Genomic DNA, 69195 nt, shown 5'->3' on the forward strand with positions numbered 1-69195 from the left:
CCGTGGCCGCTGAGCCTGCGCGTCCGGAGCCTGTGCTCCGCAACGGGAGAGGCCGCAGAAGTGAGAGGCCCGCGTACCGCAAAAAAAAAAAAAAAAGAAGCCGGAGAACAAAGATTTGGGCTCCCATCTGCTAAACACCCATGTCCTCCACACGACCCGACTGACGAGTGCCCCACAAGGAGGCTGGCTGTCCCCCGGAGCCCCAGCTGCCTCTTTGAGGCCCATCGCCGCTATCATGGCTATCACTGCAGTTCCTATAATGTCTCAGTCTCTCCTCTCAAGCCTGAAATCGAATCACAAGGACTTCCAAAGCCATCAGGAGATGAGCGGTTGATAAGTCGCTGCAGGGGGCTGTCCTCCGAGCTCCTGTTTCACAGTCGAGGTGACACCTGCTCCTGCTTTTCCGGCTCCCCTTACCCCCAGGAGCTCCCCTTACCCCCAGGAGCTCCCGGCCGCGGCCAGCTCCCTCCGTTGCTAGGTTTCTGAGTTAATCAGAGGTGCCAGAGTCAACTCAGGCTGGAGGCTTGTTCTCGGTATTCCGTGGATCTGTGATTAGGTAATTGAGGTTGAGAAACAAACAAAAAGACTGTGTTGCTCCAGCACGAATAGCAAATACTAATCAGAGTGGGAAGCCAGCATCTCAGTAGCTAATACTTCTAATGGGGTGCCGACACATCCCAGCGACGTGGTTAATACCGCGGGGTGGCTGAGCGCTGAACATCTCAATAGCAAATAGTTCATTCCAGCGGTTCCAGGAAGGCGCTACCACCCTGCCATTGCCTTAATCGTGGACTAATAACTGCAGTCACAGATAGCTATTACATCCAGCACCTCAGATCCAACGTGTAGCCGGAAGATATACGCAGCCTTGGCGCCCTCCCCTCTCCAGATGGTCCCTCCCTGGCCCTCCAGGGCCAGCTGCTGACTTGGCTGGGAGACCTCCGCGTGCTTCTCTCAACCAGGGCCTGTGCCTGTTTCTCCCATCCAAGTTGGCCTGCCGGGGCGCCAGGCTCTGGAATGTTGGCGCTGGACTTCAGCCCTGTGGATTTTCCAGCGTTCCCTGGGAGGCCCGGCAGGGGACCTGGTGTTCCAGGTTTGGGGGCCGCGACTCGGCGCGCACACTTGGGGCCAAGGACTGAGTGTCAGAGGAAGGATCAAGCCAGGACCCCCTGAAGGGCGGGGATTCGGGGTGGTACCCAAGAGCTGGTGACGGGAACACGAGAGGAATGCCGTGCTTCTCCCCCCGGCTGTACATCCTCTTCGGGATGGAATCGCTCGCGTCCTTGGCTCTGCCGGCATCGCCTGTGCTCCCTCCTGGGCAGAACCAACTAAACATGAGAAGCCAGACGCTGCAGACCAGGGAGGGATTCTTTCGGGCCAACTCCCAGGGCTGTAGGCCAGAGACACAGCACGATACTCCCTCAGCTTCTGGCCTGGCCCCGTCGCCCCGGCTCCACCCTTTGCTCCTGTGTGGGGAGGAACAAGGAGGGTCAGACAGCAGGCCGGAGCCCCCAGCTTCTGGGAGGCAGCGGGGTCCTGGCCGAGCCCACCTGGACACGGTCATGATGGTCAGCACCGTCCTGGGCACAGGGAGGGCGTTCAGCGCTGGGACGAATCAGGCATCTCAAGGCTGAAGCACCAGCGCTGCCACTGTGACCTTGGGAGGATGAGCTCAGCTGTCTCCAAGCCTTGGTTTCCGCATCTGTAACATGGGTACAAGTGTTCTTCCTTCTCACCGTTGCTGCCAGTAAAGCCCTTGGAACCAGGATGCTTGATACGGAGTGAGTGTCGCTGTTTGGTCATCATCATTGGTATCATCACCGTGCCTGTCGTCAAGGCTGAGTGAGAGAATTCAAAGTCACAGGAGGAAAATGGATTTGCACCCCAATACTTGTATTTCGGGGCCTGCAGGACTGAAATTGGGGCCTGTGTTTCATGATGCTATGGAAAGGCCAGGGAAGAAAGGTTTGCACTCACTGATTCAAAAACACTTCAAGTATGCCTGTGCTGGGTGCTGGGCTACAAAGACAGATTAGGCACGATCCCTGCCCTGGAGGAATTTCACAGCCTAGCAGGAGGAAGAGAGACAGTCAACAAAAAGATGTGATGTGTATGAGGCAGGCACCGAGAAACAAATCATTAAGAGGGAAGGTGAGGACCCTGGAGCCTTCTAAGGAGAGCAGAACGCAGACGGGCCACCTTTCAAGCAGAGGGACCCAGACGGGACGGCAGGAAGGTGGCCTCCACAGGTGCCACCACAGTCCTGGTCCAACATTCAGAAATTGTGATGGAGTTACGGCCACTCCACCGGGATTCCTGACTTGGGTGGATCTGTAAAAAATAGTGTGGGGAAGGAAACAAACAAAATCCATCCACCCCGGGGAATGGCCGAGCTGGGAGCAGCCTGTGGGCCAGAAAGACAGCTCTTAGGCCAAGGAGTTGAGAAGCAGACAAGGAAGGACAGTGAAGCCGGTGGAGCGGAGGACGTGCTGTGGGAGCTGGTCCAGGCCAGCGGCAGCTGCCCAGGATGAAGACCTGGGCACTCAGCCCACCAAGGCCCTTCTGAGACCCCTGGGCCCCTGGTCCATGTGAAAACGGGTCCCGTCCAGGGCCCAAATGGCTTGACACTTTGGTTGCTGAATCAGCCCTGCACTCACGCAAGCAGGACTCGCCCTCTTCCCCAAGCCAGGCCAGCCCCGTGGGCCTCACACAGAGCATCTGTGGAGGATGCCACTGGGCCCTGGAGGATGCTGCTGGCCTCTTCTCTTGCATGGGGAGCACGCTCATTCCTTTAAAGCAGGTGGAAATGAATGATGGCCCAAGAGGACAAGGCCCAGAGAGCCACAGACAAAGGGGGACAGGCCTGAAGGTTAAGTCAGGAGCTCAAAGGATGGGGGTGTAGGGGGAGAGCGGACGGAGTCCCCTCCAGCTCTCACTGGTCCCTCATTCTCCTCAGATCTCCGCTCCCAAACGGAGCCCCATCACATCCAGGCAACTTGACCAGAACCTCACAGGCAACCCCCGTCCCTCCTACAGCGATTGTTAGAAAGTCCTGTTCTTTTTATCTGATGCCACTACTGTGGGTGTTTTGAATAGGAAGGGGGATCAGAAAAATAGGGGCCTGGTTAAGTAAAGGAAGGCCTACCCCCATGATACCACATTAGGCAGCCTCTTAAAAGCATCTGAGCAGCATGCTTTACTGACAGGGAAACGGATCTGTAGATTTCTTCTGCACAAATTGCTGGAATGGTGAGGCTCCTTCTCTGCATGGTGATATTGGGTTGGGTGTTAAAGGAGTTTCTGCCTATTATACATTTTTTAATGTTTTACGGACATTTTAATTAAAAAGAGGGAGTTCCCTGGCGGTCCAGTGGTTAGGACTCAGCGCTCTCGCTGCCGGGGCCTGGATTCAATCCCTGGTCAGGGAACTAAGATCCCGCAAGCTGTGCGGTGCAGCCTAGACAGAGAGAGAGAAAGAAAGAGAAAGAAAGAATAAAAAGGTCAGATACTTTTTTAAAAATGTCTCCTGAGGACCTACTAGGTGCCATGCACGGGAGATTCAGTGTCGAAGGGGCAGACCCAAAAGGCCCCAGCATCAAGAGCACCAGTTAGGGTCGGGCAGGGCCCCTCCTCACGGCACCTCCCTCTCTGTTCCCCTGCAGACGAGGGGCTCTGGGACATCCTCATCAAAGACATCCCCAAGGAGGTGACGTCCTACACGTTCAGCATGGACATCCTCAAGCCAGGCGTGAGCTATGACTTCCGGGTCATCGCTGTCAACGACTACGGCTTTGGCACCCCCAGCAGCCCCTCCCAGTCTGTGCCAGGTACTGTGGCCTGCGGGTGAGGGGTGAGCGGTGAGGGCGCCCCACTGAAGAGCCTTGTGGTGGAGTCTGGGGCAGGGATGAAGGAGGAGAGGTAGCAGCCCCAGAAGACTGGGGTGGGGACCGCTTCAGTTCTCTAAAGCAGAGAGCCCTGGGCCAGGGCCTGAGTCAGCCTTCGACTCTGGAAGGAGCTGGGGGCCAGGGGTCTTTTGGGTTCCTTTTCAAGGACTCCAGAAGCCCTGGGCAGGGGGCCCAGGGGGCTTGAGGATGAATCAGCGGAACCAAGATGAGAGTCTCCCTGAGCTTTGTCACCCAGGAGATTCAAGGGCACCAGGCCATAAACTGCGTGTTTCCGTGGAAACCTCCCCCCAAAACAGAGCCAGAAGCCTGTGAAGCGCAGGCCTGAGCAAGCAGCTCCCCGATGGGGCAGGACTCCATCCCTCCCCTGCCTCCTTGCCTTTCTCTTCCCATTGTCTCCGAGCTCACAGAGGATGCCAGTGTCGAAACCCATGACCCCAAATCTAACCACTAACCACTTTTAATACCGAGGCCTCTTCCCTCGAGGCAAGAATATAACTCAAAATGTCTACTCACCAGGCAAGTTTCACCCTTGCCCTGATAGAAATAAATCATGGGAAGTAAGCACTTCAAGATGAAACAGGAGAGCCAGCCCCCGTCAGGCAGCAGCATGGATTAGTACCGGCCGGGTGCAGGGAGCACAGTACTGGGGGCTTTGGAAGAAGGGGAGTCTCCCTGGAGGAGGCTTTCTGAAGACCCACTCATGTCCACCCTCCCAGCTCCCTTCTGCTACCAGAAAAAGATTTCTGTCACAACTGAACCTTGGGAGAAACTCTCCCAGGCCCGTCACAGGCCAGGCAATCGCCTTTCCAACCACATTGGTGTCTGTCTGTCAAGGTAGCCCCTGGGCCACGGGTGGCAAGGAAAAATAAGAAAGGAAAGATAGCAAGCACGCTGCAAGTCCTCCCTCCTGTGTCTTTAGCAGACATCACTAATCAATCCCAGCACTCTTTCCTAGGGAGTCTAGAACCGACCTCAGAACTTTTCTCAAAACAGCCCTCCAGGCAGTGCTTTACTGATTGGTCAGAGCTGGCCCTTGAGATGAAACCGTCCCTACCAACCTTAGGTTCTGCCTCATTCAGAGGGCACAGACCCAACTACCCGTGAAGTGTGAGAGCAGGTGGTAGGGTCCCAGCTGGAGCAGGAGGTTTGGAGGCAGGACAGAGCTGAGCGGTCCTGGACCTGACACCCGCTCCATGCTCCAGCCCAGAAAGCCAACCCCTTCTACGAGGAGTGGTGGTTCTTGGTGGTCATCGCGCTCGTCGGCCTCATCTTCATCCTGCTTCTGGTCTTCGTGCTCGTCATCCGAGGCCAGAGCAAGAAGTATGCCAAGAAGACAGACTCAGGTGAGCTGGCGCCGAGCCCTGCTGGCTGGACGGGGACCCTCACGTGGCTCCCTCCCTTTCGGCAAGGGCGGGGTCTTCCCTCTCCTGGAAATGCACTTGCTCTGATTGGGGGAGGGGCGGCGGCAGCCTGGGGTTCCTACGCGCAATCTCCATCTCCTATTATAACAAGAGAAGGGGGGCAGCCCAGCCATGGGGGAGGCGGGGAGGCCACCTGGTCTACAGGGATGGAGTGAGCGACGGATGTCAATCCCCACCCTCTCCCTTCCCAGGGACCAATCCCAAGTCTGGTGCCCTGGGCCATGGGGAGATAATGAGCTTGGACGAAAGCAGTTTTCCTGCCCTAGAACTCAACAACCGGCGGCTCTCAGTCAAGAACTCCTTCTGCCGAAAGAACGGCCTGTATACCAGGTAGTGGGGCTGTCTGCGTGGGGGACCGGGGGATGGAGGCTTGGGGGCCAGCTGTGCCGAGGGACTGGGGGACTCCTGGGAGGGCCACAGAGCAGGCAGGGCCCTGTCCTGGAGCGGCATCCACTGGGAATGGTCACGAGGAAGACAGAGCCGGGCCCAGGCAGCTCCACAGGGGCCGGGGAGAAGGTCACAAGGAGGTGGGTACAGAGAGTTTGTGCCAAACACGGCAGAATACAAATCACTTGCACAATTCTACAAACCACCGACTGCTGTGTGGGGCCAGCTGCTTCTAGTACAGGCCTGAAGCCGCGATAGTTACTGGCCCTAAAGGCGAGATGCGCCCAGCGAAGGTGGGCCAGGCAGGAGTCCCCCCATGACTGCTTGTACCTTAACTTGTCCTCCTTCCAGAAGGAGAGGGCCATCGCAGTGTGGACGCCCTCTCCCCCGGGTACCTACTCATACCTGCTGTAGTTGTAGACAGTTTTCTCCCACCGGCCCCCCAAGTCCACAGGCTCAGCAGCATCCTCAAAGGGCAGCATCTTGAGAGCAGCCAACCAGGGAAGGTCTAGGCTGTCCAGCCCCAGGCCCCTCCTAGCCCCACTCGCTGCGGCGGGCCAGGCTGCCTGTGTCCAAGGGCAAGGGCAGCTGCTTTGGCTCGTGTGAGCCTCACCAGATTGACCCGGCAGTGTCAGGCTCCCGGGAGCGCGGGAGCATTGGGGCTGCGGCCCAGGGGCTCCTCTCTCCAGCCTCAGCCCTGTTAACATTCCCGGCTCCTTGGAGGTGCCCGCGGGAGTGGGGGATTTGCTTCTCCCAGGCACAGCTCACAAAGCTTCCCTCTGTCTGGTCCTGGAAGGAAGAGCGACGTGTGTCTTCAGCGGGAGGACAGCGGGAGGGGTGTGCAGGCCGGCCAGCCCCCCTCTCCTTTGCTGCCAAAGCCAGCTTTCCAAAGAAAGAGCCGTTTGAGGCCGCAGTGGCCAGCCAGGCTCTGGGGCCCTGCCACGTGGAAAAAGAGGACGTTTCACCCACGGCCTGGCCTCGCCTGCCTCTCACACCCCCGGTGTCCACACACTGCGGCCCCTACCCCGCTGTGTATACACAGAAGTCCGTGGCCCCCAAACCAGCCCCAGGCGCCGGGGGCCTGACCCAATCACAGTGACACATCAGCCTGCATGTCGCCAAGACTGCATTAGCCTGGCACCCCATTTTCTCCCTCCGGCCACTGTCCTGTTTTGCCTGTCTTGTCTGCGTGAAGCTGCTGTCCGTTCTGCCATCTTACTCTTAAGTAGTTTAAGGATGCAGCTTTGTTGATTGGAATAAAATCCATGCAGATATAGTACAAGAGGTTGGAGGTAGCAGGGGGCGTTGCTTGTGACACAGTCCCAGGCCACCAGATGGTTCTCGGAGTGGCATTTCGGCAGCAAACCGCCTCCAGCCCGGGTGGGACAGCTGGGGTTCAGGGCCTCGGTGCCGTAAACGCTTACTGAAGCAGGGTAGGCAGATCGTGCGGGCATCAGGTCCTGGGCAGGGCCCTCTTGTACCCTACCCTGAGAAGACACAAATAGGGCAGAGTCATGGGGGACCCCAGCCACCTGCCCAGGGCCCCTGGGAGCCTGCCAGCCGGCCTCCCTCTCCCCCGCCCCTATCCTGTCCCCCACCCTCTCATGCACCCCACGACAGGCAGAGTGCCCGAGGCGCCCTGTCCTGGCTGTTTGTTCAGATGACTCAGAGCCAAGCCCCTGGGAAACGCACAACTTTCTCTAGGGCTGATTTTTCAAGGGAGGGTGTGACTTAGCCTATCTCTGGTCTCTGAGCAGACGTGGATGGAGGGAGGCCGTGAGTCTCCTTTTTTCCCTAATCCTCTATGTTAACTCTCAGAAGCTCACTTTGTGAGTTTCGGAGTCACACAGGGAGTTTGTCCGCGTGGCAGGTGTCCAGACCTCACCTGAGATTCCGATTCAGGAGGTCTCGGTGGCGCCCAGAATTGCTTTGCAACATTCACTGCCAAGCGCTCCCAGTGCTGGGGCCTTAGAGTCAAGGTTCTCCTTCCCCGAGCCCCCCATTTCCCTGAGCTGGTTTGGGAGGCTTGTCCTAGGCCTTCAAGACCTGGAGCGTCCCCAGCCCCAGGCAGGGCCTCCAGCCCAAGGCCCTCCTCTGCAAGGCCCAGGCCTGCCGGACGAGCAGACCCGGGAAGGAGGAACACAGGACGGAGGGGTCTGAGGGCCTCCAGTCTCCCCTGCGCCTCCCGGGCTGGACGAGGCTGCTGTGAGTGGGGCCGGGCCTCAGCTCTGCCCCCCCACCCCCGCTCCCACTCTCTAGGTCTCCTCCTCGACCCAGCCCGGGCAGCCTCCACTACTCCGACGAGGACGTCACCAAGTACAACGACCTCATCCCAGCCGAGAGCAGCAGCCTGACCGAGAAGCCCTCGGAAATCTCTGACTCTCAGGTGAGGAGGGCCAGGTGCCCCGGAGAGGGAGGTGAAGCAGCCCACCCCAGAGTGTGAACCTGCCCATCACTTCTTTCCCTCCTTTCCTTTACGGGCCGGAAAACCCAAGGGGTCCCAGAAAACTATCTGGAAGGTGTGTGTAGGCCAGCTGCCACCTCCCAACCTCTGCTCAGAGTTTGCACCCTGGGCTAGTGGGGTCCCTGGAACCCCCAAGAGCATATGGCCCTCTGGATTTGCAAGGGTCACCCCACGTGCTCCGTCCCTCAGTAGCTCTGGGCTGCAAAGGAGCATGAAGACGAGGAGAGCGAGGTTGACACAGCAGCACTGCTTTGCCAGAGCCCGGAGAACCACTGAACTTAGCTATTCGGGGTCAGAATGAGCCCCAGAAATGAGGGACTGTGTGCCCTGGACCCCCCAAGGATGGAAAGCAGTGTAGACCGTTAAAGCGTTAAGCTTTGGAGGTTCAGACCTGAGCTGGATCCTGGCTCTGCTGCCTAGGAGCCACGCGCGTCATGGGTGTGCTAAGTAACGTCTTGGACCCTCAGTTTCTCTATCTGTAGAATGGGCTCATGGGGTTGTGGGGAGGAGTTGCTGAGGTTACATTCCATAAATGCCAACTCTTAATATTGAAAAGGGGATGGTGCCTTTGGGAGATCCAGAGCTTTAGAGAGGCTGCCATTAGGTGGCCACGCGGGGACACTGCCCCAGACTTTAGGGAGAGGGGATTGAGTGCATTCCAGCAAAGTGATGTGACAGCCTCTTACCCCAGCCCTCTCGGCCTTGGCCAAGCCTGGCGGTTGCCGAGGAAGGGGCAGCAAAAGGCTACTGTGTCCCACGCCCTGGACCTTTCTGCCCGGTCCTGGGAGAGGATGAGAAGGAAGAGGTGCCAGCAGGGAGCGGGGCTGCTGGCCGGGCGGGATGTGCCAGCAAAGCCTGGGATCCAGTCGCGGCCCCGTGAACCGGGGGCCTCTTGCTCACTGCTGTTTTGTTCAGCCAGGGTTACTGTTGGGCTTGGCAGAGCCAGGGAGGCTGGAGCTGACACCCCAGCTCAGAGCTGGCAGGGACAGAGACCCCAGCTTAGCCTGGGTCACACGGGGACTCAACGTGATTCAGGTTACGACATCCTGTTATGCGTATTTAACTCTTTGCAGCCACATCCGAACTGGGGACTTCTCCCCAAAGATGGTGATGAGCATTAGGCTTGTAGGTACCCAAGGTAAAATTCAAAAAGATAAAGGGATCCCCTGTGCCCGTGGGGTGGTAACAAAGGGCTACTTGAGCCCCACCCCTGTCTGTGGAGAGAGCGGCGTGGTGCCTGGTGGAAGGGCTGCTCTGCCCAGCCCCCCTTGACCTTCTGCAGAGGGCACTATTGCCCACCCTCATCAGCTGAGCCCCGACCTTTCAGAGAGTAAGCCACCTGAGTGCAGACGATACTGCCCGATGTCTCCGGAGCTTTCTGTGGCCATCCCTGCAAGAGTCTGGAGGACCTTCACATGGGATACAGAGCTGGTCCCTGAGGCCATGCCAGGGTCCCCCAGCCTTGAAGAGGTTGCTGGGAGAAGAATTCCCATCCCAGGAGCACCCTGCTCCGGCAGTTACCCCAGAGCGGCAGAGTACCCGGAATCCTCCGTTTAGCTATTGGTCTTCTTTGTTCAGAACAAGCCCATCGCTTGAACACTGTTTCCATAGCATCCTGGAACCAACCACCCCTTCGGGGAGCACATACCCTAGAGAAAGGAGGCTTCCTGGTTCCAGAATGCCCAAACCGAGGACCATAGCCCAGGCCTGGAGTTCCACCTGCAGCGTTTGGGATGGTTCTGGATTTGATTTGGGGCTGGGCTGAGTTGAGTTGGGTCTATGTACTCTGAAAGCTAAGTTGCATAAGAGCAGGGACTCGTGACAGTTCTGATCACTGCTGTGTCCCCAGAGTCCTGCACGGCACTGGCATGTGGGCTCCCTGGGCGTATCTGTTGAGAGCATGAGAGGGTCACTGGGGAAGGTAGTCAGGCTGAACAGACTCAAAACCGTATATGGTTAGCGGGTTACAGAAACAAAGATTCGTGGAATAACCAGCATCAGATCTCAGACATTCAAAGAGGCTCTTCAAAGTTAACGCTGATGACAGAAGCATCCCAAGTGCCTCGCCACGGTGTATCTTCACACCGACACTCCAAGGCAGACCTTGGTGTCATCTTTTTTGTACAGATGGGGAAACTGAGGCTGGGAGAGCTTAAGTGAGTCGGCTCAGGTCCAAAAGTGCAAACCCAGGCTTCCAGATTGTAGAGCCAGATGCTACACACAGGCCTTAGGACGTCAGAACCCAGATCAGCCCCTCGGTCCTACCCCTGTCCTGAAGCCGGTGACGTTGCCCTCATGGCAGACCTTTCTCGAAAGACCTTCAGAACTAGTTAATAAACAGTCTTGAGGATAAGCAACTGGATTTTCTAAAACATAAATTAACTCCAGCCCGTCTTTAAAAGATGAAGACAGGGCTTCCCTGGTGGCGCAGTGGTTGAGAGTCCGCCTGCCGATGCAGGGGACACGGGTCGTGCCCCGGTCCGGGAAGATCCCACATGCCGCGGAGCGGCTGGGCCTGCGCGTCCGGAGCCTGTGCTCCGCAACGGGAGAGGCCACAACAGTGAGAGGCCCGCGTACCGCAAAAAAAAAAAAAAAAGAAGAAGAAAGATAAAGACAGACACTCAGAGGAACGTGCTACAGGCACTAAAATTTTCCCCAAGAAAGACACCCTAGCAGCTTTGGACAATGGATCACCGCAGTGATTCTCCAGCCGCTTCTGAGGCTGCTCTGAAGGGGGACACTCGTTTGAAAATCCGCAGCACTTAGTTGTGGTTGGTGTGTGACCCTGGACTTGAATCCCAGCCCACCCTTTACTGACCCTGGGGTGGGGGTGGGGGTGGGGGTGGGGGAGATCCTTCAAGTCCTCACCCACACAGCACAGTAGGACCGTCTATCCAAGGGGCGGTTACAGGAGTACGTTAGGTGAGATGGAGTCGGGCCTGTGCAGTGCCAGGTTCATCACAGGGGCCCTAGAAAAGGCAACCAGGATCACGTGGGTTATTTGTTCTAGAATTGTTCTTGAAAACCAGGCAGTTGGCTTTAGGGTCACGGCAGGTCGTATAGGATCCAGGAGGCTACCGTCAGAGCATTAGCGTCCTCTGACATGAAAGTGAAAGGGCCCGGGAGGACCCTGAGAGGTTCAGCCATCAGTCACCCGTGTGCCCCCAGCCCCAGGGCACTGGTACGTTGTGCGTTGTTAAATGGTGACAATTCCCTGGCGGTCCAGTGGTTAGGACTCAGCCCTTTCACTGCTGGGGCCCTGGTTCAGTCCCTGGTCAGGGAACTAAGATCCCACAAGCCGTGTGGTGTGACCCAAAAAAGCAAAACAAAACAAAAAGTTGAATTGCTTCCATTACCTGTTGGTAAAGAGCCACCTCCCTGAGCCCCTAAGTGTCACCGGGAGGACCCCAAGAAGCATGCTCGGCGATTCTGCAGCTACAGGCGGGGTCATGCCTGGCTCAGCCAGGGCCACTCCTCTGTGCCTCTGTGGGTCAGGTCGAAGTGCCCGGGGCTGTGAGGCCGCTGCAGCCGGTGCAGGGGGCAAGCGGACTGTGACTTCTCAACACTCACTGTGAGGGCCAGGAGGTGATGGAGACGCAGTCCTGCCTACCAGGGGCTCCCTGTGGGCTGAAGGGGACAGACTGGGGACAGAGCAGCTGGCCTCGCTCGCTCTGATGCTCCTGGGGCTGCTCGCTTGCCCCCCCCCCGCCCCCGAGAAGCAGCTGGACCGCACATCAGTGTCTGGACCGTGCAGCATCCATTGTCACGACTTCCAACTCGGGGCTCACGGTGGTTGCACTGTTGGCCCTGCTCGTGTCAGCTTCTGCAAGGGCACATCCCTAAGGGCTGCAGCCACACAGCCAGCGCCTCAGGTCAGCTGTCTTTGCGAAGTCCCCAACCACCCCCCCCCACCCGGGTCCCCGGAGAGTAAACTTTGCCTGTGCCACCTGGCTGGTATTCTAAGTCAGACCACCCAAAAGTCAGTCTCCAAAACTGGAGGAAATTTGCCCAGCCATTTTCCTGGGATATGGTAATAAACACAAAGTCGACGTTTCTTATAAACAAACACACATGATACAACATGGGAAAGGCCGTAACAGGGCTGTGGGTGGAGGCAGAGGAGGGAGGGGCTGGCTCCCTTCAGGCGGCATGGGGTGGGCTGGCGGCTGCGTCTCAAGGGGTACAGGAGAAGGGGGTCCAGGCAGGGGGACCCACAAAGGCTGAGGCTCGTCTGAGGGAACTTCTAAAAAGAAAGTATGGCCACTGTCCTACTTCATTTCAAAGTCAGAGCCCACGCTGGGTAGAAAAATCACATAGCGCACAAGTAAACCTCAGTGGGAAAGGAACTCCAAGACAATGGCAAGTCTCTTCTAATCCATACTCAGTTCTTTGTGATGTCTGGGCAGCCCCTTTAAGCTCATTATAATGAAATCGAACCCATGGGACAAAGGAAGTATATAGGCCATATTAGATTTTATACACTGGTTATTGAGCACCCCATCAGAAGAGTGAACATTTTCGAAGGCCTTACTAGGAGCCAGGAATGGCTCTAAGGATTGTTCGAGAATGGTACCACTTAACCCATGAGCCCTCTGGGAGGCCTGGTGGTGTTAGTGGTCACACACAGGTTGGGCCCTGTGTGACACCTGGCAGGGGTAAGGAGCCCAGAGCCCCGGAGAAAAATGTGCCTCAAGGAGGCATCTCCCACCCCCCACCCCACCTCTAACCCCCGGGAGGCAGCAGCCCCTGCGGGAGGGGCCTTGTGAGAGCATCCAAGGTGACAGACTCCCATCTAGGCTTCAGGCTACACTCCTCGCAGGGAGCCCCTGGACCACAGGCGGGGGAGGGGCTCCAGCTCCCAGTCTCCCAAGGAGCTGCACAGGGTGACCTGTCATCTGGGGCAACGCGTTCCTGCTGGAATCCTTGAGATTCAACAAGATAAGGGCACCCTGCCCCACCCTGGGCTCTCAACACCGGTCCCCAAGCCCAGGACGGCACCCGCCCTGTCGCCTGCTGAGTCTGATACAACAGTCCCTCCTTCTAGAAAGGAACAGAAAAGCCAAAGGCTTTCCATTGCTCCCTGTCTTTTGTCTCCGTCCTTTCTCCGGGGTCCTCCCTCCCGCTGGTCCCCATGCAGCTCACTCCCATCGCCAGGCCTGCTGTCTGCCCTCCCTCCTCCCCAGACCTTGGTGATTGCTCATGGAGTGGCTTTGAGTTGCTGTTAAGAGGCCGGGGAGCTGAAGCAGTCACCTGACTGCTGGCAGCCTGGAGGGACTGCCCGTGAAAGGCCCTCTTTGTGCTGGGCCGGTGACTGGGAAGCTGCATTCAATTACCGAGGGCCGGGCGAGAGTTGAAAGCCGGAATGGGAGCCCCTGGTCCCCTCTCGCTTTCTTTCTTCTCTTCTCACCCCACCCCCATCCAGAAAAGAAACAGATGTTCTGGGAGGTGGAGGCGGAGAGGAGGACGGTGCAGAGACCCCCATCCTTTGGCACTGGAGAGCTGGGGGAGGGGCAGACCAGACTGTAGCCCACACCCTCCCCCAGCGCAGCCTCCCAGCTCCTCCTCCGGCTTTCCCATCCCCATCGGGACTGCTGCCCCACAGAGCATCTGGCGCACAGTAGGTGCTCAACAGAGGGTAGGAGATGATTTGGATGAATGGGCTTTGGTCTGGGCCCCCAGGAGGGACAAGGAGGCCCATTCCCTACCTACTAGTCATCCTTGAGGGTTGGGGTTTTGCGGGGAAGCAGGAACCATACATTCTTTTCTTTTCCCAGCTGAGCACTGAGTCAGCCTCCCCCATCCCGTGGCCCCTTCTGATCCCTCCTCTGGGGGCTTCGAGGCCCCATCTCTCCTAGACACCCCCTCACTTTCTCCCTAATAATACCTTTACACTATTCTCTCATACATTAGCTCACTTCATCCTGTGAACTGCGGGATCTACCCATTTTACAGACAAGGATACTGAGGCTGAGAGAGGCTAAGTTATGGGTCCAAGCTTACCTACCTGGGAAGGGACAGAGTCAGGACTTCACTGTGCCCCCGCCCCCTCTCACCCCGGAGACTCATTCACTCCGGGCCCACGGTGATTTGGGGGTTTCTCCTCAAGACTGGGGCCTGGGGCTGGCCAAAGTTCTAGAACCGCTAGCAATGATTCCGGCCAGTTGGTAGGCACCCTCCCAGAGAGACCTAACCTGTAGGGAAAACTGTGGGGCGCCCCTCTCGCCCCCCCATACTCTCAGACCCTCACTGCTCCTGGACCGGAGGGACCCCAGCCTCGTCCTCCACAGCTCGCTCAGACTTTTCCTGCCCCTGGGCCAGCCTCACCACAGCCCCAGGCATCAGGTGCCCACCCCTCCGCCCCTCCCCTGGGCTCCTGGCATACGGAGCCCTCCAGTCTGCACAGCCCCTTTGTTCCCTCCTGGGCCGGCAGCTGGGCCGTAGGCAAAGAAAGGGCTCGTATTGTGCCGCTCTGCGTCACGGGAAGAAGGGTGAGGGACTTTCCATTGTCTTGGGCAACCGGCTCTGCCTGCCAAGACGATCGTGTCCTGGGGGTGTCTGCTGGGGGCAGTGGGGACTGTGGAAGGGCGGGGGTGTGGGGAGGAGGGGAGGGGCCAGGGGACATAAATTAGCAGATCAACCAGGGAGCAATTAATCCCCACGGGAGGGTAGAGGGGCTCTCCTTCCTGTCTTGTGACCTCCAGGCAGGAGTATGGGAGTTCAGAGCATGCGTGGGCTTTGGAAAATCAGGCAGATCTGCGTTCAAGTCCAACTCATCATTTCCTTGGGCAAAACCCTCACCCTCTGATCAGCGCTCAAGTAGTGTAGTAGCTACAGCGCAGAGGTGTGAAATTTAAATACGAGAATGCAAGTCAGCGTTTCCTGCTGTCTGGCAAAGAGCCTGCTCCAGAGTTAGTATCATTTTAGTTCTTTGCATTGTACCTATTTCTCTTGAAGGTTTACATGCCATAAAGAACTTTGAGTTCCTGAAAACAAGCGCACATTACCTTTCCCACAGCTCAGACCTTCTGGGCAAGGTCAACTCCCCGTTCTCTTTACCTGTGAAGCAAAACACAGGTGATTGTCCCAGACTCGTTTGTATTGGGCTCACTGGGCTGCAGGGGTTTTTTCAACGTATATTTTACTTGATAAAATTAGCCTACTGCCTCAAAGCACGTATTCTCTGGGCAGAGACGAGGCAACCCAAGCGTGGTCTTCTGAACCATATTCATTGAGAATGTACTCTTCACTAAAATCAGTGCATGTCTTCCAGAGAGTTCTCAGGGCCTTCCCATCTGTTGTCTTACTAGTTCTCAAAACATCTCTGGGAGCTTGGGATGGGGGAAGGGGGTGCGTAGTATTTTTAGCTCCGCAGTTGGGAGCCGAACTGCCACTTTACAACCCAGACCGACTCCTTTGCTGATTTCCCCAAAAGGCAGATAGAGCACGTGCCAAGGACACCAGAGTATCACCGTGTCGAGGACAATTTAATTTTTTTTCTGTTTCTCCCCGAAAGCCTCAGGGTGGCCCCCGTGTGAAAATTCTGAACTCCGTTGATCTTTTTCTCTTGCTTCTTTTATAACCGAGTGTTGCTTTTATTTTGGACCACACACGGGTGAGCATCACCCTTTGTTCAGTGCCAGGAGCCCCTAAAGGTCTTCTGATCTGGTCCCGGCTTTGTCCCCAGTCAGAGGCTGGGTCCACATTAGAACTCAGTATATCACGCGTGAACCTCTGTTTTAAAATGTAGGTTTGTTATTATTCGGGTGTGATGAGGCCAGCAGATCAGGAGATGACCGCCAACGAAAAGATAGTTATTCACAGTTCCCAAGAAGAGGGGACACACCAGGCCAGGTGGGACCACACAGGGAGACACCAGGTTTGGTCAGGAGCCGGAGGAAAACAGGAAGACGCAGGCAGGAGCCTTTATTGTGGTTCCCACAGGAAAGGCATGGCAGGGCAAGCAGGCTTAGGCTAGTTTGAATAAATTCAGGGGGCCCTAGCGGGTAGGGGCTGCCCCTGGTTGTCTGGTACCTGCCCCTGGGGTGATTAGGGACAGGGAATGATGGGTCCGAGTCAGTGTGTAAGAGCCCGTTAGAGGAGGTGGTATAGGCGTGGACTCTGGGTATGAAAGGCAGCTTACTCTCTCCGGGAACTGGCTAGTCCTGGGGGGGGGGGGCAGTCGTCCCAGGGTCAGCAAAGGCCCCAGATATCAAAGCATCAGAAATACAGAAAGTGAAAAGACATGATGAATTCAACATCGAAAAGAAAACATTATACTAAATGAAAGAAGGCAGACACAAAAGCCATCTGTGGTGTGATTCCGTTTTGATGCGATATCCAGACGGGATCAGTCCATGGAGACGGAAAGTGGACTCTGGTGTTTGCCAGGGGTGGGGGCCGGGGGGAGCCTGGGGAGGAAGGACAGAGGAGTGACTGCTTCGTGGGCACAAGGTTTTCCCCTGGGGTGATGATGAAGATGTTGTGGAAGGAAAAGACGTGGTGGTCGCACAGCGCTGCAAACGTACCGAATGCCAGCGAATCGTACGCTTGACAGCGGTTAACCTCGTGTTATGTGAATTTCACTTCGATTTTTCGTAAGAGGTTAGCACTCAGGTCTTCCGGTTCCCACGGAGGGTCCTCAGGCTCTGTGCCAGCCCTGGGGTAGAGGCTTCATGCACATCGCGAGCTCTGAAGGTGCATAAGAAGGCGGGCGTTATACCCCCTTGGCAGAGAGGGGGCTGAGATGCCCACAGTTCGGGGCTCGGAAGCGGCCGAGCAGAGATTCAGGTCAGGGTGTTCTGTGCCCGTCAGCCCTGATCTTGCTGACCTGTCCCCGGGGGGCCACTGACACCCCGGTTCTCTGCCCTCCCAGGGAAGCGACAGCGAGTACGAGGTCGACCCGAGCCCCCAGAAGGCCCACTCTTTTGTCAACCACTACATCAGTGACCCCACCTATTACAACTCGTGGAGGCGACAGCAGAAGGGGATCTCGCGGGCCCAGGCCTACAGCTACACGGAGAGCGACCCGGGCGAGCCAGACCCCACCGCCCTGTCCAACGGCAGCAGCGCCCAGCAGGGCAGCCTCTTTCGGCCCAAGGCCAGTCGGACCCCAACGCCCCAAAACCCCCCGAACCCCCCGAGTCAGCAGAGCACCCTCTACCGTCCCCCCAGCAGCCTCGCCCCTGGCTCCCGGGCTCCTATAGCAGGATTTTCATCATTTGTTTGATGTCATCCTCGTTGTCGGAAGAGGAAAAAGAAAGAAAACACAGTACCAAACTCCCCTTCCGCCCCTCCTCGCACCGCCTGCCAGAAAAGAGAAACACCAAGAAACCAAGTCAACTTTTCACCTCCTGAGTTTATTTTTCCAGAGATTCCAGGGCCAGCAAAGCTGGTGTTGAGAAGGATGGAGAAAAACCACGAGAGGACGTGTGTGGCTTTGAGACTGTGGGGTTTGCTGCTCCTTCGGGGGGCTGAGCAGAGTAGGGGGGCTGGCTGCAGTGGACACGAGTGGGTTGGGCCCCTGGAGAGAGAGGGAGGGAGGGAGAGAGGGAGGGAGGGAAGGCAAAGCCTGGAGGGCTGTAAGGTGGGCGTGGCTGGCGGTGATGAAGAAACTTCTGGACATCCAGCCGGCTGCTCCCTTCTGGCATGTGCTGGAGCCCTGGGCCTGCTGCTGCCTGGTGCTGCGCCGGGATGGGTATCCCTGGGGGCAAAGCTCCCCTCCCCCCTGCACCCACACTCCCACCCCACCCTGTGCAGCCCTGCTTCTCACCCTCCACTACCCCCTCCCTGTTCAATGTCCCCACCAAGCATTTGGTTTATTTAGACAAACGAACCCAGCTGAAGGATGAGAATTTGCCTAGCTAGCTCCTTTGCTCCTAACAGACTTCTCTGTTGTGAACCCAAGGAAGAGGGCCCCTGGGGGTTGGGGAGAGGTCCCCCCGCCACTGAACCCAGCCATCCCTTTCCTTGAATTCACTTTCCTGAGCACAGACTAGGAGAGATGAACTTGGGGAACAGAGATGGGGGCACTGGCCCGGCATCACTGGGATAACTGGGCAGAAGGCAGAAGTCGGAACCGGAAGGAGGAAGCTTGGACTTTTCCTTTTCTTCCAATTCAGGTACCACCTGACCCCCTTCTTAAAGGGAGAGGGAAAAGGGAATTACAGAGACAAGGAAAGTCAGCTTCTGTGGGGCTGAGGGGCTAAACGGGGGTGAGGCATCGCCGTGGCAGACACGCCCCTCTCCCTGGATAGACACCTTCACGCACACGCACACACACCCATGCACTGGCAAGGAAAAGGGTCCAGAGATCCTCTCCAAGGGAAATCCCTTTGGGTCCTCCTAGCCAGCAGGACACTCATTTTCAGATCTGTGTCCCTCGTTCTCAACCCATAGCCCTCTGTGTCTAAGACCCCCGCCTCCTAAGTCCAGGGGCCCAGAGGGGCGGGCCAAGTCTCCGGTCCCGAGGCTGGATCTCCCAGCACCCAATTTACAAGTCAAAGACCATCCCAACCCCCATTAATGTCTTCCAGACTCGGCTCAGCTTGCCAGAGCTCAGAGCGAGGAGGGGCCCCGTCCAAACTGAGCACAAGCTTACAAGATGCACAGCCAGGCTGGCCGGGAGGAGCAGGTCAGATGGGACCAAGGGGCAATTATAGCTGTTGGGAGACAGAGCTTTAAAAAGCTCCTTCTGGTGGCCTGCAGCTTCCCATCAACTCAGACCTTCCGGATGCAGGAGTTTAAGGGGGAGCCTTTCCAACTAGTGCCCTGGGTGCCCACCGGCCCTGCAAAGCAGCCCATCCCCCAGGGTCGGGGACGGGCCCCTGCCTCTGGGAGAGGGGATGGCCCAGCTGGGGCACATTTAGTGCATCTTGGGGCCCCTTAGTGGCGCAAGGCTCCCTGGAGGCGCCAAGCATGGGCACTGCTGCCCTGCCTGGGAGGAGGTGATGCCCCATTTTGAGGGGTAAGGAGAACAATGGAGGATTTGGGAAACAAGCCAAGGAAGGAGTGGGCCTATACCCCTCCCCACCGCCCCGAATCAGGTTCCTGGGGTGGAAGCAGGGCCAGGGGCCTGAGGAAAGGGCACACCCAGCTCTGGGCTCCCAGGCACTGGGATCCCCCTGAAACGTGATGGGGAGAAGTTGGAAGATGGCTCCGTAGACGGGCTGACCCGGCTCCGAGGTCCAAACAGCAGCTTCTCCACTAAGGGGTTCTAGAAAGGGAAGCACAGTCTTTCCCCTGTAGGAGGACACAGGCCTGAGGTTCTGCCCCTGTACACGTCCGGCGTCTCCCTAGGGGAACATGCACAGCTGCGGGGCATGTGATGCTGCTGCTGCTTTCTCTTTCCTTATCTCTCTCTCTCCCCTCGCCCCCCCCCCCCCCCAAACAGTCTCATCCTTTTCTCTATCTGCTGTGTGTTGAACCATTTAAAGCCCTTCCCGGTTCGGTGCTTGTTGCGTAGCCCAGGGAGGGATGTGGGAGGAGGAAGCGGGGGTCAGTAGAAACGCTCTGTATGCGTGTATGTATTTCACGAGGCCAAATTCCCTTTGCCTTCTGTGAATCACCTTGTGCATTAAGATGCCTGCCCTGCCCTCCCCTCCCCACGTGCTGCTTCACACCCATGCTGACACACACACACACACCTGGGCTCGTGCACACACACGCCGATATACACAGAATGCAGTGTCCGTGTGTCCGCAGCCCCCTCGGAGGGCTGACGTCGTCTTCTGTGCGGGGCACAGGCAGCCTGAGTCACTCCCACATGTGGGGCGGGCTGGGTTCTGTTGTCTGAAAGGGCAGAACTCTCAGAGGAGCTGGGAAGGCGGGCCAGGCAGAGGTGAGAGTCCCAGCCTCAGTCCATCCCCACCCACCTGAAATGGAGCCTCCACTGCCCCAGCCACATCTGGAAGCCCAGGTCCCCAGCTGTGGACCTCTGGATTTCTAAGACGACATCTCTGCCCTCGTTTACATACCTGCTGGGGCAGCGGAGGCTCCCAACCCCCATCCAGACGCCTGGCTGCTTTGGAAAGGTGCGTGGGCACTGCCCACGGGTCACAGGGACCCTCCCTGACCTTTGGTTTCTTGGGCCAGTGATGCCAGGACCCGTGCTTGTGTGACGCCACCTGAAGCGGGTTCACATCAGGACACTCGCTCGCTGGCTCCTTTGGCTTTGCCTCGCTGTGCCCTCGGGAAATCTGGTGTTGCACCCCACAGCTCACACTTGGCACACCAGGGCTGCCGTTGCCCTCCTGGCCACACCCTCCTGTGTCCCCATCAGCTGCACACCCAGACTGCCAAGGTGAACCAAAAAGCTGCTCCGGGTTCCAGAAGCACCTTCCTCCCAGGGCTCCAGGGAGTTTGCAAACACAGGCTGCCTCTCCTCCAATCACCCCACCTGGCACTGCCGTGACTCAGAGGAAACAGGGAGGCTGCCGGCTGCCCCGCCCTGCGCACGCTGGCTGGAGGCCTTCAGTCTGTCCACACCTCCCTGGGCAGAGCTTTTAAAGGTGCCAGAGCCTCCCTATAGCCCACTCTGGGCAGAGGCTTCCCTTACCTTCCCATGGTGCACATCTGAAGGTGCCCACACGTGGTGAGGGGCTGGAGGGGGAGGGGGGACCATCTGAACAGCAGCCGCCTGCCCCTGAGTGCCTCTGTGTGGTCCTGGGCAGCGGCAACCCTGACCACCACCTGAGCACAGGGGCCCTCTTGGGACCAACCCCCTTCTCTTTGTTTCTGTAAGAATAACCAAAAGCATTTAAATGTGTAACCTTCTTTTACGCATATAGACTCCGAAAACAAAAACCAACACAAATCTTTATTTTTTTGATTTAAAAGAGACAATGAAAAATTATGGGGAGAGTATTCATTATGGCAGGTGTCTGTCTGTAAGAAAATATATATATATATATGTGTGTCATATAGCTTGTTAGCAGGTTTATTTTTTGAATGAAAGGTAACAAAAGAATTGATTTGAAATATATACCACGAGAAGTCCCATGTCCCGTCAAACTGGTCAGTATTTTATAAATAAACTTTTTTTTTTTTTTTTGAGTCCTGAAGCGACGTTGATTATTCTCCTCCCCAGAGGATAAATGCGGATTTCCCCAGCCCCACATTGCTGTCAAGTAATCTGGTCCCCAAACACCCCTTTTTAGCCTTTCTGTGGTGTTGCAGAATCAAGGCTTCAAGTTTTTCTGCTGTCTTAATTCATAGGTGAGTGAACATCTGTGCCTTCAAGTGCCATGCACTGTTTTATTTATTTTACACTTAAGAGAAGAGCTTCTCAGATTACGCCCAATTAGAGGCACAACGGTAATGATTAATAATAATAGTAATAGCTAACGCTTGTATGGCGTTCACCCTGTACCAGGCACTGTTCTAATCACTTTACACCGATTAACCCATGGCACGCTTGTGCCCACCCCTTAGGAGGGGAACTGGATCAGGGGGAATGTAAGTGGCTTGCCCCTGAGAATTAGAAAAGCCAGGATTTGTTCTAAAGCAGTCTGGCTCTAGAGACAAATGCTGCCTCTCCTATGTGTGAAGGCAAGTTTCTGGCCCGTTTTCACTTTAATTTCGACAAAGCCAGCACCTCAGGCCCTAGTGACCTTGATGTAATGGGAACCACCCTGGCATTTGGTGGATCTAACATAGTTAATCCACCCAGATTTAGAATTAGGGCTGGAATCTACACTGGCGTTAGAATAGACAACGCTTACCTCCCAATAATTAAGTCAGATGGATTCAAATGACAGAGAGTGGAGGAAAAATAATTTTAATAGTACATGTGAAGCCATTCAGTTTTACACAGTGCACTTATTTTATATAGTCTACACTGTTTAATGCATATTAGACATTTATTCATATGGAGGCCATTCAACTAATCAAAACATAATTAAAGCAGGGGATTTAAAATACCTATTATGTATGCACCTTCTCCACTTTATTTTTACTTAAAACTCACAAATGTAAATTCATCCACCAATCCGTTCATGTTGGGTACAGCATTTTTCCTTTTTTTTTTTGAGAATGGGCTCAATGTGTAGAGTTCTGGTCTTTCTTACACATCTATAATATCATCGTCAGTGAACTCCAGTTTCTAGCTCTTTAAAGCAAAAATATACAGAAATTTTGAAGTGGAGACTTGCGGTTTCTGGCATGTGAGGAGCTTGGAAGGTGCCAGCCCGTCCTAACAATGGGTGGAAAACGAAGCAAATGGAAAAATCAACACCTCTTCTTAGATCCATAGAGAAGAGAAGTCACAGGACCAACTGCTGCTCCTAAAATTAGGTGAATACAGAGAGTCTCCACTTACCAGAGTAGAAATGATGGGTTTGATATAAGAGCAGAATCCTCGATTTTATTACTCTTTCCCTAATATCTTACTGTACTTGTCCCTGACTAATTCAGCACTCTTTTTATTTTTGCAACTTTGCTTTATCAAAGTAACTCCTTTTTCCAAAGCATTCGATGTAATTTTCAAAGAAATAACTGTCCTCATTCTGCCCGATTATCCTATCCACTTAGATCATATTTCATTAAGTTACATAATTACTATAAAAAGCATGACTGGCATAAACAAGTTTGGGAACAGTGATGAGTGACTCTGTAAACATACAACTCAATTTGGTAGGAGCAGGAACGCGTGGGCATCAGAGAAAGCAGGACATAAGCCTTCAGTTTCCAGGGTATGATGGGTTTCTCCATATTTTGCAGAAAGAATCAACGAATATCGCTAATATTTGTTAAGTGGAGGTCAGATAAGAGACCTTCTGTATGTATTACAGTACAAACCCTGCACACTGTACTTTATGACTAGTTTTCAAGGTGGTTAAGGGGTTTTCCAGGGTAATTCTGACCACCCGTAATCTTTACATTGTACACAGTATGGAACCCAAGCCCCACATTAGCTGTGACCCCACACAACTGATTTGAGGATGTTTGGTTAAAGGGTAGTAAGGGGAAGACATTCCAGAACTGGAGTCAGAAGTGTGGGTTTGGTTCTAGAATAGTCACTTGCAAACTGAGACTTGAAAGGCCTCTTTTTTTTTTTTTTTTTTTGAAATACAGCTGATTTACCACATTGTGTTACTTTCAGGTGTACAGCAAAGTGATTCAGTTATACATATATTTTTTTTTTTTTTTTTTCAGATTGTTTTCCCTTACAGGGTATTACAAAATATTGAGTAGAGCTCCCTGTGCTCTACAGTACGTCCTTGTTGGTTATCTATTGTATATATAGTGGTGTGTATCTGCTAATCCCAAACTCCTAATTTACCCCTCCCTCACTGCCCCCTTGAAGTGCCTCTTAGTTTTCTCAGGGGAAACGAGTCATCTACCACCAACCAGACTGACAGGAAGATCCAGGGAAATAATGAGATTTGAAGGAAAGGCTTGCACCATCAGAAGCGTGTCTTCCCGGTGGTAGAGGTGTGTTTGTTCTAGACCCGGGGGAAACCTCCTGGTATTCTGGAATTCCAGTCTTCCTCTTCATCATTTCTAATCCCAGACTGGCCCCTCCCTAACTGTGGCCAGTGGGCATGGACCTTGGCTGTTTCCAGCAACAATTCCAGTCAAATACACTAGGAGGGAAAAAAAAAAAGACAATACGTTTCACCAAAACGATAAGGAAGGTAAAACTGCTGAGAAGGAAGTGGGAGGGCAAAGGAAGGTGCTTTCCAAAGCCAAGGAGACATCTGGTGATACAATGTACTGGCTTGGATTATACATAATGTTCCTTCTCTCTACTGAGCAAAGGTAACCTGACCCAGAAAACATCAAAGAGGCCTCTCAGATTTTTTCTTAGAACTCCCCGAGTTACCAACCAGGAAAAGCGCTTTTGACTGGCAAGGCTAACCAGAAAGAGCTTGGGGCTGGCAGACCTGGGTTCCCACAAATTCCAGCTTGAGGTTGAACTTGAGTTCAACCTCCACCAGCCTCCCCTACCTCATCTGTGGAATGGGTGCAATTTCTACCTCTTCCAACCACAGACTCATGTAACGAATGAAGCGTAGGGAAATAACCTCTTAGACGGAGGTGCCATCCTGACCCTCCCTTTCCCAGTTTCTCTGTCCTGCACGTGGAAGGGCAGGTCCAGAACTACCAGAGCTGCTTTTTTTCAGTTTCCCAATCTTGACGGCAAAGCACTTTGGCAATGAGGCTTGGCTGGAGTCTGCAGGTGGAGAAAGCAAGCGATGTTTTCCTTTCTGTCATCCTAGCTTCTGGCAGGGAGGAATTGCTCAAAGCAGCTGGCTCTGGAGGTTGGGTATGGAGGAGGTCGTGTTAGGCTGCAGTGTAAGGAGCGGGGATGGGCCAGGGGCGGGCCTCAGAAGTCAGCTCCAGCTCGGTCAGCGCATTGGCTCCATCAGTCTCAAGAAGGGCCGACCACCTGCCCCAAGGCTCCCAGCACAGACCACACCCACCCTTCTCAAACGCTGGCCCTGAGAGGCCCCAAGGACATCCAGGAGGCCTTACCACTTCCCAGTGGGGCCATTTGGGTTGTCTAAAGCCAATTGCTCAGCAGCTAAGCAGTACCCTGGGAATGGAAATAACTAAATAGTGTTTGATTCACTTTCCTCCCAAAGTTGACCGTCCCAGGCAACCAAGCCCTTCGGGTTGGGGCTTATTCCTACTTAGCCAGAGCTTCAGCCAGGGCCCAGGTTACCCCAGAGGACACAGGAGGTCAAAGCCCAAAGAATATCACCCATTGCTCCAGAGGATCTGAACGCAGGGACACCCTCGGCTGTAACCTCTCTGGACTCTGCCCTGGAGGCTGGTGCGTGGACGTGGGACCAAGCTAGTACCGACCTGACTCCGAACTGAACAGAAGGGCTCCTTCTCGTTGCAGCTGGGGGCGGGGGGCTGCTGCAGGACAGTGGGGGACTGGGCTGGCTGCACCTCCCTCTGTTCCAACTGCCTGCAGCCTCCTAGTCTTGGAGGGTTTGGAATCTGCTCAGCAGCGCCTTGCGGGACCCGGATAAAGTAGCCGATGGATAGGGCCACTGCAGGTCCTTCTCTGCACCTATTTTCCTTCTGTGATTATCTGTGGCGCTCCCTTTCACTTTGGTCTATAAATGATCTGGTGCTCCTACTGATGCTTGGTACTTGATAATGGAGGCAGCCTGCTGGCCCAGCTAGAAGCGCCTCCTACAGGTGGGCCCTGGGACGGCCATGTTGAAGGTCTGGGAGGACCCAAGGACCATCTCCTGGACACAAATATGATTTGAGTGGTATGGAGGGGCCGGCAAGTCGGGTTTCGTCCAGCGCTGGATCTTCTGCTCAGTTCGGCCTCAGCCAGGAGGGGATGCTGTGACCCCGGGTTCAGAGGGAATCTCATCCCCCTTATAGCTTTCTCAGATGCTTTGTCCTGCCACTTGAGGGTCTATGCTGTCCCCAGGCCTGTTCTCCCTACCGAGGGCTCCAGGACACAGGCACGAATGCCTGGGGACACAGCCTTGCCCAGACTTTTCTGATGGAGGGGGTCTCATTAATAGACTTGCCTAAGAGAACAAGAGATAGATCCTCCTTCTATATGATCTCCCCGCCCCCATCTCCACACCCACTCCCCAAGACTGACCAATTGTTTGTGACATCTGGTAGAAATCTGGGGGAAATCTATGCTGGTTCTAGGCCATCTTCAGGAATCTTATTGGTCAGTATAATTGATATGGCAGAAAACGCAGGCCTTGGACATAGCAAACCTGGGATCAACTTAGGGTTGACAGATAAAACACAAACCAAGTTTTGCATGGGGCATATTTATCCTAAAATGTTATGTGTCGTTATCTGACGTTCATATCTAACCGGGCATCCTCTATTTTTTATTTGTTAAATCAGCCACCTGGCACAGATCCTCACTATATACCAAATGTGGGCTCCAGAAAAGGGGGCTGCTGAAAACTGCGCTGTATCCCTCACCAAAAGCGTGTGGGTGTTAGCAGGGAGATTACCCGTGAGCATAATTTGTAAGCCATACAACACGCTACACATGTAAGGGATCATTGCTGTTGTTCGTGGATGAAATGACATTTATGTGGAATCATCGAAGAGCTCGTGGCTTCAAGCACAATTCTGATTCCGTCAGTCCCGACTTCCACTCCTTTACCATCTTCTACCCTGCCTCAGGACTCTTCCCAGCTGGAAATGTCAGTAGGAAACTTCTGCATCTTAGAAATTTGGGGGATTTTGCAGGGGAGAGTTAAACTGGCTTTCTAGAGCCATGTATCAGACATGCTGGAAGGCAACAGAGCCATCAAATTCGGATCATTAGAGGAGAGTTTCATAAAAAGACCACCCACCAGGTCGTGATAAGGTTTGGGGGAGCTAGAAGGGGCACTGCTGGACCCAGGGTTAGGGACAGCTGGGTACCACTACCACCCTAAGCCTGCCGTGGCAGACAGTGAAGGAAGTTTCTAGAACCTGCAGACAGAGAAGGCGGGATGGAGACAGATATCGCACAGGGGCAGCTCGGGGGCTGGAGAACCACCCTCTCCCCACTGGCTCTCCTTCTGTCCTCCACCCTCCTGCTGGTGTTCCTTGTGGTACAAACTCAGCGGGTAGTCAGGGCCACTGGGACACCATCCATCCAGGCCAGGCTCCCCTGGGGGACAGCACAAGGTGGGCCCACAGCACCTGTGCCTTCTGATGGTGACAACCCCTTGGAAAGTCCCACTCTGACTCTCAAGCAGAGGAGAGAGGCTCGCCCTCCTTTTCTCAGTGTTGATCAGGAGTGAAATTAGACCCAGGAGGCTTTCAGGAAGTTTTCACCAGGATAGGTGGGATTTTCTGGTAGGTTAGAGAATGTAAAAAGGTCTTTGACATTTATGGCCTGTAACCTCCTGGGCCAGCTGGAGCCACACGACAAAATGACACCAGCTGATCTTTGTTGACTAGAGCCCCGCCCACCACGGTGCTGAAGGCGTTTTCTGCAGCCTTGCCTCCGTCACCGTCACCGCAGGCTTACCAGGAATGCAGGAATTTCACCACTTCCCCGTTTAACAGATAAGGACACCTAGACAGTGGAGAGGCAAGGGACCTGCCTGCTGGGTGAGTGCCAGAGCCAGGATCCCACCCCAGGCCCACCTGGCTCCACTGTGCCCCCTCTTTAACCACCAAGCAGCCTCACCCCTGGTTCAGACGCTGTTGGGTCTGGAGGAGGAGACCTGGGCCCTTGGAGAAGCCTCCATCCTCCCGGTGGCCACAGACCAGGCAGGAAACATTGTTTCAGGCTAACGGATAACAATGTCCGCAGGGCTGGGCAAAGGTTTTTCCATATAGGGCCAGATAGTAAATGTTTCAGGCTTTTTCGGGCCATGAGGCCTCCCTCCTAGCGAGGGAACAGCCAAAGACAGTACCTAAATGAATGTGCCTGGCTGTGTTCCAATCAAGATTTATTTACGAATAGTGAAGATTTCTGTCATTTTCACACATAATGAAATATCATTCTGGTTTTTATTTTTGCTGAATCATTAAAAAATGCGAAAATTCTTCTTAGTTTCCTGGGCCACACAAAAACAATCCGAGGTGCGATTCCTGATCTAGTCCATACTTTCTGGGAATTTACAGGATTGTGGTGTGACCCCAGATGAGGTAGTCGAGGGTGCTGTAGTGGGTTGAATGGCGTCCCCCCCAAAACTCACGTCCACCTGGAATTGCAGAATATGACCTTATTTGGAAGTAAGGTCTCTGCAGGTGTAATTAGTTAAGTTGAGAGGCGGTCATACCAGATTAGAGTGGGCTGTAAATCCAATGATTGGTGTCTTTATAAGGAGAGGAAAGGACACAGGAGACACACAGAAGGCCACGTGAAGATGGAGGCAGAGATCGGAGGGATGCAACCACAAGCCAAGGATGCCAAGTATTGTCAGAGTCGCCAGAAACTGGAAGAGGCAAGGAAGGATTCTTTCCTAGAGCCTTTCAGAGGGAGTGTGGCCTTGCTGACACCTGGATTTTGGACTTCTAGCCTCCAGGACTGTTAGAGAATTAAACCACCCAATTTACGGTCAGTTGTTATGGCAGCCCTAGGGAACCGATGTGCAACATTTATCTCTGGGAGTTTCGGTTCAGTGGGCTCGCAGAGGCTGGCAGGGGCCCAGGACCAGGCACCTCGCAGACCTCGGGCCTCGTTCCCACTCCTCCCCCAGCAGTTTTAGATTTCTGTAGAAAAGCGCCAGCCAGCCCTGAATTACATTGGCAATTATGGGAAGCTCGTTTTCCTGTTTCTCCCCAACCTCCTCCCCTTCTCAAATTGTTTCCACCTCTAAGAGCCAAACAACAGTCGTTCCCTGAGGTCAGGAAAACCCTCACCGGCCACCAACCTGCAAAATATTAATCACAGATGCTGGTGACCGGAACTCTGGGGGCCTCTCTCCCTTCTGTGGCTGTCACCAGGTAAGCACAGGGGGTCGGGAGAGCAGCGGGGGGGCAGGGGGCTCGTACGTGTGTGGGGGCAGGACCCACCTGTCTTCTTGACCTGACATGGTGTCTGGTCGGTGGAGAGACTGGGTAGGCTTCTATCCTGGTACCTGGGACCACACACCCTCTCGGGGCAAAGATCCACATTCCCCAACTTCTACTAGGACCTGACCACAGAGCCACCCTGGAGGACCCCCAAATGCAATCAAGGACCCACGTAGATAAGAATAAGAGCTCGCACTTAGCCAGACACTTTCCTAACTGTTTTTCATCGATGAACTCATTCAGTCTTAGAGAGGCAGGCACGGAAACACAGAGAGGCCCAAGTAACCTGCCCCAGGTGACAGGGCCAGTGTCTTCAGTGACATCCCCAACGTCCGGGGACTGTCCGAGCTCAAACGCTGTGTGTCCCAGCTTGAAGGGAGCTCAGCGCTCCTCAGGGTAAAGGGGCCTACCCACACCCTGTGGGAGACCCCAGCTGGAGCCCCGTCCCTGACGTCCAGTCCTGGCCTGCTTCTGTTCCACTGTCTCTTCTGGGGAGAAAGTCATTGCTCAAGTTCAAGGCTCTTGGGATGACATTGAAATATGAGCGGCAACCTTGGCATTGTTTACTTTAGTGGCATGTGTTGTAAAGGGACTTGGCCAATAGCAAGGAAGATCCAGGAAGGCTCTAGAAGATGTGGATGGCTGGGCACGGCGGGAAGGCAGGGAGACCTCCTCAGAAGGAGCCCCCATGTCATTTCTTGGAAGGAGACCCGTGCGGTGGGGGGCAGGCGGAGGCGGTGGGCTGCTGGGGCCCCGCGAGGGTGGCTGTGACCACGTCTGTTCGCGTCACCCTGCCCTCTGCAATCAGCCAGCTGCCTGTGCTTGTCTGGCCTCGTCCTCCTGCCTGGACCGGTCCTGCAGACACGGGGGCCGTGAATCAGCGGCCGGCTCCTTTCTATTGCCCTTGGGATGGGGGTGGAGTTGTTCCAGTCACGACACCAGGATTTCACCCCAGGGGGAGTTCTGCCCCCAGGAAGGTGCCTCTGCCTGGCCTGGACCTGGGGGCACACACAGACACCCCCCCCCCCGGGGAGTGGGCAGCAAGGACATACAGGAGAGCGGCAGGCGGAGTGGGAGGGAAATAACAGCCACGCACAGTGATTAGATGTCAACTGACACTGGGCCTCGGAAGAGGGAGGCTCAGGAAGTGGGTCAGCTACGGAACCCGACAGCCTCCTACAAGGGGCAGCTCTCACTGCTGCCGGGGGGAATGAGAGCCCCGTGTTGTCAGGTTCTTCTTATTCTTCACGAACCAGAAATCCACATTTGGGGACTTCCCTGGCGGTCCAGTGGTTAAAGACTCCGCACTTCCACTGCAGGGGGTGCGGGTTCGATCCCTGGTCGGGGAACTGAGATCCCGCAAGCCATGTGGCACAGTACCCCCCCCCAAAATTCCACATTTTATGTGACTCCCCCTTATGCTTAGATATTAGCAACTAAAAACATATATATACATTTTTTTTCTTTAAACATTGTCGTGGCCATCTGTATCTTCCAAAAATGATTATAACAGTATCTCCCATGCATGTGCTCTTCTTATAATGTATCTTGGACACTCCTCCATGGAAAGGTAGAGTGGATGTTCCCTCCCTTGCATCTGGTGGGAGGGGCTTGTGACTACAGCACAAGTGAAGCTGTGTGACTTTCCAGGCTAGATCACATTACAGGTTGAATCGTTCCTCCCCCCACCCTCCCCCCACCCACCTGCAAAAGAAGTCGAAGTCCTAACTCTCAACACCTGTGAACGTGACTTTATTTGAAAATGGGGTCTTTACAGATAATCGAGTTAAGGTGAGGTCATTAGGGCGGGCTGTAATCAAATGTGATTGGTGTCCTTATAAGAGGGGGGAATTTGGACACAGAGACAAACACGCACAGAGGGAAGAAAATGTGAATACACAAGTAGAATGCCACGTGAAGGCGAGTTTAGAGAGATGCGGCTACAATCCAAGGACCGCCTGAGGCTACCAGAAGCTAGGGGAGAGCATGGAAACTATTCTCCCTAGAAACCTCAGAAGGAACCAACCCTGCTGACACTTTGATTTGGGGTTCTGGCCTCCAGAACTGGGGGGCAGTATATTCCTGTTGTTTCAGCCTCCCCAGTTCATGGTACTTTGTTACGGCAGCCCTAGGAAACTAATATAGTCATAAATGGTCATATAGAGTTTTCACCTGGTTCTCTGAAGATGCTTGAACTTGGTACTCAGCTGCCATCTTGTGAGGAAGCCCAAGCCATCCCGTGTGCAGAGGGTACACTTAGGTGTCCCGACTGACAGCCCAGCTGGGATCCCAGATGACAGCCAGCATTGACCACCAGACATGCGAGTGAAGATGATCCAGATGATTGCAGCCCCCAGCCCTTGAGTCACCACCAGTCTTCACGTCTTCCCAGCTGAAACCCCTTACTTCATGGAGCAAAAGCAAGCCGTTCTTTCTGTGCTCTCTCCAAATTCCTGAGACCCGTGGAATCCGGAATCATAGTAAAATGGTTGTGTGGGGAGGAGTTTTGCGGTAAAAGTGACCGGAATGATTGCGTGTGCCAAAGAGAATGTACCCTCAGGCTGCGTGCCACCCACAAGCCAGCAGTTTGCCTTCGGATAAGACCAGCAAGGCTGCCTGTGGACTCTGCAAGTCTAGAAAGGTGCCCCACCTGGAGCCATGCTTTTTCCACCCCTCTGGTGAAGGGGGAGACAATGGTGAAATGAAAAGAGGGGAAGGAGGGAGGAGGAGATGAGATGGGGTGCTAGGACTGGATCATCCAGGTGGGGATGGTGTGTGGACGCAAGAGGTCATCCTCAACTAGCAAAGATCCCATTTTAAGAGCCCAAGTGCCAAGAGACACTCTTTGCCAGGAAATGTAGATACGGGAGCTCTGTAAAGAACCTGTACCCCACTGGTGTAGGATCTCCTGGGGGCTTTTTTGGAGAGCAAATGAGCTAATACATGCAAAACTCTTAAAAGAGTGCCTGGTATCTTACGGAAACTATGTACTGAGGGCTTACTATTGCTAGGATTAGTGTTGGGGTTTTCAGACAGTGCCGTGAAGCCTCAGAGTCTCCCAGAAATGCCCCAAGAACTGCATTAAAAGGTAAAGCAGGTGGGGTTCTGGGACCCTTGCTCCACTTCAAACACAACAGAACCACCTGATCTGTTTTAGATAATATCTTGTACAGTTTCCTTTAGAGGGTGGAGGGAAGGACTCCCCTGCTTACAAAAATAAAATGCTTGAAAAACCAGCCACTTAGTAGAACAAGAACTGCCCCGGGCTTAGAAGAGCTCACGTCTTGTCCCAGGTTCTGCTAGTAGCTGGCTGTGTGACCTTGGACAAGTCACTCCACCTCTCTGGGTTTTATATTCTGTTATATAAAGTGAGTGGCCTGGGTGATTGCTAGCATTAGCCCAAATATCCGCTCAAAAAAAAGGGAGAAACATGCTCTTCTGCAAACTTCCATGTCATTAATCTCTTACAGATTCCATTTCAAGACCTGTAAGCCTTCTCACCCCAGGTCTCTCTCCCAGTAAACTTCAGGTGGCCTTTTTTTTTTAATATATATATATTTATTTGGCCTCTCACTGTTGTGGCCTCTCCCGTTGTGGAGCACAGGCTCCGGACGAACAGGCTCAGTGGCCATGGCTCACGGGCCCAGCCGCTCCGCGGCATGTGGGATCTTCCCGGACCGGGACACGAACCCGCGTCCCCCGCATCGGCAGGCGGACTCTCAACCACTGCGCCACCAGGGAAGCCCTTATTATTTGTTTTTAATTTTTGGCTGCGTTGGGTCTTCATTGCTGTGCACGGGCTTTCTCTGGTTATGGCGAGTGGGGGCTACTCTTGGTTGCGATGCGTGGGCTCATTGCGGTGGCTTCTCTTGTTGGGAGCACGGGCTCTAGGCGCGCGGGCTTCAGTAGTTGTGGCATGCGGGCTCAGTAGTTGTGGCTCACGGGCTCTAGAGCGCAGGCCCAGTAGTTGTGGCACATGGGCTTAGTTACACCACGGCATGTGGGATCTTCCCGGGCCAGGGCTCGAACCCGTGTCCCTTGCATTGGGAGGTGGATTCTTAACCACTGCACCACCAGGGAAACCCCCAGGTGGACTTGAACAAGAAAAGTTTTTCTTTGCTGGAGTACTCCCTAGATGCCACTCAGCTGGGATTTTGCTTGCTACTCAGAAATCTGCTGCACTGGGCCTGGGGCAGTCTGCTGCCTGAAACTCACTCCTCAGTGCCCGCTTACCTAACACATCTTTTGCCTTCAGCTGCAGCTGCTTTCTGGGGAGCAACTGGCTTGTGGCAGGGACAGAGGGCTTGGAGAGGGGACACAGCTAGCGTCCTGCGGCATCAAGCCATCAAGCTGGGAAGTGTAAATTAGCCTTGCCATCTGGCTAGGAGGCGTTATTGTTATGACTCAACGGCATCACAGGAGCAGAGGAAGGACAGACACACGCACGCACGCACACACACACACGCGTGCCAAGACCACACTTAGGAAACTGAAAACTCTGGAGAAGAGAAAACAAACTCTGTAGCCACCATGATGAGCTTTGACAATTATACCCAGCCCACAAACCTGTTTCTCTGCACCTCTTATTCTCCCCACAATGAAAAGAGATACAGAGATGTCAGACCCTTCTCCACTCTCACCTCTTCTTTGCAGCCGTTGGCTCAAGACATAATGCCTTTGCCTTGAACGTGGGCAGCAGACTCAGGAGGGTAAGACAGATGTCTCTTAAAGCTCCTTTCTTGCAGAAGAGCCACCCTTTGTGTGCCCAGGGGGCTAGGGAAGTGTAGCGAGACGCCAGGGTCAGACAGAAGTGCATAAGCAACAGATGTTCCACCCAAAGGTCTAGGATTTGGGGGGCTCAGTGCAAAGGAAGGGAAGGAGGTGGGAGCACCCCAACGAAATACACACAGACACCAGAAGCTGCGGATTTGAGAAGGCTGTTCCTTTAAGCGCTTGGAACATCTGGGCAGATGTGTCAAATCACACTGGGACAGAGAGGAGGCGGCGTGATGCCTTCAGTTCCTCTCCTCTCCAAGCCTGGGCTGTGCACTGGGCCCCAGAAACAGATTTAATTGAGGTCTTTGGCGTGAATGTGGGCTGGGGGAGCGTGGTGACAGGGCAGAAGGTGATGATATTATCGTAACTGCCTTGAAGCAGGGTGTGTCAGTTCTCCTTGAAACAATGTGGAACCTTCTCGGGCAGATGGGAGTCGGCTTGGTAAGATGGTGCCCAGTCTCCCCTAGCGATTGTCCCTTGCCCGCCATGGCTCTATGGTAACGAGATCATTCATGCTTCAGCTAGAATCTGTTTCCTTTCCTGCTGTCTCGTGGTTTTGTGGCTGGAGCTCTAGGCTCCAGAGCCCCACTGCTTAGGGTTTCCCATGTCTTAGCTGTGCAATCTTGGGCAAGTTGTTTAGCCTTTCCTGTTTTAAATCTGAATAATGGCACTCATGCATGATAGCAACGAGGATTGCGATGCAGAATTCCTAACCTCCAGTAAAGTCTCAACACATGGCAGCAACCCTTGCCTTTTCTAAGTGCTTTTGATTTAGGCTGCATTTGCCTCCGAGCCGGTCTCTTGGGGAGAAGGCAAGCCTTTTCTGGGCACAAACAGACGCTCTTTCCTTCCTCCAGTCCCTTTTCTGTCCATCTCTCTGGAGGCCCAGGAGGGCATCTGGTTGTCAGGGGCTGCCCTGCAGCAGAGCTGGGGCTCTGCCCACCTCTCCCCAGAGACAATAACAGAAACGTGGCCATCTGTAGGATCCCTCTCCTCCTCAGCCCCAGAGCCCGACAGACACCTTTATCAGAAGCCCAGGACGGCCTCTTGCAGATAATGTGGTCCATCTTTCTGTAGCTCAGTTCTGGGAAACACGAGCGGGGATGGGCCCATTCTGTGCCCAAGGATGGACGCTCAGGAATAAATTTGTTCTAGAAGGTCTAACTTGGCCCTTAATTTTGAGACTGGCCAGGGTCCACGTGGCAGGCCCTCGGTGTGGTCCGGGCTGTACGCCGACCTTTGACCTGAGTTATCCACCAACCTCACACCATGTGGTCCCCATTTACAGATGAGAAAACTGAACCCCGGGAGCTCAAGTGACTTTTCTCAGGTCAGAGAGTGACAGTGGGATTGTCACACCCAGGGCCTGTTGTCCTGATCCAGAGGCAAGGGGAGGCCTCTGGGGGGGGCGGGCGTGGGGATGGCTGGCGGGGGGCAAGGCTAGGCTCTCTTGCTTGTCCCAGGGGTCACTGGTGGGTGAAGCTCTGGGCCTCAGGACTCTGGGGACCCCATGGAACATTCCTTCCAGGGTCCCTGTTTCCCAGACGTCTTTAGCTGATGACTATGCTAAGGCTCTGTGGAGCCCAGGGCTCTGGCTGTATCTTTCTTGTGCATTCTTTTCTCCCTCCTGGATAAACAAGACATTTAGTGTCACCACCCAGCTTTCTGGAAATGTCCCAACTCCCAGTGGTCAGGGCAGCGTGCTGATAACATGATGATGCACAGTGACAGACAGGCCTCCTAAGTGGGGCATGGGGCGGGGAGGGGGCTATGTCATCTGTTCTTTCCCTGGCAGGGGGATGGAGGGGCCACAGTCCCCAGAAACCTGAAGTTTGACTCAGCAATGATAATATTAACTGTGGTTCCCTTCCATTGGACTAGACAGTTCACAGAGCAAGGCCACGTGCTTATCTCCTTCCACGCTCCTGATCACCTCCTGTGTGGATTGTTACCGCCTTACAGATGTGACTCAGACCAAGGTCACGCAATCCAGAGGTTCTGACTCCACATCTGGACATCTGGACTCATTTCAGCAAACTCCATGGCCTCTGTGCTCTGCCACCACCCCTTGACCCACACCCCCGTCACCTTCTCCCGGCTCAACTCAACCCTCCTGCCACCTCCTGTCCCCAGAGAGTCCCCAGCCTAGTGAACAGTGTCTCTCCCTCTAGGCCAGGGGTCTTCTGAAACCCAGTGTCTCCCTCACCCTCTGAGTCCTCGGGGGCTGCCATCTCAGGAGGGTAAACGAGACCCAGCGAGCTCATTGGGGGGTTACTAAACACGGCTCAGTTCCAACCCGCACTGGGGATTCAGACACCAATCAGACACCATCCTGTCCTCAAGGATCCCATGGGGACAACCTGTTGTTTTATTCTCTAGGTGCACTGGCTGCCCCAGAGCCCTGACGCGTTACTCTCAGGGTGGGTGAAGGGGTGGGTTCACGTGCCTGGAGCTGGGGCAACAGAGCCCCCAGAGGTGGCCCTCGCAGCACATAGTGGAGGGCCTCGCCCTGAGCCCCAGGCCCTCTGCCAGTGGCCTGGTATCCTGGGGATTTTCCCAGGTTGCACTGGAGAAGTTGCCCAGGCCCCCGAGAAAGGGCCCCAGGTGATTCCCAAGAACAGGGAACCAAGGAATGAAAGAGCCTCTGCCCAGAACAGTGGGAGTGAAGGGCCCAGGGAGGGGGCAGGGCCTCAGGTCACCGAGGCTCCACCCCAAGCTGTGCTGACGTCAGGCCCTGGTGACATCCTGAGGTGTCCATCCAAGACCTTCTCATCTAACCTCGGGAGAAGGAAATTCAGGGGCTGGGGGACTCAGAATAGATATGGGAAGTCATAGAGCATTTGTGTGGGAAGGAACCTTCCAGAAAGTGACAGGATCTGCCCAGCATCATGCTTTATGGCAAACACCAGAGCAGAGTGAGTGAGGTCTTCCAATTCCTCTATAAGGGAACAGGATTAACCAACATAACTGACCCTGCTAGGGTTGGGGCCAAATTATGCGAACCAAAATGCTCAGAACCCAGTGTTCACAAACCCTGGGATGTATGTGTTTGGGGTGGGTGGACAGGTGTGGGAAGGCAGGCCCGTGCAGCTGTGAGAATCACACACGCCCAAGTCCCATGGGCAGGTCCCAGCAGCTAGAACAGGCAGAGACACACGTCCCGGCCTAAAGGCTTATAGGTCAAGTTACACCAAAGGTGCAGTTAAGACCTCAAATCCTTCTCTAAAGTCAGGGGCTTGGAACTTGCCAGAAATTTCAAGGTAGGTATTCAAGCTTCAAGTTTTCCATTTTGTTAGTTTCCTCTGATTATCTGTAGGCAGCTCTAGTCTGAAAGCTCGAAGCAGAACTTAGCCTCAGCAAAGGCCACTCGAATTTCACAGATCTGGGATTCCAACCATCAGAGAAAATTAACACTTTGTTTTTATTTCTTTTTTTTTAATTGAAGTATAGTTGATTTACAATGTTGTATTAGTTTCAGGTGTATAGCAAAGTGATTCAGATATATATATATCTTTTCAGATTCTTTTCCCATATAGGTTATTACAAATACTGAGTATAGTTCCCTGTGCTATACAGTAGGTCCTTGTTATCTATTTTATGTATAGTAGTGTGTATATGTTACTCCCAAATTCCTAATTTATCCTTCCCGGCACTTTCTTTCAATCAAGACTCCCTGCCAGTGTGCTAGCAATGCAGTGGTGACCAGTCTCTAGAAGCATCTACGGAGCTCCTTCCCAGAGCAGCGTGTAACCACTGAGGGCATACTGAGGGCAGGGATTGGACTTAATTCACCTTTATCCCCAAAGGCAAACTTCAATGAACGTTCAATGTTTGTGGAAGGACAGACACCTGTTAAAGGAGAACCAATTACTAACAGCTAGACCTAAAGACAAAATAATTGGTTAACAATGGAGGGAAAGAGAAGGGGTGGGGGGAGGTGCCTCAGAGAATCAGGAAAGTTTTAGGGCACAGATAAGACTTCAGCTTTGATTTTAGGTGGAAGGGACCTCAGACACCAGCACTGGGGGAGGGTTTACTGGGAGCCCTGTCCGGGAAGGTACCAGCCCAAAGGGACCCACTGAGGGGTCCCATTGAAGGTCAGTGGGAGGGAGTCCGGTGGCCTCTGCCACCCGGATCCCCTTCTCTTAAAACAAAAACCCAGGTGAGGGAGCTGCTAACAGCTAGGGAGCTTTCACTTTGTGCTGTGTACTCTCCTGGGCCACTTTATTAGTAACGATCATTTACCAATGGAAGTTATTCCTCTAAAAAGGTTCTCATAGGATTCAGGCCGCGGGTCTCAGGAGTGCATCGCCCCTGAGGCTCACTTGGAATAGAACTCCGTTTGGGAGGCTACTCAGGAGGCAAGGGACACAGGGGAAAGCAGGAGGATCAAAGGCAGGTCACCAGGCCCAAACCCTTCTCACACCCGCTCCGGGCCTGGCCTCGGGGCCCGGCTCCTCCCCCATCTCGTTTCCCGTAAGAGGCTGGGATGGAATCCACACCCAGGCGGCGCCGACCCTGGGGGCTTCCATCTCCCTCGTCCTGGGTCAGGGAGGGAGGGAGCAGAAACGCCCCGGGGCGGGGGCTATTGTTGTCTGGTCACTGCTCGGAAGGGAGAAGAGCTTCAGGAGGGTCTCGTGCTAGGCCCCCGGGGGGAGTCGCGCCCCTGACCCCGTGGCCCCAGGTTGGGAGTGGGGGGGGGGGGTCAGGGCCGGAGCGCAGCCAGGCGGGGGCGCCCCGGGGCCCCACCGGCCTGGGTCCAGGATGGCCTCCCGGCCCGAACCGCCCCCCCCACGAAGCTCCCGGGGTCTCGGGCTTTCTGATTTGAACCGCGGAGGCCGAGCGGCCCGGCTGAGGTTCCCAACCGCCATTGGCTGCGGCGGCGCGGTGACATCAGCGCGGAGGGGCGCGGGAGGAGCCTGGAAGGGGAGTGTCCGAGAGGCTCCCAGCCCCGAAAGCCTGAGAGCCAGAGAGAAACCGACGCCGCGCGGACATGGGTCGTCGGCCCCGGCGCCTCGCGGAGCCCACGGAGGGGAGAGCGCAGCCGCGCCGGCCCGGCGCTCACGTCTCTGCGGACCCAGGTAGGCGACGGGCACCCGCTTCTGGCCGTGACAGCCACCTGCGCCCTGCGGGGCCTGGGTGGGCTCGGTTGGGGGACCTCGAGCCGCCCTAGGGAGCAGGGGGGATTGAAAAAACCGCGATAGGGGCGGTGGGGAGGGGAGCGGGGCAGAGCTCCCCACTTCTGCGCCCGCCCCGTGTGGCAGGGTTGGGGCCCGGGCGCGTGCGGGGCGGCCCGGGTGTCTGGGACCGGGGCCACGCACCCTGTGTCCGCGCAGAGCGGGGCTGGGGAGGACGGGGTGGCAGAGAGTCCGGCGAAATCCCGCTGCCAACCGACTTCCTCTCCCCAGACTGGGATTCGCCGGTGCCGCCTCGGGCGCTGCTGGGGGTGGGGATGAGGGTGCGGTGGGACTGGGGACCCGGCTTTTAACGTACCACCCCTTTGCCCGGGTGTGTGTCCCTGGGGGCAGGAGCACAGCCCTCGGCGGCGCGCGGCCCGCGGTCTCCCCGGGGGGGGCGTGAGTGCACAGAGTACTCCGTGAATAAGAACCGGAGCTTTCGCCCGTAGGCGGAGGCGTGTACACTAGCTCTCGTACGCGCGCTGCAGCACACGCCGCCCGATGTCCCCGGGCCGGGGAGAAGAGGGGCGAAGAGCTGTCTGCAAGGGGAACGGCCGAGGGAACAAATGCTCTCTCCCCACCCCTCCCTCCCCGCCCGGCCCCCGCCCCGCGCGCCCGCCTCCTCGGGAGACCTGGAGGCCGAGGCGGGGGGAGGCCGAGGCGCCGACCGGCGGGGTGGGGCCGCTTCCGAGCCCGGGAGGGGGCGACGCGCGGGACCCGGCGGAGCGCTCCCGGCCTGGCCACGAGCCGGGAGCGGTCGGTTAATGATTTAATCGCCCGCTTGGGGCGGTGGAACTGGGATCGGCCGTCTCTAGCTCCGCCCCCTCCCTGGAGCGCCCCCCATCGGGGGCACAAAACTGCCCCCCTGCCCGGGCTGCGGCCCGGTGAGCCACTCTGCGGGCCGGGCCGCCTCCGGTGAATGCTGAGCGGGAATCCGGAGCGAGGGCTGGAGGGCCGAGGCTAGGCGGGCTTCCTTGGGGAGGCCGGAGCCCGAGCCGGGGCGTGTGAGCGTGCGTGCGTGCGTGTGTGTGTGTGTGTGTGTGTGTATGTATGTATGCGAGAGAGACTGGGGGAGGGGTGCTCTCTGCTAACTCAAACCAGATTCCTTGTTTCCCGATGAGACGCCGCAGCCTGCGCTTTGGAAGTTTTCTTTTTTTCCCCGGGAGAATGGAGGGGAAATACAATGCTTTTTCTTTTCTTCTTGCAGCCCCTTGCAATCTGACAGGCTCCCACGTCCCTGGGCTGCGTCCACAGTGCCTATTCTTTGCTCTCTATCTGAGCAGTTGAACGGGGCAAGGGTCCCTGAGCTGTGTGAAGCCCCCAGCTCCTCTTTAGGGTGTTTGGGTGCTGGGGGGGGAGGAGTCTCCCTCATCCTTACCCTCAGAGGCCATCTGGGCCAGAGCAAGCTCTCCCCATCCAGCCCGCGTAAACAATGAGGGGCCCGGTTACAGGAGGGCTTCCAGCAATGCAACTTCTTTGCACAGTCTGGGTTTCTAATAACTCCCCACCCCCTCGGCCCCCTTTCTGAGGCTGGGGTGGAGGAGGGGACCACCGGCAGGATGGACTGAATTTTAAGAGAACAAAGAACAGGGCACAAAGGAAGGGGAAAGCCGAGCTGTGGATTTCCCCCCAGGAATGGGGAGTTTGCTGGACCAGGCCTGGACTCAGCCAAGCCTGTAGGTGGCCCCAGGGCTCCCGAAGCAGTAATGGGGCACCCACTCGTGACTTGGGAGGCTCCATCCCTGGGGGGAAGCTAGGACCCTGGGTGAGTCTGGGGGTGCCTGTGGGTTCCAGCTTACATCAGCTGCCCTGTGTGAGCTGCCATGTGACTGACCGATTAGAGTGGTTTATCTCCTCCGAACTCGGACTCTGCCCCTCCAGTCCTTGGGGACAGCTGCTCCTTCCTACAAACAGGGGGTTCAGTGAGCCTTGGGAGATACCCAAGTGGGTTCTCCTGGTCTTCCCAAGGATCCCGGTGACCCCTGCAGGGACTGAAAATAAGACAGTGGTTTGGGGTCTCAGCCCCTCTGCCATCTCCCTGAGTTCCTGGAGTCCCTGCTCACTGATGACCCATAGCTCACGTGACACTCCGTAGCTCAGGCCTGGACTTTGAGCATTCCTTCCATTTTTCTGGGATTCCCACCTTTCTCTTTCTTGACCCCGCTCTTCCATTTCCCTCTCATTTTTCTCACCCCCGCCCACTCACCGATTCTCCTTCCAGTCCGATGTACAGACACACCCAGCCTGCCTCTGTCCTGCTGCCCTCACAGGACTGGAGACCAGGGAGCCCCCAGCACGTGAGAGTCTAGTCTACAAAGTGGGGAGGTGGGGATGGGCAGATGTTGACCTGGGAGAGGGCTCGGAGACCCTTCTTTGCACGTCAGGAACTTTCCCAGCAGGGCCTCGGGTTGGCTCTGGTTCAGGGATCCTAACCGCCTCCACCTTTGGAGTGGTTGATTGATTTCTGCGGCCAGGACAGGCTGTGCCCAGGTGTGGCAGGCAAGATGTTTGCAGCTGGCCACCCCTCTGTCGCTCTCTTCCCTGCCCCCTCTCCTCTGATTTGGAAGGTGGGAATGGACACGGCTCAGAGGCCGGAACTGGCTCAGAGGCCGGAACCGCCAGACTCGCTGTTGGGCTGTGACTCCAGCCTCCAGTGGCTGGAGCTTCCACAGGCTCAGAGGATCTTGTCCCTGTGGGAGGAGGAAGGAGTCTGTCCCTCGGAGGAACAGGATCTGGGTTGATGCCAGAGATAAGGCTCGGGGGCGGAGGGAGAGGGGTTGAGCAATCTGGCCCTGGAAGCTGAGAGAGCCAACCCGGGCCTCTGTCTTCTGACCTATGTACTGGAGGCTTTTCCTCAACCTTGGGAAAAGGAACCGAGCCCTGGACCCTTCTGGCAGAGTGTCCTGAGGGCCAGCACCTCGGGGGTGCTCCGGAAGGCTGGGCCCCTGCCAGCGTGCTCTGGACAGGGAGCTGGGGTGCGGGACTGTGCTGGGAGGGGCTCGTGCGCATGGCTGGCCCTGGCTTTTTCTTGGCTTGCAGGGTGTTGGGAAGGAAGTTGAGCCGTGAGCATCCCGCATTCCCACTCACTGTGTCCCTGAAGCTCTAGCTTAAAATACAAGGAGGCTTGGGCTTCCTTCCAGTAATGTACATCAGAGTCTCCCCCAGGCACCACCAGCTTGCAGCTCAGGACTCCAGGCCAGGGTGGCAGCACCGACATCCAGAGCCCTCCTTTGCCAGCAGGTGGGGCACTGGTGGTCTCCACTCAGCCTCCCAGACTGCAGAAGGGTCTCCCTTTTGGGTCAGGTGAGCACAGTTTGGGGTTACCCAGACTGTAAGAAACTGCTGGCATTTCCCCCTCATTCCTTCATCCCAGGGGCTGAGGGCATCTGAAAAGCCACAGTGCCAGGGCAAGAAAGATCCCTGGGGCTGTATTCAGGGACAGCATCTCTTGCTCAGCCAGGGCTGCCTCAGACCACCGTCTTCTGCCCTGGCCATCAGGGGTGACAGATGGTGTCAGCCAGGGCAGCCTCTAGCCTCCCTGGGAGAGTCTCTGGGTTCTTACACCTGCATCCAGGCAGTTCTGGGGGTAACTGAACTTGGTCTGCAGACCCCAGCTTCGGATCTCCCCAATGTGACAGTGAAGCCAGGCTCTGTGTTCCGGTGTCTGTTCCCTGACCTTCCTTCCCCTCCACGCTCAGGTTTCCACTCCCTGCAGCCCTTCTCTGTTCCTCAGAATGTTGCCCTTGGTCCTGAGGGTTTAAGGCTCAATCAAAGGGTGGGAGTAGAGAGCCAGAGGGAGCACAGAAGAAACTTAGGGCTGGCAGTGCCATTTGTGGACACCTCTAATGAGAATCGGGTTAGGTCCAAAGGACCAGGCTGTATTTTATTGGGGGTCGATCATGTTGAGACTTTGTGCATTATTTGTTGCTGGTAGCTGGTCCCCCAAATTCCTACGTTTGCTAACCCACATCCTAGGGAGGAATTGGAGGGCTTTCTCTTTTCCCACCTCCGCCTCATCCACCGTGTTGAACTGAGATCGGAAGGAGCTGAAGTCCTGTCTAAGAAAAGCCAGGCTCCTCCCGCATCTTGAAAAGGTTAAAGGAGAAGGGAAGGCAGATAGGGAAAGAAGACCAAGTCTCGGGGCTGCTCGATCCCACTGCTGGTCTGGACTACAATCTATAGCTGGGCTTCGGACACCCAGAGGACACCCACCGCCCCGCCCCGCAACAGTTCATCTTGGGGCCCCCAGGGACTTTGAAAGGGGTCATCCTGGGAGCCTTTTGGATTAGGTGTCCTCAGGTGACACTGAAGGTATGTGTCCTCTTTGAACTAGGGGGGTGACCGTGGCCAGAGCGTCACTGGGGATGCCGGAATTCCCCTACCTTTCAAGGTATAGACATAGGGCACCTGCTGAGAAGGAACACGTTATAGCATCATTGTCGCAGCAAACACGTTACGAGTGCTCATTCCTTATGCATCCTCGTGTAAGGGCTTTTCCTGTGTTAGCTTATTTAATCCTCACAGTAGTTCTAGGAAGTACACGGTATTATCAGTGGCTTTGAAAACGAATGAGGAAGCCGAGGCACAGGTAACTTGCCCGGTGTGGCCCAGCCTGCTCTTGATCAGGGCGTCTGGCTCCGGGGTCCCCCAGGCTTGCACGTTCCATCTTGCAGGGTCAAGGTGGAAATTCACCAGCCTGCCCCAGAGCAGCACCAGATGCACCTGGCTCCCTCTGGCGACCCACTCCTCAGCTGAGCACTGTGCTCTGGGTAGAAGTGAAGTGAAACCAAGCAAGGTCGGGCTGATCTGATTTCAAGCCCTGCCTTCTGAGGCCCCAGGCAGGAGGGAGGAGCAGTGGGGCTCCCACCAGGCACCCCTTCCCTGGTTTCTGGCCACACACACACACCCCTCCCTCCCTCCCTCCCTCCCTCCCTCCAGGAAGAGCCTGTAAACGAGGAAAGTTGCTGAATGCCCTTGAGCTCTGGAGTCTTGGCTCCAGAGCCGTCACTTCCTGTCCCTCCGGAGCTGTTGTCATGGGGGTGGGTGGGCGTGGTCCATATTTCCCAGCATTTATCTGCGCTTCCCCTGGAGTGTGGGAGAGCCCAGACTTCAGGGTATTTTAAGCCCAACGCTATGCAAAAGTGTTTGCCCCGTGGATGTTCACACGTCCATAACTTTCATCAGATCTTAAGAGTCCAGCGCCCCAGTGACGCTTATGACACTCCCCTGATACACCTTTCGGTAAAGTGGGAAAAGCCCAGGGTTGAGAATCAGGCAGACTTCAGCAGCTCTGTCCTTAGCAGCTGTGTGACTCGGGCGAAGCATTTAACTAAGCCTTTGTTTTCTTGTCTGCAAGATGGGGGTGATGGTGAGAACTCCAGGGGATTGTTGGGAAGAGTACATGTGATAAAGTCTTTCAGATGCCTAGGACACAGTTACTACTTGCCCCCCCCCCCAAAGGCAGCTTAATCAGAATGAAGCAGCTAGCTTGGTACAGAGTAAAGGCTCAGTGAGGTTCATTCCCTTTCTCATACTTCCTCTGTGACCCATGGTCCAGGGAGGGCATATCCACCTGAGCTCCATGGGTAGGATCTAAGATACCATTTCCCACTCTTTAAACTAGACTAGACATTATATTTTCCAGCAATCAAAGGGTAAATTAATTATCCAAGGTACCGTGTGTTTTCCCACAACTCAGCCTGTCTAAGTGGCTGGTATCGTTTTCCTAAAACTGTAAGAACTGTAACTTCTCTGAGACGGTTGAGAGTATCTGCATGAATCCAGTGGTGAGTATCATGCTTAACAGAAGTACCCCTAGAACAGCACCACTGTCAATAGGAATATAAAGCCAGGCACATAAAGAACTTTGCAGTTTTCGAGTAACCACATTTTTAAAAGCTACAGACAGGTGAAATCAATTTTAATATGCTTTATTTAAGCCAGTGTGTCAAAAATACTGTCATTTCACCATGTAGTCATCAAAAGATTAATGAGATATCGTACATTATTTTTTCATACAAGGCCTTCAAAAATCCAGTGTATACTTTACAACTATAGCACATCTCAATTTGGAGGCTACGTTTTATAAATAACCAGAATTTGGATTTCCTAAAATGTGCCGCTAAAAGGGTAGATTCACACACTCAAGGTGTTTTAAACATACTTCAGTTTTCCGATAACTGAATCAAGCGTTAAATTTTCATTTAAAATAATTAAAATGAAAGAAAAATTAAAAGTTCAGTTCCTTGGTGGCACTAGAAATACTCCAGGCGTTCGACAGCCTGATGTGACTAGTGACTACTGTGTTAGGTTTTGAACAGCACGGGAAATGCCGGGAACAGAGATCTTCACTGTCAGTAGTAGTATTCAACGTTATGTTGGCAAGTGTAGCAAATTTAACGAGCTAAGAGCGAGGAATGGTGGCGGCAGAATTATTATTGGTTGCAGGTGATGGGCTGGTCTACTTGCAAAGCCCGAAAAATTTAATCATACAGTTGATTAGGGTGTGTAAGATAGTACAAAGAGAGATAAATTTTATTTATTTATTTTTTTCCTTATACATTTATTTATTTATGGCTGCACTGGGTCTTCACTGCTGCACGCAGGCTTTTCTCTAGTTGCGGCGAGCAGGGGCTACACTTCCTTGTGGTGCGCGGGCTTCACTACAGTGGCTTCTCTTGTTGCGGAGCTCGGGCTCTAGGCACGTGGGCTCAGTAGTTGTGGCTCACAGGCTCTAGAGCGCAGGCTTAGTAGTTGTGGCGCCCAGGCTTAGTAGCTCCGCGGCATGCGGGATCTTCCCAGACCAGGGCTCGAACCCGTGTCCTCTGCATTGGCAGACGGATTCTTAACCACTGCACCACCAGGGAAGCCCGAGATACAAATTTTAAAATTGTAGCTTTCCCACATACCAGCTACAACCAGTCAGAAGCTATAGCTACATAAAAGGGGCAGGGTACAAACCGCTTTCACAACGAGAGGCCATAACATAACTCAGGATAAACTTGACAAGACGTGTGTAAGGCTTGTAGGAAGAAAACCCACAAAATTTAATGGAGAATGTCTAAGAGACTTGAATAAATGGATATGAAGGCGTGATGCTGTGATACAGTTACTTCTTCCCAAATTAATTTATTGTTTGCTTTCAATGCCAATGTAATTCCGTCAGGATTTCTTTTGGAACTGAATAAAATGTTTCTAAAGTCCATCTGGAAGACTAACTGCATTAGAAAAGACAAGACATTTTCAGAGAAAAGTTAGTGTAGGGATATTATTCTACTAGATACTCAAAACATATTTTACAGAGTTGACAGTATAGACCTGGTTTAGGAATGAACAGAGATCAATAAGCAGAAGAGGAAGTTTGGAGAAACCGTGGGGAGTATCTGTATATATCTGACGAAGGTAGCATTTGACTCTTCACTCATATTTTATAGCAGTTTTATACAGAAACAGTAACGAACTTTACTGTTATATTTTTAATTTCTTATAAAATTGTGGGTCATTTAAAATAGGTAAGCCACAGACATCTTTGTATTTCCTTTGAGTAATTTTTCTCCATGAGTAGTTTTTCATTATTACCTTACCTAGTCGTTTTAGAAGGAGTGAATATTTTCATAAAACTTGGGAGTGGGGGAGGTCTTTGCTTCATAGTACTAAAGCCAGACATTGTACAACAGATTTGACCGTGTAAAAATTAATAAGCACTCTATGGAAAAGAAAACAACAAAATCACCACATGGAAAATGGGCCTATGATACATTTGCAGGAATATTTGCAAAACATAGTCAACATTTTTAAGAGCCTTCATATTTTAAGTCATACAAACCCATTGGAAAAGGTGAAGCCGCCTTGCCCCCGCGCAGAAAACGTGCAGAAGCCTTCAACAAGCAGTTCACAGGGGAGATGATATTTTTTTTAAATGCTCACCCTCTTAGTAATAGAAGGAATGAAAATTATAAGTTTGAGCGTGGTGCTGATTGTGGTTTTGTTGTTTTCAATTCAGCTGAGGACACAGTAACACCTATTGTTGGACACCATCACCCTGTGTTGGTGAGACTGCAACTTGGTAAAACCTTCTGGAGAACAAGTTAGGAAGAAGAAACAAAAATAATTTTACTCACTTATAAGTAGGTATCCTCCAGAAGTAAGGACTTGGACAGACTTAGCTGGAAGGCTGTTTGTTACAGCGTTTGAACAAAACTGAAACAACCTAGCGTTCATCAGTGGTCTGCTGGATGTAAAACTGAGGCTCTTAGGACTTAATCTAAAACAGTGTAGCGTTAGTTATGAACATGTAACTATTTTCACTCAAACATAAACAATGGTTGGCTTTATTCATCCCTCTACAATGGAAAGTGCTGCTTGTATTAAAAAAGAGGGAACATGTCTAACTCAGCACAATCCCAGAGAAGTAGCACACAAGTCCCTTACAGAATTTACAGTTTGAATAGATACATTTTAGAAAGTAACAAGAGATAGGTGAAACGAACACTTTCTTTAACCCAGTATATTCCAAATTTTTTTATTTTTATTTTTTTATTTTTTGCGGTAGGCGGGCCTCTCACTGTTGTGGCCTCTCCCGCTGCGGAGCACAGGCTCCGGACGCGCAGGCCCAGCGGCCATGGCTCACGGGCCCAGCTGCTCCGCGGCACGTGGGATCCTCCCGGACCGGGGCACGAACCCGCGTCCCCTGCATCGGCAGGCGGACTCCCAACCACTGCGCCACCAGGGAAGCCCGTGCCCACTCTTTTAACTTTGCTGGGCGAGCCCTGGCTTCTGCTTCAGGGTGGTCCTCCCCACCTCTCATCTCCCGGGGGATCAGAACATTGGGAGGGTCCTCAGAGCAGGAAGCTGGGATGAGATCTTGTGTAAGGAGGAGCCCATCCGAACCATCCCTGGGAGCAGGTCTCTGATGGGGGAGTCAGTCAAGAGAGGCTTGGTCCCAAGGTCTTATCTTAGATGAACAGCCTCCCTAATCCCACCCTACCCCCATGCCTCCGTCCATGTGCCGTGTTCTCGGCTGCGGACATCTGAATAAGCTAGAGAGCATCGCCTCATACAGAAAAGCTTGTGCTCCAAGGTCTGCCAGAAACGGGCTCACACCACCATTTAGTAGCTGGGAGAGTGAGCGAGGGCATTCGTTCCATGTGAGCCTCAGTTTCTCTTTACGATGGAGGCAATCGTGACACCCTCCTTGCAGGGTCAGAGGCACAAATTTAACGAAGTCCGCGCAATGCCTGGCGTGCAGCAGGCACCCAATCAATGAGAACTGCTGACAGCGCTGCCATTTCTGCCTTACAGGTGGTCACGGGCAGCCAGTGGCTGGAGCACGGGGGAGGCCTTGTGTGACCCCGCCCCTTCTCGTTTCCTCTGCTGTTTTGTAGCCATCAGGAGAGCTGAGCCGGGGCGGTGGAAGCAGCAGAGACCGAACCTTCACCTGCCCAGTGGAGGCCATGTGGGAGGGAGGCTGGCCTCCAGCTTAGGGCCTCAGTGTCGCTGGAAATTGGCCATTCTCCGGGGTGGGGGTGCGGGGATCGTTATTTTTCATCTGCTCAGTTGCGGGGGCTCAAGCAGCTGTTGGGAAGCTGGTTCTTTTGGGGGGTCCTAAGCTCCCTATTTCCCCTGCCACCAGGTTTTATAATAGATTGCCTACTTTCTCCTCCCAAGCAACTTAAAAATAAAACGAGGATGTGATAAACTTGTCCATCTGGGGTAGATGCAGATTTAGGGGGACGAGAGAGAAAGAGAACAGACCTCGACGGGAGATTTTTCGATATGAGAGTGTGTGGTCTGAGCCCTGCGCTCCCCCGCCCGGCCCCCACCTGGCGCCTTGTAGGGGCTGCAGCTGCTGGACCCTGAGAACTTGAGAGTTTAAAGCTGGTTTGGAAATTAAGATTTTTTTCCTTAAGCCTTTGATGCTTTGGGATTTTTACTATTATTATTATCCAAACAGCGCTACCACATTAAAGGAAACTTAAAAAGGAAAAAGCCCGTTTTCCTCTCAAGCCTGACATCACTCCTGAATCTCTCTGCCTGTCCTTTTGCCTTTATTCGTGAATGTGTATGTGTGTGTAGTTTGTGATCACTGTGTAAACAAGCCTAAATTCTGCCTTTTTTCCTTCCACTCGATGTCGTCTGGTAAACAGTTTTCCACGTCCTGCGTGGTCTTCGCTGACCCTGCATTTCACGCCTGCAGGATAATCTGTTGAGTTAATGGCTCCTAGTTTTCTCAACCGTTTTCTTCTTGTTGGGTGTTAGGTTGTTTCCAGTCTCTTGCTATTATGAATAAGGCTTCAGTGACTGTCTGTGTCAGGGACTTTTTTCTGCTTTGAAATAGTTCCATAGGGCAGGTTTCCCGCCGCGGGCACTCCTGAATCATTCTTGACTGAAAGTCTACTCAAAGAACCTGCCGGAATTGCCGATGCCCCAAGACCACCCTGTCCTGGGACCACTGTCTCTGAGCAGCATTTGCTCCCTGTTTTTTCTCTTCTTTTAAAATTAATTAATTAATTACTTATTTATTTTTGGCTGCGTCGGGTCTTCGTTGCTGCGCGCGGGCTTTCCCTAGTTGCGGCGAGGGGGGGCTACTCTTCGTTGCGGTGCACGGGCTTCTCATTGCGGTGGCTTCTCTGTTGCGGAGCACGGGCTCTAGGCACACGGGCTTCAGTAGTTGTGGCTCACGGGCTCAGTAGTTGTGTCTCATGGGCTCTAGAGCGCAGGCTCAGTAGTTGTGGCACACGGGCTTAGTTGCTCCGCGGCATGTGGGATCTTCCCAGACCAGGGCTCAAACCCGTGCCCCCTGCATTGGCAGGCGGATTCTTAACCACTGCACCACCAGGGAAGCCCTGGTCCCTGGCTTTGTACCACTCTCCCTGCCTGGTGGCACCTAGTACCTGCTGTTGGGTGGGAGGGAAGTCCTTCCCCTCCCCTTTCCAAGCTCAGTGCCACCAAGATGGTAACAGACACAAGAAGGTCTAGCCCGGTGCCTGGCAGTGAGTCAACCCCCATGGTATCTGCAAAGGAACTTTAGAGATTGGGAGACAGGGGACCTGGGTGCCGGTGCCATCTGGGCCCCTCACCAGCTTCTTGGCCTTGGGCAAGTACTTTTCTCCACCCTAGTAGCCCGCCACCGGGCTGGATAATCTCTGGGTGTCCTCCGTCTCAGTCTTAGGAACCTCTGAAGTTGAAGGCATCGTGGATGCCTCCGTGGGAGTCACGTGACATCATGGGTACTGTATTGTGGCACCCGCAGGGGTGTGCAAAAAAATCCACTGAGATGTGATAAGAAAACACCAGAACTTCTATGTCACATATTGACTTTCTTTAAAAGAAGGAAAACTGAAACATATTCGTTGCTGCATGGATTGACAATAGCCATGTATATAAGCTATAAAAGATACACGTGTGTGTGTGCATAAATTACACGCTCCCCGTTTTGATGTGTGGAGGCCCCTGCACTTTGGGTCCTGCGGGGCTATTTTAGTGGCTGGAGCCCAGGTGTGGGAATAAAGCCTTCCATCCATGACCCAGGGCAAATCTCTGAATTGATCCTCTCTATCTATGAGTGGGGTTGCTCCACACCCAGGTATTTTAAGGCGATATTTGACACAGATACACAAGTAGTACAGGAGTTATAATAGTGATATTTCCCGTTTCTATCCTGGGCTTTTTTTTTTTTTTTTTTTTTTTTTTTAATTTAAATGTGGATATTCAGGCTCAGATTATTTTAAGACGGTGCTTCCTACCACCCTGGTGCAAACGGCGCACTTTCAGATATGAGAGGGCTTGTGGCAGTGTTAGTGAAGGAACTAAAAGATTCTAAATATACTGAAGTCAGCTAAAAATAACCACACAGCCCCCACTGAAGTTCCTCCTGTTGTGTGTAACTGTGCATCAAAGCACCCACGGTTCTCATCCTTTCCCTGTGCTGCCCATCAGCTGTTGGAATGAAACAGTCTTCCCCTTTCTCTGGGATTCCTTATCTTCACAGGATAGGACTGGGGAGCATTCCAGAAAGCGCTGGATCTTTCTCTGGCGACAGAAGCCAGAGCCCCTAACCTCTCATAGGGCATCGTGGCCCGCGTCGCGCTGCGTTTCCTGCACAGTTGTTCCAGCTGACGGGTGTTGTGTAGCAGAATGCTTCCCCCGTTTTGGCAAAGTCAAGTTCTTCCTGGTGGCAGAAAGTTGGTCGCACCCCGAGGGAAAGGTCCCTGGCCTGCCGGCTGAGACGCACCCCTGGCAGAGGACTCCTGGGCTCGAGCTCCCCTTTGAGTCCGCCCTCCCTCTCCTCCCCTCTCCGGGCCCTCAGCTCCTGGTGTCTCCAGCTCCAAAACCTGCCCTGGATGTGCCCCACTCTGTCCATCTCCTTAACCACACCCTCGTCCTGGCCCCCATCCTCTGCCCTGAATTCCTGCTTCCCCTCCTCCATGCCTCCAATCCAGCCACTGCCATGGGAACCTCCAAACACACAGATGGGATGGCTTCCTGCTTAGGGAGGTTTCCTTTGGTACCTAGAACGCCATCCGAACTCCGGCCTGGGCTCCCTGTGAGGGCCCTGTGTGACCTGGCCCCTGGGTTTTCATTCCGTTCCTCAAACGCAAGCTTGTTCCCGCCTCAGGGCCTTTGCACGTGCTGTCCCCACAGCTCGCATGTTCTTGGCGTGCCTGGTTCCTTCTCGTCACTCGGTTCTCAGAGGGGCCTCCCACAGCCCGTAACTCCCGCTCTCACCCTCCCTCGTTACCCGCTTGACCCTGAGGACTACAAGATTCTGTTTTATTCGCTTGTTTACAGCCCCGTCGCCCACCCACCCACACTCACACCACAAGTGTGCCCAGGAAGTCTGGGCTCATCCGCCTCGTTATTTTCACTGCTCTGTCTCCAGGGCCCAGAGGAGTTATGGGGAAATTGGTGGGTGTGCAGTAAGTCAGTGAGTGAGGGAGTGAGTGAGTGAATAAGGGAACGAAGCCACTTGTATCCAGTCCAAGCCACGACCGAAGTCATCGTGTCAGATGCCGCGTTGCTGGGGGCTGGAATCGGACGGGGTGGGTGGTGAGGAGGGGGCATGGTGATGGAGGGGCTGGCTGCCCGGTGGCCGTGGCAGTGGCCATTGAGGCATGTGTGCTCTGTGTGCCAGGGTGAGGTTCCAGGTCAGCTGCACGGCGGGAGCCCTGCCTGGCTTCCCCGGGAGAGCTCGGGTCTGTCTGGGAGCTGCTGGGCTGAGGTGGGAGGGCAGCGCTCTCTGGACGGTCCGCCGGGGAGGATGAGGAAGGGTCCAGGCCAGGGCTGTCCTCTCCCGTCCCGGGAGCTGAGCTGAGCTGAGGGTGTGCTTGGTGTCGTTGCAACCGGGGGCCTGGCCTTGCGGGGAGGGCTCGTCGCCCCTGGCTTACGGGAATGTCCTGTGGACAGTGGGCCAAGGGTAGCGGAATCTGATTCCGGCAGAGGCTGGAGAGATGCGAGTTGCTGCTCCATTTTCCCTTGCTCTGCCAGGAAAGGGGGATGTGGCTTCCGGGGTGGCAGGGTCGGGGAGTCCCCCCCAGGGCGGGCTGTGGGGAGCGGCTGCCTGTCACCTGGCGGCCTGTTTTAGCCACTTCCCCAGAGCTGGGTCACAGGGCTTAGCCACGCCCCCTCCCGAAGCCGCGGCTCTCTGTGCACAGTCCCTTTCCGGGTGGGTGCTCAGGTCCCCCCCCAAACTTCCCCCAGGACTGGCCCAGGGAACCTGCTCGTACTTATACTCAGAGTTCCACCTCCTCACCCCCAAATTGCCCTCTGTTCAAAGCTTAGGGTGACAGTGTCATGAGGGTACCATGAAACCAAGGATTTAAAACAACCCGGTGAGTGAGCTCTTGCCAGCCCTGAAGCCCGGCCTGTCCAGCCTGAGCTCTAGCTGTAGGGCCCCAGGGCTGCTGCAGCCCCTCCTTGCTGGGCTGGGGGACCAGTGGGGGCCTCCGTCTGGGCCCCGGCTCTCAGGACTCGGGACATTTTCATGCTGGACACTGAAGAGGGTTTGGTTTCTCATAAGCCGCAAAGCCTCGTTCCCACACCCTCAGGGAGCGAGACCACAGAGGGCAGATAAGCACTGGCCGGACCTGCTCTACCTTCCTGGGCTGTGCGGCTGTGCAGGGGCCTAGGCACCTCCCTGCCGGCCCCTCTTATCCAGATCTCGAGCTCTACCCTTGAGGACGTGCCAGGGGTGGGGGCCCTTCTGTCCTGTAGCCACGATGGCCAGGATGCCTGGTCCCTGCCGGTGGCCACAGGGGTCTGCACCATCTCTGCCGAGCCCTGGGCAGCTGGGCCTGCGGTTTCCCTTTCTGTTCTTTTTAATAAGCACTTAAGATCAGGGAAACCACAGTGCCTGACGCTTACTGGCTCTGGGGATTCCTGCCGTTACTTTGAAACCCTTACGCAACTCTGGAGCTTCATGTCACTGATCCCACAGTTCTGATCCTTTAAGTTCCCTCCCTTCCCTCCTTCCCTCCCTCCCTCCCTCTCTCTCTTTTTTTTTTTTTTTTTTTTGCGGTATGTGGGCCTCTCACTGTTGTGGCCTCTCCCGTTGCAGAGCACAGGCTCTGGACGTGCAGGCTCAGCGGCCATGGCTCACGGGTCTAGCCACTCCACGGCATGTGGGATCTTCCCGGACCGGGGCACGAAGCCGTGTCCCCTGCATCGGCAGGCGGACTCTCAACCACTGCGCCACCAGGGAAGCCCCTCCTCCCTCTCTTTTTTATTCTTTCTTTTTTTCAGTTTTCTTTCTTTCCTTTTTTAAAATTTGTTTGTTTTTCTGTTCACCTGGTGATTACTATATGTTTTATTTTCACACGTGCGCGCTCACTCCAGGGCAGGGTTGCCTCCCAGGGGACACTTGGCATGTCTGGAGACATTGTGGTTGTCACAAGCAGGGGAGGGATGCTACTGGCATCTGGTAGGTAGACACCAGGGATGCAGCAGAACATCTTATAATGTGCAGGACGGCTCCCACAGCAGAGAATTCTCTGGCTAAAGTGTCAGCAGTGTCAGAATCTGCTCCAGGGTAATATAGGAATCTTCTTGAGGCAGCGGCCAGGCTTCTCCTTTCTCTGGTCTCTTTCAGCCAGAAGTGGGGAGGGTAACTGACCGGAGATGCTACCCACCGAAGGCCAGAAAGAGGCCTGGCATGGAGTAGAGAGAGCACTGGACCAGGAGACCGGCTTCCAGCCCAGCTCTGCTCTTAGGCACATACATCTGGATAAGTCACTTTGCTTCAGTGAACTTGTTTTCTCATCTGGAAAATGGAAGAGCTGAAGAACACAGGATTCTGTGACCAGAGCCAGGAGCTGAACTGCAGGCAGGTTGAAGATCCGGACCCTTTCTATTCTTGCTTCACTGCCCTGGTGGCAGCAGAAGCCCGAGGGATTCTCCAGTACCAAGAGTGCCTTAGAAACCTGGTTTGATTTTCTTCTATGCCGAACGTGTCTGAGGCCGACTCACTCCATCCTCCTTTTCTCTTGTTTAGCCAAAGAGAGTTTTCCCCAACGTTGGCCTGAGAGCCCATGGCTGGCCCAGAGGGTCACATATGGTGACTCTCTCCTGGAGCGATGTGGAGGGGATGACCCTAAGGCCAGTACTTTTCACGTGTCTAGTTTAGGCGTCAGCAGACTATGGCCCAAATCTGGCCCACCACTTGTTTTTATATATAAAGTTTTATTGGGACACAGCCATGCCCATTTGTTTACATACGGTCTACTGCTGCTTTCCTACCACTGCGAAGGTGGAGCTGAGAAGCTGGGACCAAGACCGTGTCAGTCATGAAGCTGAGAACCTTTGCTGTCTGGACCTTTATGGAAAACGTTTGCCAAAACCTGGTCTAGCTGTTCCGTGACTTAATTGTTTAGACGTCAGATCCCAGGGCATGGGCAGGAGCGAGGGGCCGGCTCAGAGGTAGGGGAAGCGAACTTTCCTGAGGGTCTGGGGGGAAGGAGGAGAGAGAGGAGGGGGAGCTGACCGACTGTAGTGGGTCATCTCAAGGCCTTTCAGGAGTCCTCACCTGAGTCCGCCCAGCCGGGCTCACCTGTGTGGCAGGTGAGCCCCGGTGTCTCGCCACCCTCCCCTGTCCTGGAGCGACAAGCGCTATGACTGCCTGGGGGTTGGGGGGGACCATCTGGCTGGGCATCACCAGCAGGACAAGGAACAAAGAACGAGAGCGAGGGGAGGGGGTTAGAGGGCACAGAGAGGTCAGGCTGGGAGCCCTGGAGCCGGGCCGTAGGCTGAAGTGACCTTGTTCTTGGGCTCAGGAGGGCAGAAAGGGAGCAACCCAGGGGCTGGGGTGGAGGTGGGGGGTGGGAGGGAGGTGTTGGCCTTTCAACAGGTGTTTGAGGATCGACTGTGCCACGCACTGCTGGACGGGATTCAGCGGTGACAGGCCCTTTGGAGCCCTCCGGAAGCTCATAGTTCAGTGGGAAGATGACAGTCAGGCCGAGCCGGCAGCGGTAGAATGACAGAGCCAGTGCCTGCTGGGAGCAAGGGCGTCCACAGTGCTGGGGGTCGGGCAGGAGGTGGTCGGGAGGTCTCACCCGGGCTAAAGCAGCTTTACTGGAAGAAGTGACAGCTCAGCTGAGCCCTGGAAGACGTTGGGTGAGCCAGGTGACAGGTATTCTAGCGGGGAGCTGTGCATGTCCAGCCCTGGAGTCCGGGAGACGGAAGCTCAGGGCCAGGGTGGACCACAGGGGTAGGGGAGCAGCGAGGAGTGAGGCGGGGACCGGGTGTCGGATCGGGGGGTCTGCACTGGGGTCCGGGTTTTGATTTAGCCAAAAGGTGAAGGGTGGGGGAAGGGGAAGCAGGGCCAACTGGGATGTGGTGGCCTAGCTTAGGGCAGCATGGGGGGTGAGGAAGAAACCCGGTGGGACATCCTGGGTTGCCCTTGGCAACAGGGAGGATGGGCCTGGAATGTGGGGGCCGATGAGAGCTGTGCTGTTAGCAGGACTGGTGGCCCAGGACCACCCCCTCACCCGCCAGCCTTGGTTAAGTCCCTGCGCCCACATCACCCCACTCTGCTCAGCCCTGCGCTGCTGGGTTTAGCACTGGGGGCTGGTCTGGCTTCAACACTGGACTTCAACTTGGCCCTTGCCAGGAGCTGCATGGGTGGTACCCGCCAGGAGATTTCAGAGGCTCTCCTGGCCTCCCTGCTGATGCTTTTTGGCTCAGGTTAATCACCTGGGGGTCTGCATTCCCGGGGCGCCTCGGCCATCTAGGGTTTAGTCTCCGCCTCCCTGCACCCCTAGTGATTGAAGACACTGGGAGTTTCCCAGTCTTGGTCTCTGAGAGGCGGAGGGTGGATCCTTGGCAAAGAGCTCGGGGCTCCACTGTGGAGACGTCGCAGGCAGGATCCTCACCTCGGGACACCCACCACGGGCCAGAGGGCTGGGGAGCTGGTCCTGTGGGTCCCGGCAGCTCCACCCGATTCTGATTCACAGAGTGAGCTGCCGCCCACGTCTGTGGAGCACGTCTGTCCCAGGCAGCGCCTCCCTGGGGCCTGTGCCCTCCTCTCCCTCCTCTAAGGACCGTGACTCAGAATGAGGTGTCCACTGACTCCACAGGGGCTGAGGTCAGGCAGCAGGGAGAACTAACTTACAGCGTGTCTCCGGACCGGCTGTTCACTGGAGTCACGTCTCTCCGGGTCGGCTGCCTGGAGTTGCCTGTGTACCTCCGCCTCTAGGGGCATCCTGGTTGCGGGGTGCGGGAGGCATTGTCCTTTAGAAGAAGGCTCTCTCGCTCAAGTCTCAGGGAGAGCGTGCCTGTGGCTACTTGAGCTCCAAAGAGGTGAGCGGAGGTTTAAATAACAACCACCCCTGGGCAGATGGGCTTTTGTGCTGAGCGGACAGCTGGGTTAACCCTTTCCCTGCTGTTCTCTTCTTGCAGCCCTATGATCTCCTCCTTATCGCCCCCTCCGCCCGCCGGACTTCAGATCTGACCTCAGATCCGCCTGCTGTCTCTGGAGGGGACCCCCTCCTCCCCTCCCCCGTCCCCCCGGCAAGATGCCGATCCTCAAGCAGCTGGTGTCCAGCTCCGTGCACTCCAAGCGCCGCTCCCGAGTGGACCTCACGGCCGAGATGATCAGCGCCCCGCTGGGCGACTTCCGCCACACCATGCACGTGGGCCGGGCGGGGGACGCCTTTGGGGACACCTCCTTCCTCAACAGCAAGGCTGGGGAGCTGGACAGTGAGTCCGTGGACGAGCAGGCCGCCGCCTCCTCCAAGCGCGGCCTCCTGTCCCGGAAGTTCCGGGGCAGCAAGCGGTCGCAGTCAGTGAGCAGGGGCGACCGGGATCACAGGGACGTGCTGGGCCCCCTGCGGGACTCGGCCCTCTTCGTCAAGAACGCCATGTCCCTGCCTCAGCTGAACGAGAAGGAGGCCGCCGAGAAGGGCTCCAGCAAGCTGCCCAAGAGCCTGTCCTCCAGCCCCGTGAGGAAGGCCACGGGGGAGGGCGGCCCGGAGGAGGCGGGGCCTCGGCGGAACGGGGCCTCCGCCCCCCACTCCCCAGACCCCCTCCTCGACGAGCAGGCCTTCGGGGACCTGGCGGATCTGCCCGTGGTACCCAAGGCCAGCTTTGGGCTGAAGCACGCCGAGTCCATCATGTCCTTCCACATCGACCTGGGGCCCTCCATGCTGGGCGACGTCCTCAGCATCATGGACAAGGGGGAGTGGGAACCGGAGGAGGAGGGGGAGGCCGGTTGCCATGGTGACGAGGACCCAGCAGGCGGCCCCACCCAGGCTCCCCCGCCGCAGGCGGCAGCCCCTCCCCCGGCGAGGCAGGAAGGAGCGGGGGGCCCAGACCTGCCCGCGCTGCCGTCGCGTGCGCTGCCGGAGGAGGGCTGGGCCGCGGGGGCCCCCAGCCCCGGCTCGGCCCGCAGCGGGGGCAGCAGCCACACCACGCGGGACAGCAGCTCCCTGTCCAGCTGCGCCTCGGGGGTCCTGGAGGAGCGCAGCCCCGCCTTCCGGGGGCCGGACCGGGCCCGGGCCGCTCTCCCGAGGCAGCCGGACCCCGAGTTCTCCTTCATGGACGAGGAGGAGGAGGACGAGATCCGAGTGTGAGGCCGGCTGGAGGTGGGGGGGCTCTTGGCTTTGTCTCCTCCCTGTGCCCCCAGCCCTGCAAGGTCAGCCAGGAGCTCGGCTGCGGGCCCCAGACAGACCCTGGACCTCATGGATAAGGGGCGCTGGCCGAGCCTGGGGGCCCTCGGAGGACTTGGAGCTGGCTCGGGTGCCTGACTGCTTTGCACAACCTGCGCTGCCTGAGCTCGTAGGACGGGGCAGTGTTCTCGCCGCAGGACTCGGCTTTCCTGTCCCGGCCTGCGGTGGATTTCCGCTGTCAACTTGAGTCTCTGCCACGTGCAGCGATAACAGGGCAGCCAGGGGCGGCCCAGGGGCGCAAGGGCTAAGGACACTTGACCTGCCTCTTTACTCCTGGCGTTTCTGTTGTGACCGGCGGTGGCCGCCGGAATAAACGCCCGTGACGGGTCACAAGTCCCGGCCCCTCCCTCCCTCCATCCCCAGCTCCTGCACGGGGAGCCACACGGAGGAAAGGCGGACCGAATGTGTACACTCAACGCGACCCCTTCCTCGGGGTGAGAACAAGATGCAGAACGGAAGGAAGGCCCCGGGGCATCTTGAATTTTCAAGAGGGGGCCCTTGCAGGATGACACTAGGACAGGCTGCAGCCCTTGCTCAGTCCCTCTGGGTTTGTTTGTGCTTGTTGTGTTTAAATCTTTTTAGAACGATACCAGGAACGTGTTTGTAGGCCTGCCACCAGAAGGGAAACGAATCCTTTTAGAAAACCTTTATACTAAGTGCTTCCAAACTTTATTTAGAACCGTATGGGGTGGAGGTCTGTGCGTGTCTGTCCTCGGCCCCCTCCCGCATAGCTATTAACAACAACAGTGTAGAAAATTTCTGGGAAATGATTATTAAAAAAAAGGTCATTCCTATAGGGGGATAAAACCTCTTTTGACTGGGTTGTTCAACCCCCGACTGACTACATCCCTTTCCTTTCTCAGGCCTCTGCCAGCAGAGCCCCCTTCCCCACTTCTGAGTCAGTGGTCCTGAGGGTATAGGGTTGCCAGATTTAGCAACAAAACAAAACAAAAACCAGAATGCCGAGTTAAATTAGAGTTTCAGGCATGCAAAGGATGATTTCTTAGTGTAAGTATGCCCCATGCCATGTTTGTAATACACTCATGCTAAAACATCAGTTGTTGTCTTTCTGAAATTCAGATTTCACTCTGCGCCCTTAGAACCCCACCCAAGGGGATTGAGTGGAGGTTGGGTGCGAGCCCCCAGGATTCATGGATGATGATTTTTTCTGTCCTGGCAGCAGGCTGACTCCACCTTCTCCTGTCGCCTTGCAGCCAGTGGAGGGAGGGGGACGGACAGAACCGCCACGGGGTCCAGCCAGGGCTGGCGGCGGGTGTAGCTGCCCTAGCCTCCTGAGTTTTGCCAGATCTGGACTCAGACACCACCTTAGTTCTTGAAATGGGTGCTCACTGGTTCCCAGCCGTGCAGCCCCTGCCAGCTGCTGCCCTTGAAACCCATCTAGACAGCGGTCAGTTCCAGATTCTAAACTGTATATTTTTTTTTCCGTGAAAATGTTAAAACAGCAAGGAAACATTAAAATAAAAGGCCTTACAGCATGCCTGGTGTCTGTCTCTGCTTTTTGTGGGGGAGGGGTGGATAGGAGTGAGGGTGCGGATTCAGGGTGCTGGGGCTGCCCGAGCCCCGACGGCACTCGGGGGCCTGAGGTGGCTTCTCTCTCTGTCTCTTTGGGACCCGCCCCTCCTGCACTACTCTCCAGCTTCTGGAAGGACAACGCCTCACGTGCCCATCAGCCTGGGCAGGCCCTTGTGGGCTCTGGGATTTGGTGTCCCGACTGCCACTTACCACTGGGGGCCCTCGGGCACTTAGTCATGCAGCCACTTTGTGCCTCATCCTCCCCATCTGTTAAATGGGCATCGTGCTGTTCTTACAGGGCTGGGCTGCAGACGTGGTCACTGCCGTGGTGTTTGCCAAGTTTTTTTAAATTTTATTTTATTCATTTATTTATTTATTTGGTTGCACCAGGTCTTAGTTGCGGCAGGCGGGCTCCTTAGTTTCGGCTCACCGGCTCCTTAGTTGCAGCACGTGGGCTCCTTAGTTGTGGCAGGCGGGCTCCTTAGTTGCGGTTCCAGGGCTCCTTTAGTTGCGGTTCGCCAGCTTCTTAGTTGGGGCACGCGGCCTCCTTAGTTGGTGGCATGCAAACTCTTAGTTGCGGCACGCATGTGGGATCTAGTTCCCTGACCAGGGATCGAACTCGAGCCCCCTACATTGGGAGCGCGGAGTCCTATCCACTTTGCAACCAGGGAAGTCCCCCAAGTTGTTATTAAACCGAGGGAGATGGTGGACCCGCGTGGGGCTGCAGCCGGGAAAGGTGCCGCCCTCCTTCCCCTCCTTCCTTTCACCATCTGACCTGGAGAATCAACTTACAGGGGGTGTGGTCTCCGTTCAGCCTCGTGGCCCCGGTAGGTAGACTCTGGTGTCCCCATTTTATAGCAGAGATGTGCTCCAGAGGCCACATGGCCACCTTCTCCAAAGTCACCGAGTGGCGGAGTCAGAACGTTACTGATTCGAAACCCTTTCCACACTCACAGGCATCTCAAAAGCTTCTTTACTTGGGGAAGTGAGGAGGGGGTGTGTCAGCCCTGGGTGGGACCCGGGAACCCCTCCAGCCCCTGGTCCAGCTCCTCCCTCACCCCTTCCCCTCTGACGTGGGCGCGTCTCTAAGGAGAGAACGTCAGCCTGGCTGGGTCCGTCTCTGCCCCTGAAGCCCCTTGCATGCCCTCCTTTTCACCTGGGGGCCCCAGTGCCGCTGAGTTCCAGGAAACCCTGCCCCTCTCCTGGGGAGAAATTTGGGCATGTAGTCAGCCTCCTCCTGGGAAGCAATTAGAAGCATAATTAAAATGTCGCCCAGGTCCCTCTGTCCCTAGATTGGCTCATTAGAGGTAATGAGGGATGTGGCTAAGACAAGAGTTATGAGTAGGTGGGGTGGTGGCCCCGGGGGAGGGAGGGGGGATGGGCACACACCCAAGCCCAGCAGGAGTGATGGGGTCCCCCAGCTCTGGGAGGAATGGAGAGAGAAATGCACTGTTCAGCAAGGCTCAGGGGGATGGTACCTGGGTGGGAGCTGTGCCTCCCAGACATAGTGTACCGCCCACCCCCCATTCCACCCACATCCACTCACCCAGATTCTTGAGGGTCTGGGAGCAGCCAGCCTCCCTGAGGCTGCAGACCTGCTTTTTGACTTGATGGGAAAGTGCTAGCTGTTTAGGGAGACCCAGGGGCCGGCTGGACCCACACTTTGGGAGCATGCTTTCTGACTGGGGGCTCAGTGGGCACACCAGACAAGCATGGGATAACCAGGCAGGACGAGCCTAGCCACCAACTCTAACCTTGGTTTGCTGTGTGGACTTGGGCCAGTTATTTTCCCTCTCTGGGCGGCTTCAGTTTCTCCATCTTTACAGTTAGGCACTAGCTCAGTCATTTTCAGCTTTTTACCAGAAGTTCTGTTTGTCGTGAGGTACACAAACAGACTGAACAAGAGCTTCCCTGGTTGGGGGCGGATACTTTCTCCCTCCCCTTTGTCTCCGGGTTTTGCCGGAGAAGCCTAGGGCCCCCTCAGGGCACATCTTACCCTAAAGATGTTCTGTAGGGCCCCTTCTACCTCTGACAACTCAGAGCAAGAGCTGGGAACTCTTTCTGGGTAATCATTTAGTAATTTTAATTCAGATCGCAGCTAATACTTCCAAAAATGTGATGGGACCCCAAAACCTTCTGCTTCAGGCAAGGCTGCAGTCATGGCCCAAAGGTGCTCTGGGATGAGTCCCACCCTGGTCCAGTCATCACTGGGGTGTCTCCCCGCTGCCTCCCCAGCTCCTCAAGGGGTTCTGTTCTAATTTGTTGGGTACATGCTGTTCTGCACTGTTCACATGGTAAGGGCTGTGTGTTCTAGGACTGCCACTGGCCTACCGGGCTAGCAAGTGGAGGAGGTGGATACGGACCCACGCGCGGGCTCCAGAGCCCTACCTTGCAATCACCGTCCCAATCTGGTGATGTCCACTTTGGGACCCGGAATGACCAGGCGGCGCCAGTGACCTGCTGGGCAGAGCAGTGCAGAGAGAGGCCGAGCTGACAGCCCTGCTGGGAGGGGTGTGCCCAAGAGAAAGGGGTGTGTGCTTCCTGCCAGGTGAGGCACTGGCAGCTCCAGGACCCTTTCAGCAGCTACTGCTGCTTTGCATCATCCAAAGGGCCCCGCAGGTAGTGCCAAGTGTGCTAAGCAGAGCCGCCCCTGCCATTCCCAGGGTCACTCAGGGCTGGCCTCCGTCTCCGTCCACAGCCTCAGGGCCGTGCTCCTGCTGGGGTCCAGGCTGGTCCCATAGGGCTCCCCTTCGACTCCATTCTCACACCCCAGCCACCCCCTCCTCTTCACCAGGGTTGCACCATGTTCTCAGAAGAAAGTGGACACAAGCGATAGGAAAGGAATAGAGGGGTTCAGGACACCTGCGGGAAGGGGGTTCTTAGGATCTTCACATTTTAGCATCTGGTTCACCACCAGCCTCCACCCATTTTACAGTTGGGAAGACAGAGGCTGGAGAAGGCGGCACTGGCTGAAGTCTGGTGAGTGGAGCAGAGCAGAGGCTGTGAGATGGACGGGGCTGGGTTGGCTCTGTGGCGTGACAGACGAGGGAAAGGCTGAGCCGGTAGACTGCGTGGGGCAGAGCTGGGAGTGCGGTCCTTGTCGGGGTGGCAGAGGGGGCGGGGTTGGCTATTTCAGGTGTGTGTGTGGCACCCCCACCCTTCCCCGGCTTACCTCGGCCTTCACACGGCAGCCTCCCAAGTGCCCGGACTCCACACTTGGGCGGGGACCCTTCCTGGCGCAGCGATAACCTGCATGCAAAGTATCCCTGGACCCCGGAGACCCTGAGTTAAGATGCAGGAAAGCGTGGATGAACAACAAGGTCCTACTCTATAGCACAGGGAACTATATCCCATCTCCTGGGATGAACGATAATGGAAACCATAATTTAAAAAAGAACGTCTCTATGTGTAAAACTGAGGCACTTTGCTGTACAGCAGAGACTGGCGCAGCCCAGTGAACCAGCTCTACTTCAATAAAGAAAGAAAGAATTAAAAAAAAAGATGCAGGAAAGCAAAGTTAGGAATAAAAGCAGGAGAGCTTGTCTCTCTACTTCCCCTTTGCAGGCTTCTCAAGGCCCTGTGGCTTCCTGCCAACAGCCAGATGGGAGACTGGGAAGAACGCTTTGGGGGAGGAAAGCTATTTGCAGGCAGATGGAGGTTGGAGGCTTTGCCTCTGAAGCCTGTTGCTCTTACACACGGAGCTTCTGTTCTCCAAGATGGAGACTCCCAGGAGAGGCAGGAGGAGCCAGGGAGAGCTGCCTTCCCGGCGGGACTCCAACCCTGAAATGAACTTGCTCTGTTAAAAAAATGCCCACCAAGGGCTTCCCTGGTGGCGCAGTGGTTAAGAATTTGCCTGCTAATGCAGGAGACACGGGTTCGAGCCCTGGCCCGGGAAGATTCCCCCATGCTGCGGAACAGCTAAGCCCGCGGGCCACAACTGCTGGGCCCGCGTGCCACAGCTACTGAAGCCCGCGCGCCTGGAGCCTGAGCTCCGCAACAAGAGAAGCCACCGCGATAAGAAGCCCGCGCACCCCAGCGAACAGTAGCTCCCGCTCGCCGCAGCTAGAGAAAGCCCACACGCAGCAACGAAGACCCAACACAGCCAAAAATAAATAAATAAAATCAAATCTATCTTTAAAAAAAAAAAAAAAATGCCCGCCAAGCCCACAGGGCTCTGCTGAATTTTGTTTTGTTTTGTTTTGTTTTGATTTGTTTTTACCCTGCTTTGTTCCAAACAGGATTGGAGGCAGCTTACAAAAATACTTAAAATACAGTAGGACAAAAAATAGATCAGAGAGAAAACAAGCCTTGAACAAACAGTACAATGAACCAAGAGTGTGGTACACAGAAATGTGCTCAAAGTGGACTGAAAATTGGGCTCTGAGCTTCCTATCAGTCAAAGCGAAAAGGGAAATCCACCCGTTACAAGACTCACGAAGTGTATGAGGTTGGAACAATCCCAGAAGAAGCTTTTTCTGACACTGAGGTCTGAGAGGGATCCCTGTGAGATCTCTGAAGGGGACAGGGGTGGGGTCCCAGTCAGTGTCTTCAAAACAGTCTCATAACAGATAAGGTCATGCAAACCCCATGAAGCTGCATTTCCGCTCAGGGTAAATCAAAGACTTGATGCCAGGGTGCAGATCAAGAAAACCAACTCTATGGAGGGTCAGACCCAAGCCATCCAAGTCATTCATCCAAGAGATGCAATTTATTTATTTATTTACGGCTGCGTTGGGCCTTCGTTGCTGCGCGCGGGCTTTCTCTAGTTGCGGCGAGCGGGGGCTACTCTTCGTTGAGGTGTATGGGCTTCTCATTGCGGTGGCTTCTCTTGTTGTGGAGCACGGGCTCTAGGTGCGCAGGCTTCAGTAGTTGTGCGTGGGCTCAGTAGTTGTGGCTCGCGGGCTCTAGAGCGCAGGCTAGAGCTTAGTTGTGGCGCACAGGCTTAGTTGCTCCGTGGCATGTGGGATCTTCCCGGACCAGACCTCGAACCCGTGTGTTACTATGTGGGTATTATTTGAGAAGCAGCCACACGGAGGCGGCTTTCTAATTTCTCATCCTGGGGTCAGAGTGAGGAGTGTGTTGAGAAGGTGGTCCCCCTGTGTGATGGTATTAGGAGACGGGGCCTTGGGGAGGTGATTAAGTTTAGATGAGGTCATGAGGGTGGGGCCCCCATGATGAATTAGTGTCTTTATAAGAAGAGGAAGAGAGACCAGAACATTCTCTATCTGCCAGGTGAGGACACAGTGAGAAGGCAGCCCTCTGCAAGCCAGGAAGAAAGCCTTCACCAAAAGCCAGCCATGCTGGTACCTGCATCTTGGACTTCCAGCCTTCCAAACTGAGAGAACTAAATATTTGCTGTTTATGCCCCGTCTGCGGGTCCTGAGCTGACTGAGACAGTGGGTGAGTCCCCACGTGCTTGGAACTGTTCATCGAGATGGGGAGTCGTGGGCCAGAGATGGAATTCAAAGCCAAGCCAAGGAGCGAGAGCAAGGGCAGCTGGATGGATTTGATGAACACCCAACAGGAGGGAAGGTCAGGGTGGGCGAGCTTCTCCCCCGGGGCCCTGCCGTATCCCCTGCCCCCCACCCAGGGGCCAGGGTGGTTTGTCCAGGCAGGGAGCGGGGAGGAGTTGCCCTCTGCTTGCCCGCTCCTGCCACCCACACCCGCTGGGCTTTGTACACAGCGTGGGCACCATTGACTCCCTGTCAACAGTCAGGCCCTGGAGGGTTTTTCCATCTGTACCCTGTCTGTGTGCCTTGTGACCCAAGAATCATTTAGAGATAACAGACCAGAGGGCAGTCTTTCGTGATGAAAATGGACTTTTTCTTCCCAACTCCATTGACCCAAAGGCAGGTCAAACCCGTGACCTTGACCCCAATCCATCACAGTGAGTGCACCAGGCCGGGGCAGGGAGAACTAATCCATCACGGTGTCGGCAACCAGCTGGCGGCCTGTGTTCTAGAAAAACCTTCCCCTCCCTCCTCCAAGTGAGGGTGAGGGGGCTCATGCACCCCAGGAGGTACACAGGACCATTCACCGGGACGCAGGAATAGATATTAGAACTTTGCTCATAATTATGGTTTATCTTGACTTTCTACCCTGAGCAGACCCAGTGCTGCCAGCTCCTTCTGTGACTCCCAAGGCCTCAGAGTCAAGGCCCTTCCCAAGCCCCCAGCTCCTTGAACCTCTTTCAACAGCCGACCTGCCAGATTCAGCCCTGCAGAACCAGAAGCGGTTTCCCAAACGCACTGCTGCTGCTGGGAACATTGTCCTTTACCACCTTGACAACGCTCTACCTGTCACAGCTGTGTTTCTCATCCTCGCAGAAACCTGGCCTTGCCATCCAGGTGAGAGCTAAGTGGTCTTGTAAGTAGTTCTGCAAATGCCCCTGTGTCCCACATCGTAGCATTCAACTGCCTGTTTATCAGTGACTTTCCCCTCTGTCTTCATTTCCTGATTGTTACTGTACCAAATTACAACAAATTTAGTAGCTTGAGACAACACAAACGTATTGTCTTATAATTCTGGAGGTCAGAAAGGGCCTTCACCGAGCTAAAATCATGGTGTTGGCAGGTGTGCTTTCCTTCTGCATGTTCTAGGGGAGAATTTGTTTCCTTGCCTCTTCCAGCTTCTGGAGGTGCCTGCATTCCTTGCTTCATGGTTCCACCTTCCATCTTCAAAGCCAGCAGTGTAGTATCTTCAAACCTCAATCTCGGGACTTCCCTGGTGGCGCAGTGGTTAAGAATCCGCCTGCCAACGCAGGGGACACGGGTTCGAGCCCTGGTCCAGGAAGATCCCACATGCCGCGTAGCAACTAAGCCCATGCGCTACAACTAATGAGCCTGCGCTCTAGAGCCCGTGAGCCAAACTACTGAGCCAGCGTGCCACAACTACTGAAGCCCGCGCGCCTAGAGTCCACGCTCCGCAACAAGAGAAGCCACCGCAGTGAGAAGCCCGCGTACCGCAATGAAGAGTAGCTCCCACTCGCCGCAACTAGAGAAAGCCCGCGCGCAGCAACAAAGACCCAACACAGCCAAAAATAGATAAATAAATAAATTTATATTTTAAAAAATCTCAACCTCTCTCTCTCTCTCTCAGTGGAGGAGAAAAGCTACTAGGACACCCCTGGGCCGAGACTGACCCCCTTGAGCCCAAAACGGCCTGTCTCCTTGACTCTCTGGCTAGAAATATAATCCACGTGCCCACTGATAGGCCCGGGCACAGTCTCAGGCCTCAGGGGTCTTGGTCGTCTCACCAGCCTGGCAAGGGGTGGGGCCCTTTCCTGCACTGCAGCTTGGTCAGCTGGAAGGAGCTTGGCTTTGGGGTCATGCAGACCGAGCTGATGGTCTTTGGGAAGCTCGGGTAAGCCACTGAGCCTTGGTTTTCTCGACTGTAGAAGAGAAAGAAGAATGCCTCTTTCTGGGGTTTTGTGGGAATTAGAGAGAATGCAGTGTACATGGTGACACTCCCCTGATGAAGTCCTAGTAATTAGGAGCAATGGCTGGGAGTCTAGGTCCCCATTCCGACATCTACTGGCTGTGTGAGCTTTAAGCAGTTGCTTCACCCCTCCGGGACTTGGTTTCTTTATCTGTAAAATGGGCAGAAGCAACTTGAGTGGTTGCAGTGAGGACCAGAGGAGGCCCTGATGAGAAATGTGGGCAGGGTCATTTGTCCTGTTACTGGGCCCACGCCCCTAGGGAAGAGGGATGCCTTTTCCAGAGTAGAGTTTCTAGAACCACCGGACTCCCAGAGGCCAAGCTCCCAGGCAAAGACAGAGCAGGACCATCCCAGCTGCTGGACCTCCCTGCCCTGCACTTCAAGTGGCTACTGGGAGGCCAACAGCTGTCCCCGCCAAGTGGCATCTTGGGCACAAAGAGCAGTGGAGGGGGCAGGGCATGCTGGCTCATTGTTCCTGGGCCAGAGCAGCAGCTGTGGGTCACCCGGGGCTCCTCTGACCTCCGGCCCCTCCCAGCAGCTCTCCAGCGGCAGGCCCGTCCCTACGGGACTTAGAGCGGCCCCTCCAGTGGCCCCCGGACAGCGTGGAGTCCCCTGCCCCTCACAGCACCTTTTATCAGCGGCCTGAAGGAATAATACATTTGGAGAAGGGGTGGCCCCATGGACCCAGGGGCGGACACCTGGGGCCTTGAATACCAGCTCATACTTCACGGCGCGCACCTCCGGTGTCAGGCTTCCGCGTGGACTTCTCACTAACCTCAGCCCCCCAGGGAGGTCACATGGGGGTCCCATTTTACTGATGCAGGATCTGGAGCTCAGAGGGGTGATTAAATGACTGGCCTGGGGTGGCAGACTGGGGACAGGCAGAACCAGGATGTGAACCCCGATCTGTCTGATGCCAGCCCGCCCCTTTTGCACCAACTCAGGTCCCCAGTGGGGAGGGAGGCAGATGCACGGGACCGGGGTGGAGGGGGCGTGGCCGCACTCTGCTCAGAAAAGCACTGGCTGGGACTGATCCATGGCTGGGCCAGGCGGGATGACCTTGGCCAGTTCCAGGCAGCCAGAGAATTCCAGAATTCCCTGCACCCACTGCTTTTCAGAGCTGTGCATTCATAAAGGGAAGGGAGCTGGGGAATGATGATTCGGGAAATCTGAAGCCAGAGATAAACGAGAACCTCATAATGATGGTGATGAAAAATTCACGCCACTGTTTGTGCAAGTGATTTGTGCGTCCACTTCGCAGCCATGAATTAATTGAGAAATGAAAACACAAATGCTCGGGACCAGCTGCAGGGAGCAGAAAAGCGGAGGGGGAGGTTCCAGAGGGGACACCCCAGAGCCGGGCCCCCTGCTCCCAGGCCGGCCCCACCTCCAGGCATTGCCAGGGTTCCTCTGGCCTGGGGCTCGCTTTGTGTCTTTGCACAATGAGGGTGACGGTCCATTTGCGAGCCGTGAGGAAGGAGTATAAATGGGGGGTGTCAGGTGGGCAGCTCCCCCGGTTCTGAGAGAGACAGAGGAGAAGCAAAGTGCCTGGGAGGTGGGAGACCCAGATCCGATTCTGATGCTCATTAGCTGTGGGACCTTGGCAATCACCCAACTTCTCTGCATTTTTACTTGCTCATCTGTGAAAGGGGTGAGGACTTCCGAAACTCAGTTTCCAAGTGGGAAGGTGTATTCGTTTCCTAAGGCCGCTATAACAAATGGCCACAAAGGTGGTGGCTTAAAGCAATAGAAATTTACTCTCAAAATTGAGGTGTCATAAGTTGGTGTCTTCTAGAGCCTCTTTTTTTTTTTTTAATATTTATTTGGCTGCGCTGGGTCTTAGTTGCAGCATGCGGGATCTTCATTGCCCACGTGCGGGATGTTTAGTTGCGGCATGCAGACTCTCAGTTGTGGCACATGGGATCTAGTTCCCTGACCAGGGATCAAACCCCGGCCCCCTGCATTGGGAGCGTGGCGTCTTAGCCACTGGACCACCAGGGAAGTCCCCCGTCTGAGGCTCTGAGGGAGGAGTGGCCTGTGCCTCTCTCCTGGCTTCTGGTGAGGGCGGCCTCAGTAGCGGCCTGTGGGGTCCCTCGGTAGCTCTACACCTCCAGTCTCCTCCCGTCTTTGCGAGGCTTCTCCTCTGGGGCTCTTCTGTATCTCAGCGTCTCCGATCTCCCTGTCTTTTCTCTTATAAGGGCACCAGTCATGGGTTCAGGACTCACCAGAATTCCAGGATGATCTCACCTTGAGATCCTTAACTTAATTGCATCTGCAAAGACCCAGTTTCCAAATAAGGTCACGTTCACAGGTACCAGGGGTCAGGACTTGGTGTATCATCCTGGGGGAGACAAGTCAACCCACTACAGAAGGTATTTCGGGGAAGCAAAAACCATGCATGTGGGCCTGCTCGCCGCAACTAGAGAAAGCCTGAGCGCAGCAACCAAGACCCAATGCAGCCAAAAAAAAAAAAAACATGCA

At 55.0% G+C, this 69195-nt stretch overlaps 2 protein-coding genes across 4 annotated transcripts in view; both read left to right on the top strand.

The window, feature by feature from the left end:
- Window positions 1–17669, top strand: part of SDK2 (sidekick cell adhesion molecule 2) — a 262157-nt gene extending 244488 nt beyond the window's left edge. The window contains exons 41-45 of the mRNA XM_029212052.1: window positions 3663–3827; window positions 5108–5248; window positions 5518–5656; window positions 7973–8099; window positions 17050–17669. Of these exons, the coding sequence (XP_029067885.1) occupies window positions 3663–3827; window positions 5108–5248; window positions 5518–5656; window positions 7973–8099; window positions 17050–17403 (926 nt within the window). The 3' untranslated portion in view covers window positions 17404–17669. The remainder of the gene's footprint in view (window positions 1–3662; window positions 3828–5107; window positions 5249–5517; window positions 5657–7972; window positions 8100–17049) is intronic.
- A 20623-nt stretch (window positions 17670–38292) lies between these two features.
- Window positions 38293–59438, top strand: CDC42EP4 (CDC42 effector protein 4). 3 transcript variants are annotated; one of them, XM_029210789.1, is made up of 2 exons: window positions 38293–38491; window positions 56477–59438. In XM_029210789.1, exon 2 carries the CDS (start codon window positions 56593–56595, stop codon window positions 57646–57648), a length of 1056 nt encoding a protein of 351 aa, XP_029066622.1. In that variant the 5' UTR covers window positions 38293–38491; window positions 56477–56592; the 3' UTR covers window positions 57649–59438. The 3 variants fall into 3 exon arrangements, with proteins under 3 accessions (XP_029066622.1, XP_029066623.1, XP_029066624.1); XM_029210790.1 differs by lacking the exon at window positions 38293–38491 and adding an exon at window positions 53252–54499; XM_029210791.1 differs by lacking the exon at window positions 38293–38491 and adding an exon at window positions 55411–56377.
- The last annotated feature ends 9757 nt before the right edge of the window (window positions 59439–69195 follow it).

This window comes from Monodon monoceros, unplaced genomic scaffold, assembly GCF_005190385.1.
Source record: "Monodon monoceros isolate NGI ecotype Baffin Bay Population unplaced genomic scaffold, NGI_Narwhal_1 Super_Scaffold_9, whole genome shotgun sequence".
In the NCBI taxonomy this organism is placed as follows: Eukaryota; Metazoa; Chordata; class Mammalia; order Artiodactyla; family Monodontidae; genus Monodon; species Monodon monoceros.

Coding starts and splice junctions, on each gene's coding strand:
- CDC42EP4 (XM_029210789.1), top strand. CDS start 56,593: ATGCCGATCCTCAAGCAGCTGGTGTCCAGCTCCGTGCACTCCAAGCGC.